Raw genomic sequence first — 72,089 nt, forward strand, 5'->3', positions numbered from 1 at the left:
GCTCTAGACAAGCCATTGGTTTCTTTTTAAAGTATTGACAATCGGATCGTAAGTTTTCCAACCAAGCATGTATAACTGATCTTAGAAAGCTTTTCAATGTTGGTTTATCATCAGATATGCATTCTATTAACATGGATCAGTTTCTTTCGTCCAAAAAGGAGCTTCAGCAACCCTTGATAAGGAGGAAAAGTACTGGTTCTAACGATCCAGAGTCAATTGGTTGACTTTTGCAGATACAAACACAACATTCTTTAATGCTCGTTCAAGTCAACGTAAAAAGAAGATTATAATTAAAGGCTTGTTTAATAGTTCTAACATCTAGTTTGAGAAGAATGACTATTTAAAATGTATTATGGTTGACTATTTTGAGGAGCTTTTTGCCTCGGATAACGTGATTTCCATTGCTCGTATTTTGAAGGTTATCGACCCTATGATAACCTTTAAAATGAATGTTGCCTTGGCCAAACCATATAATGAGGCTGAAGTGTCAAACCTTATAATGAGGCTGAAGTAATCTGTGCATTCAATGGCATAAACCCTAGGAAGGCAGCAAGACATGATGGATTACTTGCTAGCTTATTTCGCTTACACTGGTCACTTGTTAGAGACGATATGGTTAATTTGTGTGAATCTGCTTAGTGGAAACATGGATATGTCTCTTGTAAATAAGACTATCCTTGTTCTTGTTCCCAAAGTCGAGGAACCAAAGTATATGAAGTAAATACAACCCATCTATTTATGTACAGTGATGTATAAAGTTGTTTCTAAGGTCCTGGTTAATCGGTTGAAGCCAATTATAGCTAAGTGCATCAGTGATAATTGAGTCGTTTTCCTTCATGTTAGGCAAATATCTAACAACATCTTGGTTGCTCATGAATTAATACATTATATGAACTCATCTAAGATTGGTATTAATAAGGTTACAGCTCTTAAACTCAATATCGAGAAGGCTTATGACAGAGTTGCGTGGTAGTTCCTCCAGAGCGTCATGTTGAAGTTGGGTTTTAACACTGATTTCATTGAGCTATTTATGAAGTGTGTCATAACCATCTTTTTTGCTGCTCGGGGTTAATGGTTCTAGAGGCCTTCGTCAAGGCGATCCATTGTCTCTATTTTTGTTTCTCTTTATGACACAAGGTCTGTCTACTCTTTCACAAGGCTCAACTTGTAGGCAACATTAAGGATAATCGTGCTTGTCAATCTTGTCCTCGTGTCTCTCACCTTTTATTTACAAATGATAGTTTAGTCTTTCTTAAAAACTCAATGTCCGAGGCCAACCATATTAAGGAGATTCTACGAGTTTATGCCGAGTCTTTAGGACAAAGGATTAATCTCTCAAAATCTGTCATTTACTTTAGTCCAAATACCATTGCTACCCTTCATGATCAAATGACATCTATATTCAGTATTCAGTTGGTTAACTCCCTTGAGTATTACCTGGGTCTCCCTCTCCATATTGGTAGAAACAAGACGAGAACCTTTGTTTATTTGTGTGATAAAGTTACTACTAGAGTAACAATTGGACCAAACGGTTGTTATCCTATGGAGGAAGGGAATTGTTCCTAAAGTCTGTCGCTCAAGCTTTACCTCAATATGAAATGTCTTTCTATTATGGGCATTTTCTTAATGAAATTATTAAAATTATGCTCAGGTTATGGTGGATATGGAAAATTTTAGAACGAAGGTGGCCCCTTTTTACATGGTTCACAATTTGTAAACCTAAATGTTGGGAGGACTAGGGCTCCACGATCTTCATTCTTTCAACATAGTCACGCTTGGTAAATTGGTTAGGAGGCTAATTGAATCCCTAAATTCCTTGCTTGCTCGAGTCCTTTGAATTAAATACTACCCTAATGGGGATGTTTTGAATGCTAAAATTGGTAACAGAAGTTCGTATGCTTGGAAAGGAATAGATAAGGCTTTGCAAGTGTTATATGATGGTTTTTTCTGACGTCTTAAATGTAACATCAATACTGTGTTTTGAAGGATAAGTGGGGTTTAATTAAGTTGACTATCATTTCTGGTAACTATAGTGCTGAGTTGATTGGTAGGCCTCACTGAGGATATTTCATGCAACGTGATCAACCTAATTAGGATAGGGCGAATGTCCTTTCTTTCTTCACTGCCCAGAACGTAGAGATAACACTACAAGTTTCAGTTTCTCCTTGCTCTCAAGATTTATTGTATGGGAAAACCACGATTCAAATATATATTTCGTACGATTAGCTTATTGGTGTCTTTAACGACCCGCCCATTCATCAGAAGCGATATCCAAATTTTGGAAAACTATGGCTAAGCTGAAAGTTTTGCCTAAAGCTCGTATTTTTGCATGGCGACTTGATGATCGTTCTAGATTGACACTATTTACTTGTTAATTTTCCTATGTTATCAATTTATCACTTCTGATTTGTTTATGTTTTACTTGTTTTCATATAGAGTTCTATTTTCCAGAAAACAACGTTAAAAGGGATGATTATGCAATTTTTATTTTCTGGAATCATGGCTGGACACATGGACATGATGTTTCCTATTCTTATAAACAAGTTTCCTATTCTTTTTTCATTTCAATTCGTTACTTTAAATTTTTATTATTTTCATAAAATATGCTAAGTATGATTTCTATCATGCTTAGCTAATTTTCTTATTTAGCTGAGAGCTAGCGATGACCCAATTACAAATGTGAGAATTGAAAAGCACTTAACACTCTTCGAGTTACATTTTCAGTTTTCTGCAAACTAGGATTGACAATTGGCCTATCCTTTAAAATCAAAATGATTTCATATAAAAAAGTCAACTTTGGTCTGGATATTGTTCTGATTTACAGTTGGGAGGAAGGATCGGTTTGTGACATATTCGACTTCTTGTGAACACACTTAGCGGCGGTCCGCTAAGGAAAATTGAAATTGGATTCGATTCTCGGTGAGACAACATAATCAGAGTTGGGCTTTTCCAAAAACTTAATTTGATTTGTTCTAGCGGTGATAGTCGCAGTTAATACATTCAAGGACCAAATTTCAGAGGTTGACTTGGGAAGATCGATTACCAAAGAGAAAAGTTACAAGGGTTGGACCTTGTAGACTATAATTGACATGAATCCCAGAGTAAAATCCATTTCGATGATCAAAGTGAATTGAATCAAAGCTAAGATTGAGGTTATTTTCTATACAATTGTTTAAGATATTTTATTTTCATTAGTATTATTTTCATTTGTTCAATTTTATTTAATCCTCATTCCATCAAACTCCCAACTTGTTTATTTTTTTTTTTGTTATAGTTTTCCTAGATCAAAATCGAAGCAATTCAACATCAGAATTTTTGAGTCATTGTGGATCGACCCTTTTCTTATATATATTAATCTTATTTCTATCTATTTTATTTATTTTGAGAAAAGGAATTTATTTGACAAGTAAAATGATGTTTGTCAAATTGGCGCCGTTGTCAGGGACTTCGACAATTTACTTATTTGATTTTCTTTTTGATTTTATGATCAAGCAAAACCTGGGAGATTTAGTAGATTTTGACCCAGAGATCTAAGCAAGAGCTCGTAGAACCTACGACTAAACACTTTGACAAAAGAAATAGCAGCGAGAACAAAGCAAGCAACAACCAGATCTGGATTCTACTTCCAATACACCATCTAACGCTCGTTCCCACGAAGATCCACCACCTGACACCACCTCAGTTGCATATCCCATGCCAGAAACAGAACCAATGGCAAACTAGACAATCATAGAGTTAGTCGTAGCTCCGCAGTTCAACAACAACTTTATACCACTTTTCCTAACGACGAGACTCCCTTTCAGACCAAGACAAGACTAATCCATCTTCTTTCTACCTATCACGGTATCCTCAGTGAAAGTCCGTATAAATATCTCGCAAAATTTCACATGGTCTACTCCAGTATGAAGCCCAGGGAGTATCCGAAGACCAAAATTTTCCTTTTTTTCCTTTTTCCTTATTCGGATCGGATAAAGAATGGTTATTTTATTTACCACCAAATTCCATTACTACATGGGCTGACTTAATGCGTGTTTTTCTTGATAGATTTTTCTCAGCATCAAAAGCAAGCAAATTGAGGAGACGTATCCTAGGAATTCGACAAAATGAAGAAGAGCCACTTTACGATTATTGGGAGATGTTTAAAAAGCTCTGCGCTAGTTGTCCGCAACACGACCTATATGAACAAACGATCTTTCAATACTTTTATGAGGGAGTACTTCTGGTAGAAAAGAAGATAGTAGATGTCTCTAGTGAAGGTGCTCTCATCAACATGACCCCAGAAGCATCAAGGAATTTAATTTTTACAATGGCGGTTAATTCACAACAATTTTGCTCCCCAAGTAAACTTATCTGACAGGTTTACGAAGTAAGTGTTGTTTCACTTGAAAATAAGATCGAAAAATTAATTGACATAGTTAATTCTCTCGTTTAAGGAAAAATTGGAGAAGAAAAGGTATGCGAGATATGCACGATGTCGAATCACCTGACGGACTGGTGCTTGATGCTATAAAAGGAGTCCAACACACAAGTAAATTTCGTGGGTAACTTTCCAGGACCTCCCTAGAGGCCTTATAACCCATACAACAACACTTTCAATCCAGGATGGAGGGACCATCAGAATTTCAGTTACAGGAACAATCAGAGAGAAAATCAAAATTATCAACCAATGCCGCCTTCGCCACTACAACCACACAAATCTTTATTGGAGTAAATTGTTGTGAGACTAGCTTTGTCTCAAGAAAAATTCCGAAATAGCACCGAGGTTTGCTTTCAAGAGCTCGAAAAGAAAATCTTATCCATCAGAATGATTTGATTGAAACAACAGTTGACTACAATGGATGAAAAATTTACGCAAATGAAAGACGAAGCTGAAGCGATAGAAGCAGAACGAGAAGTGAAAGAAGTAGAGAGAGAAGCAACATATCAACTAAAATATGATAAACTTAAAAAACAACTTGAAGCTATGAAACAGATGATGCAACAATTTAAATCGCAAAAATTCACCACCCTGGGGTGATTTCTTAGGTTCATGCTCTGTTTATTATACTTGTTGAACTATATACAATTCACTTAATGTTGAACTATATTACATTTGACTTAATGTTGAACTCCATTACTTGAATGGTTTGTAAACTTTATTTATTTATGTTATTAAGTACTTAAATTTGAGACATATTAAGGTTGTTATTGGATATTAATTGTTATAGAATATGTTAAATTTGGGCAATAAAGAGTATAAAATGAACATTTGTAAATCAGTCTCGATTAGCGGCGTTTAAGGATAAACAACGCCACTAAACGATTACACATTTGAGGCGTTTATATAAAAAATGCCGCTAAATATCATAACATTTTGTGACATTTATACAAAAAACGTCACTAAATATCATAACATGTTGTGGCATTTATGCAAAAAAAACACTGCTAAATATCATAACATATTGTGACACTTATACAAAAAACGCCGCCTAAAGTCCACACCTATTACGGCGTTTTGAAAACAAACACCGCTAAAAGTATGAACCTATTGCGATGTTTTTTATTTACAAACGCCGGCGTTAGTTTTAGTGATATTTTTTACGGCGCTTTTATTTGTGCCGGGAAGCTTTTTTGCAGTGGTTAGAAAGTGGACTTAAACATCACCGTTATAGCTCCATTTCGCTGTAGTGAATGTTACCAAATTTAAAGACTAGAGATTGTTTTATCCCTTTCCTATTCAATGTAAAAGCTGTTTTTTAAGATTTAGTCTTGATCTCATATTCAATGTAAAAGTTAAACACCCTTGTTCTGTATTGAGTTATTGTAGTAGCACTACTTATGAAACTGTTCCAAGCTAGACCTTAGCAGTTAGCAGGCTCTCAGGCTAGGTAAAATTAAACAAATAGACCGTCTATATATTTATCTCGGGGTTAAAACGTTATCTCAAAGGGTCAGTCAATTACGTTTGCAGACTTCTCCTTATTCCAACTTTTCATTTTCATGTAGTAGATTTTTTTCCCTTTTTATGTTCATTAACTAGCCTTCACCAAATAAGAAAACTGGGTTCTAAGCTCGTTGCAAGTATTTGTTGGAAGTTGACAAACCCTATTTAGGCTTTATCATTAAAAATCGATAGTAGACTATTGATTTTCCTGACGTTACCTTCCTGGATCACTGTGATTGAGGTGTCTTTAAGATCTGCTCTGCCAAATAATTCATAAGATGAGGTGTCTATAAGAACCCAGTCCAGACCACTGACTGACATTGACCAGATTGGCTAATAAATGCAAAGGTTAATTCTTAGTAGTGAAACAAGGTGATGACAACACATTTTCATTTGATTAAATAATTATATTTTTAAAGAATTTTAATATTTAATGTTTATTTTTTATGTGAGAAATTTTATATCTTTAAAAGGATGGTATAAAAAATATGTCACATGACACATGACACATGCTTAAAGTAATTATGATTTGAACATAAATGTGATGTGTAACATATTATATTTTTATTTTAAATAAATAATAATTATCACTTTAGCGACAAACATTAATAATTTTTTGATTAATTATTCAAAAAATATTTTATCTTAAAATAAAATATTAAAATTAAAATACTTCAAAATATAAAATATAGATTAATACGATTATTTTGAGAAATATTAAAATTGAATTTTAACATTATGTCAAGAGAAACTAGGTGACAATTTCGAGTGATGAAAATACAAAGTATTTGAAAAGAAAGAAACAGGTAGGAAGATTAATGAATAGAAATGCTATTATTCAGCCCTTTCCGATGACCAAACTGACAATTCTCCAATCTTTGATTATGCTTCATCTCCTCTCCTCTCGTTATAAGTATTATAACGTTTGACTCTTTCGTGGGTGATTATTTTTTGGTTTTAACCGAATTAATCGATCGAATTGAATTAGTTCGGTTAATTCGGTCGGTCATCGAATTAGTTCGATCAGAGAACGGTTAATAAATTTTTTAAAATTCGATTAACATTTAATTCAATTCGAAATCGGTTAATTAACCGAAATTAAATTTTAAATATATTATATATAAAATATAGGCTTAGCCCAAACCATTTAAAATCTAATTAATAATTTAATATCCAATAATTTTTAAACCTAAATCATTATTAATTAATTAAAAAAACTATATAAAAATTTTATTTTATAATTATATATTATTTAAATTAATTATAAATTGTTTTTTAAATTAAAAAATATTCAATTTTTATATAAATTAGAAAATTTTAAAAAAATTTGATTAATTCGAAAATTAACTGAAATTTATTTGGATCGATTAGTATTTAAAAAAAATTGATTCGGTTAACGGTTAAATAAAAAAAAATTTGATTAATGATAATTCGATTTGATCGGTCACCTTTTTAACCGAATGAACACAGTTACTCCTTCACTTCCCAATTAAGTGGATTTCTCTCTCTTTCTGACCCCGTTAGTTGTGTGACTCGCTGTCACAAAATCTGCATGTGTACGTCGTCGTTTACCGCAACCTTTCTATCTCTCTTTTTGGATTAGACAAAAGACCAGGGAGAGATAAAGAGAGAGTCCTAAGCACTCCCTAACTCTCTGTCCCACTTCCTTATTTAGTTCCTTAACAAAAAACAACGAAGAACATAAATACGTCAGTCCAAAAGGGCATCATTATTATGTCCACAAAATTGTTTTTGAAGCTTTTGTTGGGCTTTCCTACTCAGAACCATCCACGGGTTTGTTTCGTGATGGTTTATTTCAGTTAAAGCAAAAGCAACAAAGAAGGCAGAGGTTATGCCTATTAAGAAACCTAAGATAGACCGAGAAATTGGGTCATGCATCTCTTCTGATTTGTACGGAGAGCCTCAGCCTTCCCATCTTTCAACCAAACCCCATTTTCCTTTTGATTGTATATTAATACTCTTCCTTTTCAAAGAGTTTACGTGAATTTCAGATGGTAGTTGTTATGGCTGTTCAAGCGCATTTGTACCCTGAAAACTTGAGCTTATCTTTGCCCATGTACGGTCTTCAGGATTGCATGTCAATCCCTGCACCCTTTGATCCTGATTTTTGTCACCCTCCTCAACAGATGATGGTTCCTCCCCATCTGGACCCAAACGCTCAGAACTTCTCTTCTTCTTCGTCGTCAATGTGTGATGGTTTTCTCTCCATGGCGCTTTCTAAATCTTTAGATGCTCAATTGGAGGTACAAAGGCAGGAACTTGATTTCATTCTTCATTTGCAGGCAAGATTCTCTTTCTTTAAATTTTCTTTTGCTTTAGGAATTGTCCATTTTTGTTGGTTTTCATTTTACTGAAAATCTCCCACCATCTTGAAACAGAACGAGAGGCTAAAATCTGTTCTACGAGAAAAAGGAGGAATCAACTGGCGACCTTGATAGATGTTTTGGAATCGAAGGCTTTGCATTTGATGAGGCGAAAAGAAGAAGACTTGGCACGAGCGACAAAGAAAACACTGGAGCTCGAAGCCTGCCTCAAGAAAGTGGAAATGGAGAGTGAGTCATGGGAAAGACTGGCGAAAGCAAACGAAGCAATGGCGTTGGATCTCAGCAACGCAGTGGCGCAGGTCAAAAAGGGGATAATCATGGTCAGCAATGCTGGTGAAGATGCCGAGTCCCTTTGCGTTAGCTCGTGTGATGATAAACAGGAAGGGAAAGAAGACAGCAGTAAAAAGATTGCTTGCCCCTGCAAACACTACAACTCTAGGACCTCGTGCGTTCTCTTCCTACCTTGCAGGCACCTCTGCTCGTGCATGTCTTGTGAAGCTTTTCTTGATTCTTGTCCCGTTTGTAAAGCTGCAAAGGAGGCGAGCATGAAGGTTTTTTGGGTCTAACAATTAAAGGTACAAAGCAAAGAAAAAAAAAAATGGTCAGTGATTCATGTACTGTCATCTCGGAATTTTCGGGTCTATGTTAACAGATTTTCCATCTTGTCTTTTTGTACAGACCCAAAAAGAAAAGAAATCTTTTTAACTTTTACCTTTTCCGGGTTAATTACCATTTTACACCAACTCATTGTTTTTTTCTTTATCTAATGAATTATCATATCCATCGAAGAAGTTATCCCCTCTATAATAAAAAAGTAAGAAACAGGGTATGAATAATCCACGTTTCCATGCAACTCGTTCAAATACTCAGAAACTGTGATGAACAAATTTTGTATGTTGAGAACATTTGATCAAGAACCTGCAAATCAGTTTGAGCTTTGTTTTCTTGCTAATGCTAGTACTAATGATACATGTGTCACGGGCCGCGAACTTATGAGCAAAGTTGGTCCACACCAGACTACCCAAGGGGCCACGACCAACATAAGATAGGCTGCTCCCATCATGGTGTCGAGACCAACACCTATCAGAGCGCGATATACATGACCCATGCAGCTCACAAGGACCGCACCAAGACACACAACGTCGTACTGAGTCAAGACACGGCCGTCCCAACTACCCACAAGAACGACCTATGCACGTCCAGGGTCGCCTAAGGTCGAGTCGCACACCAAGGAGAGCCTGGAGCAGAGGCCGACGATGCCAAGGTCTATCGAGGGCTTTAGCCATCACGCAATGGGACACACTAAATGTCGTATTGAAAATATTTTGATATTTCGATATAACAAATTAAGTTAAATGAATTTTAAGATTTTCCAAAAATATTTTCTAAGTATATTCGATATAATTATTCGAATATCAAAATATTACTCCAAATCTTTCAAATGTCATTTTTAATCCTTACTCAAGTGTAAAAATTAAGTTTTAATTTTAAAATAATTTCAAAACAATTTTACAAAATATTTCAAACTATTTCAAAAACAAAAATTCCAGATTGCTCAGAGGGAACCGATTCCCCCCTGAATGGTTTGGCTCCGAGAAAAACAGAATGCTCGGAGGGAATCGATTCCCCCCCAAGGGGGTACCGATTCCCCCCTGTTTAATGGTCGAAATATTTGAATTTTATACTTAGGGAATCGATTCCCTATGAGGGGGTACCGATTTCCCCTACGCTCCAAGTAAAAATATTAATTGTTTTCACACTTAAACGGCTCTATTGACTCCACTAATCATCCCCAACGTTCAGAATCATTTGAAGGTATATTTAAACAAGCTTAGAAGCCATTGATCAATAATAAGAAACAACAAGCAACTAGAATCAAGAGAGAATCAAAGAGAAAGCATCAAACCTCAAGTTTGAGCATTTCAAGCCTATTTTTCATTCAATATTCATTTTGCTTTCAAGAACACTACTTTTACTCAATTGTATTCATTCTTGAGTGTTCTTTTCTTTGTTCTAGAATTGTGCAAACAATCTACCTTGTGAGGATTTCCTTGTAAATTTGTATTGTTCTCTTTGGGAAAGAGTGTTCTCAAGAATTTGGGGTATAATTCTTGAGGGTTTGTAAGGTTACTCTTTGTCCTCAAAAGAAAGACAAATTAGTGAATTTGTGGAAAATCCTTAGTGTGGACAGGTAAGGTAGTGGACGTAGACTTTGGTTGACAAAGTCGAACCACTCTAAATTGATGTGCAATTACTTTCAATTTTCTGCAAAAGCTTCCACCAAATTTTTAATTGCCAATTTACCCCCTCTTGGCCGATTCCGTCAATCGATTAACTCAACAATTGGCATCAGAGCCTAACTCATTTGAAGGTTTAATCGCCTCTTGAGTCGATTCAGGAAGAGTTACATCGATAATCAAAGTCATCAATGGCCTCTACTTCAAACTTCGACTCTGGTCTCGATTCGATGCCCGTCAACAAGCCTCATTTCTTCAATGGGGCTAACTATGCCTATTGGAAAAATAGGATGATGTACTTCATTCAAGCAAGTGACATGAGAGCATGGAATGTTGTAGAAGACGGATATATCAAGCCTCTTACTCATCCAAGAATGTGGAGTGAATGAGAGACAAGATTGTTCCAGATCAACACTAAAGCCATTCATATCATATTTTGTGCTCTTGGACCAGATGAATACGGAAGAGTTTCATCTTGTACAACCGCCAAATAAATATAGGACAAGCTTCAAGTCACTCATGAAAGTACCGATGAGGTAAAAAAATCTAAAATTAGTATTCTAACGCATAGCTATGAAAATTTCAGGATGAAACCAAATGAAGATATCAAAGCTATGACGGATAGATTCTCAATGATTGTCAATGGTCTCAAATCATATGGAGAGTTCATTTCAAATGAAAAGCTTGTGAGGAAGTTAGTTTACTCCCTTCCAAAAGCATGGCAATCAAAGAAGACGGCAATCATCGAGTCTAAGGACCTAACGTCCTTAACTCTTGAAGAACTAATCGGTTCCCTCCTCACTCATGAAATAATGCTTGAAGATGAGGTAGACCTCGATAAGATTGACGAGACACCAAAGGAGAAGGAGAAGAAGAAAAATATTGGAGTTGCTCTCAAATCCACAAAAGACGAGAGTGATTCGAATGAAGATGACGATGACGAGGAAATGGCATTGTTTGCCAAACGGTTCAGAAAAATGATGAGACCTTACCGAGGAAGAAAATTCAAACGAAATGAAGGCTTTAAAAATGAACCAAAAGAGAAGGACCCGGTCATTTGCTATGAATGCAAAAAGTCAGGGCATGTCAAATATGATTGCCCACAATTGAAGAGAAATGGTCAATCAAAGAATAAACACAAGGCTCTTGTGGCTACATGGAGCGATGAAGAAGGTTCCGATGAAGAGGAACAAGAAGTAGCAAACTTGTGCTTGATGGCATTCGGGGAAGATTCTAAGGTAACCTCTAACTCATCTGATTTTGATGATTTATCCTATGATGAGCTATTAGAGGAATATAATGGGTTGGCTTCGGATTATGAGAAATTATTTTTAAAATATAAAAATGATGTTTCAAAATTGAAAAATGAAAACAAACTCATATCCAAAACCAACAACGATCTTGAAAGTAAAATCAAAGATTTACAAATCAAACTAGAAGAGTTTGAAAAGAAAATTTTGGATTTACAAAATTTACTTTCAAAGGTCAATGGTGATCATCAAAAGAAAATTGATGATCTTAAAACTTCTTTTGATAAAGTTGGAACAAAACGTTTTGAAAAAGGAGAATATTCAAAATCCAACTTTGTTAGAAAAGATTTTAAAAACTACAATCATAGAGGTCCCCAAAGAACCTCTAATGAAAAAATTGTTAGAAGTATGTGGGTTCCTAAAGAACTCATTACTACTAAAGATAAAGATATCCTACACAAATGGATACCTAAGGGGACTAGGATTTTGGAAACTAATGAATATGGACCCAAAAGAATTTGGGTACCAAAAATAAAAAATTAATCTATGTTTGTAGGGAAATGAGCATTGCTACAAGGCACGAGAAACAAATTCAAATTCATGGTACCTTGATAGTGGATGCTCGAGACACATGACCGAGGACAAAAACCGGTTCATAGAGCTTAACGCCAAAAATGGAGGAGAATTGACTTTTGGTGATAATTCAAAAGGTCACATTGAAGGTATAGGCACAATAGGTAATACCTCTTCCATACAAATTAAAATTTTTTTATATGTGAATGGATTAAAGCATAATCTTTTGAGTATTAGTCAATTTTGTGATAAAGGATTCAATGTCATGTTTGGAACTAATGGTTGTAAAGTTATTGATATTGCATCTAATCAGATTATGCTTGTTGGTCATAGAATATGAAACATTTACATGGTGCATTTAGATTCTATTAATGTGACTAATTTATGCCTAGGTGCAAAAGATGAGCATGATAGTTGGTTATGGCATAGGAGACTAGGACATGCTAGCATGAGTGTTTTGCAACGGTTAGTTCAAGGAGAATTAGTTCGAGGGTTGCCTAAACTAAAATTTGATAATGATAAAATCTGTGATGCTTTTGCTAAAGGAAAACAAAAGCGAGTTTCTTTTAAATCCATTAATGATGTGTCAACTAGTAGAGTATTACAATAGATCCACTTAGATCTTTTTGGGCCAACTAGGACTAGTAGCTTGGGTGGAAAACAATATACATTTATCTTGGTAGATGATTATTCTAGATATACTTGGGTTCTATTTTTAAGTACTAAAGATGAAGCATTAGAACTTTTCATCACATTTTCAAAAATAATCCAAAACAAAAAAGGTTACTCTATAACTATTGTTAGGAGTGATCATGACACTGAATTTGAAAATCTTGGATTTACTGAATTTTGTAATTCTAATGGTATTGGCCATAATTTTTCATCACCTAGAACCCCTCAACAAAATGGAGTTGTTGAGAGGAAAAATCAAACTTTAGATGAAATGGCTAGAACCATGCTTTGTGAAAATAATTTGCCAAAATATTTTTGGGCGGAAGCCACAAATACCGCTTGTTATGTTGTAAATCAAGTAAATGTTTCTAAAATAAAAAGCCTAGCATTAACTATTTTCATCCTTTGGGATGTAAATGTTTTGTTTTGAACAACGGTAAAGAAAACCATGTCAAATTTGATGCTAAAAGTGATGAAGGAATTTTTCTGGGTTATTCCTTAAATTCTAAAGCTTATCGAGTATTTAATAAAAGAAATTTAGTTGTAGAAGAGTCTATACATGTTGTTTTCGATGATAATCCCCTTCCGAGGAAGGATTCTTATATGAATGATGATGTATGCATTATAAATGACGTTAGACATGACGTTGGAGAACCATCATCAAAGGAAGAAACAAAAGATAAGGTAACTCATGATCCTCTCGAGAATCCAACCATTGAAGAAAGGGAAGTATCTTATCCAAGAGAGTACAACTATGTCAAGGATGGTGAAATTATAGGTGATCCATCCAAAGGGGTAACAACTCGATCCTCTCTTAGAAATAATTATATGTCATTTATCTCATGCATAGAGCCTAAGAATATTAAAGAAGCATTAAAAGATGAACATTGGATTATGGCTATGCAAGAAGAGTTAAATCAATTTGAGAGGAGTAAAGTATGGACATTAGTTGAAAGGCCTAGTAATAAATCTATTGTTGGTACTAGATGGGTATTTAGGAATAAACTCGATGAAAGTGGTAATATAGTGAGAAACAAGGCTAGACTTGTTGCTCAAGTGTATACTCAAGAAGAGGACATAGACTATGATGAAACATACGATCCCGTAGCTAGGATAGGAGAAATTAGAATGTTATTAGAATTTGCATGTTTTCATGAATTTAAATTATATCAAATGGATGTTAAAAGTGCATTTTTAAATGGTTTTATAAAAGAAGAAGTGTATGTGGAACAACCTCCAGGTTTTGAAGATTCAAAATTTCCGGATCATGTTCTTAATTTGACAAAAGCACTTTATGGTTTAAAACAAGCTCCTAGAGCTTGGTATGAAAGATTGTCAAACTTTTTAATTGAAAAAGGTTTTTCAAAAGGGAAGGTTAACACTACATTGTTTTTAAAACATAAAGGTAAAGATTTATTAGTAGTTTAAATTTATGTTGATGATATAATATTTGGTTCTACTAATGATGTTCTTTGCCAAGAATTTTCTAAGCTAATATAAAGCGAATTCGAAATGAGCATGATGGGGGAGCTCTCATTTTTCTTGGGACTCCAAATCAAGCAAAGAAAAGATGGCATCTTCATCAATCAAGATAAGTATGTCAAAGATATGCTCAAGAAATTTGGACTGGAAAATGGCAAGCCTCATGACACTCCAATGAGCTCTTTAACAAAGCTTGACTTAGATGAAGGAGGTAAATGTGTAGATATTAAATTATATAGGTCAATGATTGGATCTTTACTTTATCTAACTGTAAGTAGACGGACATTATGTTTAGTGTTTGCTTGTGTGCTAGATTTCAATCATGCCCTAAGGAATCACATTTGCTAGTTATTAAGAGAATTTTTAGATACCTTAAGGACACTCCTAGTTTAGGACTTTGGTATCCTAGAGACTCTAGCTTTAGCTTGCATGCCTTTTCTGATGCTGATTATGGAGGATGCAAATTAGATAGGAAAAGCACCTCCGGTACTTTCCATTTCCTTGGAAATATGTTGATTTCTTGGTTTTCAAAGAAACAAAATTGTGTTGCATTATCTACCACTGAATCTGAATATATTTCAGCTGGTAGTTGTTATGCACAAGTTTTATGGATGAAACAACAAATTTTTGATTATGAAATTGATGTAAGTACTATTCCTATCAAGTGTGACAATACTAGTGCTATTTGTCTCACTAAAAATCCCATCCAACACTATAGAACTAAGCACATTGAAATTAGACATCACTTCATTAGAGACCATGTCACTAAGGAAGATGTAGTTTTAGAATTTGTTGATACTTTACACCAATTAGCAGATATCTTTACAAAACCTTTAGACAAAGAAAGATTTTGAACACTTAGGAGAGAATTAGGTTTAATTGACCTATCTTCACTTAGTGTTTAAATCAATTGTAGCACTTTTAGAATAAATGGAAAATGCTTATAAAAATAATATTTTTTGTTTGCATTCTTTTCTATTAGTTAGGGGGAGTTTATGATTCTTAGTTAAAATTGATTTTATGTTCAAATGTAGTTTAAGGATAAATTGTTTGATTGAACATAATTAATTTTTCTATATATGAGATGCCAATACCACTAGAGCAAATTAATTTAACATTTGTGAAGGTTTAAAATATAGATTTTTGAATTATAGGCAGAGGGAATCGATACCCCCATGAAGGGGAACCGATTCCCCCTTTGAATAGGAACCGATTCCCCCCTTAGGGGAATCGATACCCCCCAAGGGTTCTGGATATACTCGGCCAGAATCCCTTTTTCCTCTTTTATCTCTCTTTCTCTTCTTTGCCGCCTCTCACTCTCTCTATCACTCAAAATCTCCACTTTGCTTCAAACATCGATTTTTATTCGGAATCTCTTCATCTTTCAATTCCTAAACCTGTTGGAATCATCAAACTAGTGCAAAAATCATCACATTCTCACAAAATCCGAAAATCTTCAAGGTATTTTTCTAAAACTTCTATTTTGTCAATTTTTGAACATAAGACTAGATTTACTTAGTTCTAGATTGAAATAATGATTGGGCATTGATTGTTTAGTGTTTAGAAACTATATTTTACAACCAATTTCATCAAAATCTCACAAGTTTTCAAATAATTTTTGAATTTTCGAAATATTTTAAAAAAAAATTGTGTTTTGATTTAATTGTGTTATTTACATGTTAACTATACATACTATAGTTTTTCAAACATTATTTTCAATATTTTTCAAAACTTTGCCCATTAGATTTGTTTTAGAGAACCTTGAAATATTGAGGAATCAATTGAGTTTTGGGATTGATTGAATTACATACATGTGTTTTTCTAAATTGCAAGTTATCCATTCTATTCCGATTTCTGAAACCATGTCAAAACGAGCTAGGTCTAGTCGTTCAAACCGTCAATCAAACCCTCATCCAAATCCTCCTCTTATCCCACCAAATCCTATTCCTAATCACATTGATCCTAATTTAACTAACCAAAACTCGTGCTTCAATCAACCTGGTCCTAGAAATCATCGTTTTTGGTATTATCAGTATTTTGACTCGTATAAAATTAGAGAAGAACGTATCACATCTCTTCAAGCTATGATTGATATCAATTTTAAATATCTCCCTATCTTACGAGAATGGAAATTTGATAAACTCTGTGATCTTGAACCTAAGGTTTACCATCAGCTTGTTCGTATCTTTTATTCTAATGTTGTTTGTATTAAAAACTGAAATCAATCCGAAACCATAGGAGTTCATTCCTACCTTCTAGGACAATACTTCTATCTTGACCCGACTTACATAGCCAATACATTAGGATTAGATAATGGTGGTTTATCTATTGAAAAACAATTATTAGGTTCTCGATATAAAAGAAGGGATAGTGCAAGTGTCTTAGATCTTTATGAGCATTTTCTTCATCTAATGATCACTTGGTGGTTTCGACCATCCGGAGGTCGTTATTATACTCTTAGAGCTTTGGATCTTTGGTGGTTACATTGTTTTGAAAACAATATTAAAATAAATCTTCCTGAGATTATTTTTACTGAAATCGTTGAAACTGTAAATTTAGTTCCAAATAAGAAACTCTATTCTTCTCTAGTTTATGGTTGCATTCTGAGTAATCTTTTTTCTAAAGCCGAGCTTAGAGTTGGTCTAGATGCCTCCATTCCTCTTAAAAAACAAATCAATCTTCTTTCCTTAACGAGATCGGGATGGACCAAGGATAAAGAAACCGGCGTATGGGTTCGATCTGCTGAACTTACTCCGGGAGCTAGTTCTTCTCAAGCACCACCAGTAGTTGATGACAATTCTGACAATGAAGACGAACCAGATCAGCCCGCGGAGAAAGCACAACAAGCGGATCAAATGCCTCCCTATTTTCAATATTTTATGGAGACATTTAACTTACATTATGCATCCATGGAATCACGTTTTTCTTTCATTGAGTCCCAGCTCACTTCCTTGGGGGCTCAACAACGGGAGATGAACGATCGTTTGGATTGACTCTCTCTTGAGATGAGAGCTCGATATCCTCCTCCTCCTCCCAATCCTTCTATGGATGAATAGATCTTGCTTTGTTTTAGTTTTGTTTGGTTTGAATTTAAAACTTAAAATTGTTATAAACATTTTGAATGCTTTTGGATTGTTTATTTTTGGTTGTTCAAACTTATGTTTAGTACATTTGATTTGGATTTCGTGTTTATTTTGCATCTTTAGACATATATGACCAATTATCCATTACATGTTTATGAATATTGATTATGAAACTAATGGCTAACGTTTCTCTTGATTATGATCTTAACAGCTTAAGCTATTTATCTATATATAATCAGTTGGCTGAATGATTTCAAAACCTTATTTAAAATATTTTAAAAGTCTTTTTGATCTAACAAAAAGGGGAGAAATGTTAAAAGTGTTTTAAAGGGGAGAAGTGTTAGAGTAAGGGGGAGTAATTTCAAACTTGATTTCAAAATAAAATCTTAAAATTACTAAAATGTTTTGTTATATCAAAAAGGGGGATATTGTTGAAAACATTTTGATAATTCAATATAACAAATTAAGTTAAATGAATTTTAAGATTTTCCAAAAAGATTTTCTAAGTATATTCGATATAATTATTCGAATATCAGAATATTACTCCAAAGCTTTCAAATGTCATATTTAATCCTTACTCAAGTGTAAAAATTAAGTTTTAATCTTAAAATAATTTCAAAACAATTTTACAAAATATTTCGAACCATTTCAAAACAAAAATTCAAGATTGCTCAGAGGGAACCGATTCCCCCCCAAGGGGGTACCGATTCCCCCTGAATGGTTTGGCTCCGAGAAAAACAGAATGCTCGGAGGGAACCGATTCCCCCCCAAGGGGGTACTGATTCCCCCTGTTTAACGGTCGAAATATTTGAATTTTACACTTAGGGAACCGATTCCCTATGAGGGGGTACCGATTCCCCCCACGATCCAAGCAGAAATATTAATTGTTTTCACACTTAAATGACTCTATTGACTCCACTAATCATCCCCAACGTTCAGAATCATTTGAAGGTGTATTTAAACAAGCTTAGAAGCCATTGATCAATAATAAGAAACAACAAGCAACTAGAATCAAGAGAGAATCAAAGAGAAAGCATAAACCTCAAGTTTGAGCATTTCAAGCCTATTTTTCATTCAATATTCATTTTGCTTTCAAGAACACTACTTGTACTCAATTGTATTCATTCTTGAGTGTTCTTTTCTTTGTTCTAAAATTGTGCAAACAATCTACCTTGTGAGGATTTCCTTGTAAGTTTGCAAATTTGTATTGTTCTCTTTGGGAGAGAGTGTTTTCAAGAATTTGGGGTATAATTCTTGAGGGTTTGTAAGGTTACTCTTTGTCCTCAAAAGAAAGACATATTAGTGAATTTGTGGAAAATCCTTAGTGTGGATAGCTAAGGTAGTGGACGTAGACTTTGGTTGACAAAGTCAAACCACTCTAAATCGCTGTGCAATTACTTTCAATTTACTGCAAAAGCTTCCACCAAATTTTTAATTGCCAATTCACCCCCCTCTTGGCTGATTCTATCAATCGATTAACTCAACAGGTCGAGACCAGCACACACCCGGTGTGCGCCTAGGACTAAGATGGGCACATATAGGAGGTTATTTAGGGGCGAGGGTAGTGCACATGGGGGACGATGTAAGTGGGCCAAGATGAAACGAGACGACACCACCATTGGAACATAGGCAGAGTTCCAAGCTGAGTTCAAAGAACAATTTTACCCTTATCATGCCGAGAACGAAGCACTATCAAAATTAAGGGGTCTTAGGCAAGAAAGCTCGCTAAGAGAGCACGATCGACAATTTGTCGAGCTAAGCCTACAAGTCCCGAGTCTGACCGAAGAGGATGGGTTATTCACCTTTATGGACATATTAAAACAATGGGCCAAAAACGAGTTGGAAAGAAAGGGTGTCAAATAATATTCTAAACAATCATCGAATCTCTCATTGAACTAGGTGTTAAAAAACCCAAGCCTCCAAAATCAAAAACCGTGGGTTTAATAAGAGAAACCACACTGAAGGCCAAGAACAAAGCCTATAAAGTGACGATGAGTAACCTACAAAAGGCAGATCCCATCAACGCAACAAATCAAAAGAAAAGGAGGACATCCAAACTATTTGTTGCTTCAATTGGTACGAGTAAGGACACTTTGCAAGGGATTGCCCCCAAACTAAAAATCTCGCAGCTATTGCCGAAGAAGACAACCATTCAGAGGAATAAGTGTTAAGTCGAGGGTAAGTTGCAAGCGAGAAAGGAGCACCGAAGGAGAAGACCAAAAAGGCCACAAAATTACCCCCTCCAAGTCACACAAAATAAAAGCCAAAAACAAGGATTAATATACGTGAACATCAACCTTGCCAAATAATCAGGTGTTGCCCTCGTGGATACTGGGCAACCAATTTATTCATATAAAAAAGAGTCACCGACAATCTTGGGCTCAAAATTGAATCGTTAAAGGAAGCAAACAAGATAATCAACGCTGAAGAAGTTCCAATCGTTAGAGTAGCACGGAAGGTAAATTTGAAGATCGGATGATGGAAGGACAACGTAAATTTTATGGTAATCCCTATAGACAACTTTGATTTTGTCATCGGGTTAAACTTCTTTATCCAGATCAAAGCCTTTATCATTCCTTAAGCCAAAGTAACGAGCATTATGGATTCCTGATGGCAAGGTAGTGTCCCGTTGTTACAAGGTGAGAAAGAAGAGACCAAGACCTTAACAGTAATTCAACATGTCAATAATGCTCTAAAAAAGGTGAACACCACCTTGAAAACAACTTTTGAAGCCACAAACAAAGCAATAAAGCAAACCTAGAGACGAGGGCATCGCTAGAACAAGTAGAGGATAATGTCACGGGCCGCAAACTTATTGAGCAAAGTCGGCCCACACCAGACTACCCGTGGGGCCACGACAATCACAAGGCAACTGCTCCCACCATGGTGCCAATACCAACACTCATCAGGGCGCGACAAACCCGACCCAGGCAGCTTACAAGTGCCATGCTGAGACCAAGATGCACATAGCATCATACCTAGTCAAGACACGGCTACCCCAAACTACCCACAAACATGAAATATGCATATCTAGGGTCTCTTATGGTCGAGACCGCCACACACAAAGGAGAGCCTGGAGCCGAGTTCAACACACGCCAAGCTCTATTGAGGGCTTTAGCCATCACGCACCAGGACACACTAAGGCTCAAGACCAGCACACACCGGGTGTGTGCCTAGGACCAAGACGAGCGCACAAAGGAGGCCACTTGGGGGTGAGGACAGTGCACATCGGGGGCACATATGGCCGAGGCCTGTGCATATTAAGTTTGCACTGAGGGTCAAGGTCAGTACCGACTTAAGGCATGTCCACCAAGCAAGTTTGGCCATTACTTGGAAAATAAAGGCAAGTAGCATAGTACTTGTTTGAATATGACTCAAATATGAGAGTTTTAACTAAATTAAGAGTTTTAGTTGTAGTTAGACTAGGAGTAGTCATTGAATGTAAGGGGACTTCATTATAAAAGTTTTTCCCACATATGTTTACTTATTTTTCAATGTTTTTACATCATACTTATCGCCATAATAATATAAACCTAAGAGTTTAGGCTGACTTAGAAGATAAGCGACCGAGCAAGGTATCTAAGGGTTGCACGGACCAGCTAGCCGATAGTCTATCCCCGTGACAAGTGGTATTAGAGCGAGGTTTATCGTAGGACGAGATGGTTTTGCAATGTAAAAAAATAATAGGGTCTGAGGGAGTCAAGACCCGTAACACAAGAAAAAATAGAGACTCTTCGAAATACATCATCAAGTCATTCCAAGGTAAGATTGCTAAACTCGAAGACTCAGTAAGGGAGGATAAGGAGGTGTTGGATCAATTGGAATCCATTGACCAAGAAAAACTAGGGTCCCTTAATCACAAGAAGCTTGAAGCCTTAGAAAATATCCCAGAGGAAGTGCAGACTATATTCAACGAATTAGACGTAAAGAGTTCCCAATAAAATGATACCTTGGAAGCACAAATCATGGCCTTAACAAAAGAGATAGAAGAACTTAAGATCAAGAATTCTGGAAACGAGGTTAAAAACCTAAAAAAATAGATCGAACAACTCAATACCGAGGTGGCCTTGTGAAAAGTTGTCATGGCTGGCAACATGCTGACCAACACACTTAAAAGTTGAGCTGAAATCTCTAAACCAAAAAAAATTAAGGGGACGAGGTCTGCCAAATAAGTTGAAAACTCCATGTGGAATATGGTTCAATACTTCCGAGCCATGGGCATCGAGATCGATACTGTAAAGGTAAACATTGCTTCTGTTTACTTAAATTATTTAACACTCTTATGGTGGCGTCGTAAGTGCACCGAGATGAAATGAGATGACACCACCATTAGATCCTGGGCAGAGTTCCAAGTCAAGTTCAAAGAAAAATTTTACCCTCATCATGTCGAGAACGAAGCACGATCAAAATTAAGGCGTCTAAGGCAAGAAGGCTCGCTAAGAGATCATATTCGATAATTTGTCGAGTTAAGCCTACAAGTCCCGAGTCTGACGGAAGAGGATGAGTTATTCACCTTGATGGACGGATTAAAGCAATGGGCCAAAAATGAGTTGGAAACAAGGGTTTCAAAGAATTGTCTAAACAGCCGTCGAATCTCTCATCGAACTATGTGTTAAAAAACCCAAGCCTCCCAAATCAAACACTGAGGTTTCTAATAAGAGAAACCACACTGAAGGCCAAGAACAAAACTTATCAAGTGATGACGAGTAGCCTACAAAAGGTAGATCCCATCGACGTAAAAAAATTAAAAGAAAAAGGGGACATCCAATCGATTCGTTGCTTGAATTTCCATGAGTAAGGACACTATGCAAGATATTGCCGCCAAACTGAAAATCTTGATGTTATTGCCAAAGAAACAACCATTTAGAGGAAGAAGTGTGTAGACTTAGCTCAATTACAAGTGTTAAGTTGATGGTAAGTTCCAAGCGATGAAAAGAGCACCGAATGAGAATACCACAAAGGCCACAAAATTATCCCCTCCAAGTCACATAAAAAAAAAGATTAATATACGTGAACATCAACCTTTCCAAACAATTAGGTGTTGCCCTCGTGGATATTGGGCAACCAATTTATTCATATAAAAAAGAGTCATCGACAATCTTGGGCTCAAAATTGAACCGTCAAAGGGAGTAATCAAGATTATCAACACTGAAGAAGTTCCAATCATTGGAGTAGCCTGAAAGGTATAATTGAAGATAGGAGGATAGAAGGACAACGTAGATTTCATGGTAATCCCTATGGACAACTTTGATTTGTCATCGGGTTGAACTTCTTTATCCAGATCAAAGCCTTTATCCTTCCGTATGCGAAAGTAATGAGCATTATGGATTCCCGATTGCAAGGTAGTGTCCCATTGATACAAGGTGAGCAAGACCAAGACCTTAACAGTAATTCAACATGTCAAGAATGCTCTAAAAAAGGTGAACACCACCTTGAAAACAATTGTTGAAGCCACAAACAAAGCAACAAAGCAAACCAAAGCAAACCTAGAGACGAGGGCATAGCTAGAATAAGAAGGAGAGAATGTCACGAGCCGTAAACTTATGAGCGAAGTCGGCCTACACCACAATACCCGTGGGGCCACGACCAGCACAAGGCAGACTGCTCCCACCAAGGTACCAAGACCAACACCCATCAGGGCACGACAGATGCGACCCATGCAACTTACAAAGGCCAAGCCGAGACCAAGATGCACACAATGTCGTATCGAGTAATGACACACCCACCCCAAACTACACACAAACACAAACTATGCACGTCTAGGGTCGCCTAAGGTGAGACCGCCACACACAAAGGTGAGCCTGGAGTTGAGACCGACACACGCCAAGTTCTGTCGAGGGCTTTAGCCATCATGTAATGGGACACACCGAGTGTGCACCTAGAAGGAAGATGAGTGCACAAAGAGGGCCACTTGGGGACGAGGGTAATACATATCGGGGGAATATAGGGTTGAGGCTCATGCACATCGATGATGCATTGAGGGTTGAGGCCAGCACCGACTTAAGGTATGTCCATCAAGCAAGTCCGACCATTACTTGGAAAATAAAGCCAAGTAGCATAGTCCTTGTTTGAAAATGACTCAAATATGAGAGTTTTAACTAAAGTAAGAGTTTTATTTGTAGTTAGACTAGGAGTAGTCATTGAATGTAAGGGGACTTTATTATAAAAGGAGGTATCCCCACATTCATTGGATATAGAGAGTTTTGTGTGAATAAACTCAAGCATTCGGGTTAAAAGTTTTTCCCGCATACACTTACTTACGTTTTTCAGTGTTTTTCCATCATACTTATTTCCATAATAATATAAACCTCAGAGTTTAGGCTGACATAGGAGCCAATCGACCGAGCAAGGTATCTAAGAGCCGCACGGACAAGATAACCGACATTCTATCCCCTTCACAAGTGGTATTGAGTGATGTTTGTCGTAGAATGAGATGGTTTTGTAACGTAACGAAGTAACAGGATCTGAGAGAGTCGAGACCCACAACGTAAGAAAGAAAAGAATCTCTTCAAAAGACATTATCACGATATTCCAAGATAAGATCGCTAAACTCGAAGACTATGTGAGGGAGGCTAAGGAGGTGTTGGATCTATTGGAATCCATCGACCTAGAAAAGCTACGGTCCCTTGATCACAAGAAGCTTGAAGCCTTAGAAAATATCCCAGAGGAAATGCAGGCCGCACTCAACGAATTAGATGTAAAGAGTTCCTAATAAAATGATGCCTTGGAAACACAAATCATGGCCTTAACAAAAGAGATAGAAGAAATTAAGATCAAGAATTCTAGAATTGAGGTTGAGAACCTAAAGAAAGAGATCAAACAACTCAAGACCGAGGTGGCGTTGTGTAAAGCTGCCATGGCTGGCAGCATGCTGACCAACGCACCTAAAAGTTGGGCCAAAATCTCTAAACCAGAAAAATTTAAGGGGACGAGGTCTTCCAAAGAAGTTGAAAACACAAAGTGGATCATGGATCAATATTTCTAAGCCATAGGCATCGAGAACGATACTGAAAAGGTAAACATTGCTTATGTTTATTTAAATTATTTAGCACTCATATGGTGGCGACGTATGTGCGTCGAGATGAAATGAGACCACACCACTATTAGAACCTGGGTAGAGTTTCAAGACGATTTAAAAGAATAATTTTACCCTCATCATGCTGAGAATGAAGCACGATCAAAACTGAGGCGTCTTAGGTAAGAAGGCTCGCTAAGAGAACATGTTCGACAATTTGTGAGATAAGACTACAAGTCCTGGGTCTGACTGAAGAGAATGGGTTATTCACCTTCAAGGAATGATTAAAGCTATGGGCCAAAACCAAGTTGGAAAGAAGGGGTCTCAAAGAATTGTCTAGAGCCTTGACAACTGCCAAATTTCTCATCGAACTTGGTGTTAAAAAACACAGGCCTCTCAAATCAAAAGTCAAGGGTTCTAATAAGAAAAACCACACTAAAGGCTAAGAACGAAGCCTATCAAGTGGTGATGAAGAGCCTACAAAAGGCATATCCCATAGATGCAACAAATCAAAAGGAAAATGGGACATCCAATCGATCTGTTGTTTTAATTGCCACGAGCAAGGAAACTTTGCAAGAGATTGCCCCCAAACTAAAAATCTTACAGATGTTACCGAAGAAGAAAACGATTCAGAGGAAGAGTTATGTAGACTTAGCTCAATTACAAGTGTTAAGCCGAGGGTAAGTTCCAAGCGACGAAAGGAATACCGAAAGAGGGGACAAAAAAGGCCATAAAATTACCCCCTCTAACTCACATAAAATAAAAACCAAAGACAAGGATTAATGTACGTGAACATCAGCCTTTCCAAACAATCATATGTTGCCCTCGTGGATACTTGGGCAACCAATTTATTCATATAAAAATAGTCACCGACAATCTTGGATTCAAAATTGAACCGTCAAAGGGAGCAATCAAGATGATCAACACTGAAGAAGTTTCAACCATTAAAGTAGCACATAAGGTAGAATTGAAGATCGGAGGATGGAAGGAAAACATAGATTTCATGGTAATCCCTATGGATGACTTTGATTTTGTCATTGGGTTGAACTTCCTTATCCAGACTAAAGCCTTTATCCTTCTATATGCCAAAGTAATGAGCATTATGGATTCCCGATGGTAAAATGTCAAGAATGCTAAAAAAAAGGTGAACACCACCTTGAAAACAACTTTTGAAGCCATAAACAAAGCAACAAAGCAAACTAAAGTAAGCCTAGCGACGAGGGCATCGCTAGAACAAGTACCGGATAATGTCACGGGCCGCGAACTTGTGAGTGAAGTCGACCCACACCAGACTACCCATGGGGCCACAACTAGCACAATACAAGCTACTCCCACTAAGGTGCTGAGAATAACAGTCATCAAGGCACAACAGACACGACCCAAGCAACTTAAAAGGCTATGTCGAGACCAAGACGAACACAACGTCGTACCAAGTCAAGATACGTCCACCCCAAACCACCCAAAAACATGACCTATGTACGTTCAAGGTCACCTAGGGTCGAGATTGCTACACACCAAGGAGATCTTGGAGCCGAGGCTGACACGTGCCAAGGTCTGCCTAGGGCTTTAGCCATCACGCAACGGGACACACAAGGGGTCGGAACCAAAGCGCACACCAAGTGTGCGCCTAAGACCAAGACTAGCACATAAAGGGGGCCACTTGGAGGCGAGGGCAGTGCACATCGGGGGCACACAGGGCTGAGGCCTATGCACATCGAGAGTGCACTAAGGGATAAGGCCAGCACTAACTTAGGGCATGTCTACCAAGCAAGTCTGGCCATTACTTGGAAAATAAAGCCAAGTATCATAGTCCTTGTTTGAATATGACTCAAATATGATATTTTTAACTAAAGTAAGAGTTTTACTTGTAGTTAGACTAGGAGTAGTCATTGAAGGAGTAGTCATTGAATGTAAGGGGACTTTATTATAAAAGGAGGCCTCCCTACCTCCATTGGATATAGAGAGTTTTGTGTGAATAAACTCAACCATTTGGGCTAAAAGTTTTTCCCACATACTCTTACTTACATTTTTCAATATTTTCTCATTATACTTATCGCTATAATAATATAAACCGATGCGTTTAAGCTTACTTAGGAGCCAAGCGACCGAACAATGCATCTAAGGGTCGCACGGACCAGCTAGCCGATTGTCTAGCCCCATGAGACATGTCACAAACCCAAATGGTCCCAACTTTTTTATTGTGTTGAGGTTGATTAAAGTGGGCCCTACAACATGTTTTAAGATCAAAGAAAGGGGAATGCTCAAGTGAGGCGCTTAATATACGACTAAAAAAAGGTGATACCAATTTTGTTATCCGATTTTGTTATTGTTGTGCATAACAAAACCGGTAAAAATTACCGAAAACATCATTATTTCTACCGGTTTTGTTATTATTTGGTATTTTACCGGGTAAAATATACCGGTTTTGTTATTGTTGTGCATAACAAAACCGGTAAAAATTACCGAAACATCATTATTTTAACAAAACCGGTAAAACGCTACCGATTTTGTTATTTTTTTACCGTTTTTGTTATTGTTAGGCATTTTACAGGAAATGTTAAAAAACATTGATGTTTTAGGTAGAAATAATAATGTTTTAGGTAATTTTTACCGGTTTTGTTATACCTAACAATAACAAAACCGGTAAAAATAGACTTTTTAATGATAAAATTAGTAAACACAAATTATACAAATTAATTTTAATTTTTTAGTTTGTAAGTTGCCACAGTATAACTAATGAAAAAAAGACACGATATTTCAATTTCGATATTAGCTTTCTAATAATAAAATAAAAAAATAAAAAAATATATATAATTACAATATAATTTTAAAAAATATCATAATGAAGTGATGAAAAATAATCATAATTACAATATAACTATAAACATCAAATACAATAAAATAATATTATTTATTAACAAAATAATAATATTATTTTTAAAATATTAGAATAATTTATATAATATTATTTATGTCAATATTATTATTAAATATTATATCTATAATTTTATAAATAAAATATTATGATTATTATATGTTATTAAAATAAAATTATTATAAATTATATTTATTATTTATTATAATAAGAATAATATATCATTAATTATATTATAATGAGAGAATAGTTAAACATAAGCGTCGATACATTTTCTAAAAGTATCGACACATATGTTACATCGAAACCGATAATTATAATGTAATAGGTAAATTTACAATGTAACCGGTATACAACAATAAAAAAGCCAGTAAAACTTACCAAAAACATCATTATTTTAACAAAACCGGTAAAACACTATCGATTTTGTTATTCTTTTTTAGCGTTTTTGTTATTGTTAGGCATTTTACCGGAAATATTAAAAAACATTAAAGTTTTAGGTAGAAATATTAATGTTTTAGGTAAATTTTACCGGAAATGTTAAAAAACATTAAAGTTTTAGGTAGAAATAATAATGTTTTAGGTAATTTTTACCGGTTTTGTTATACCCAACAATAACAAAACCGGTAAAAATATACTTTTTAATGATAAAATTAGTAAACACAAATTATACAAATTAATTTTAATTTTTTAGTTTGTAAGTTGCCACAATATAACTAATGAAAAAAAGACACGATATTTTCGATATTAGCTTTCTAATAATAAAATAAAAAATTAAAAAAAATTATATATAATTACAATATAATTTTAAAAAATATCATAATGAAGTGATGAAAAATAATCATAATTACAATATAACTATAAACATCAAATACAATAAAATATTATTTATTAACAAATAATAATATTATTTTTAAAATATTAGAATAATTATTTAATATTATTTATGTCAATATTATTATTAAAATACTATATCTATAATTTTATAAATAAAAAATTATGATTATTATATGTTATTAAAATAAAATTATTATAAATTATATTTATTATTTATTATAAAAAGAATAATATATCATTAATTATATTATAATGAGAGAATAGTTAAACATAAGCGTCGATACATTTTCTAAAAGTATCGACACATATGTTACATCGAAACCGATAATTATAATGTAATAGGTAAATTTACAATGTAACCGGTATACAACAATAACAAAACCTGTAAAACTTACCGAAAACAACATTATCTTAACAAAACCGGTAAAGCGCTACCGGTTTTGTTGTTCTTTTTTACTGTTTTTGTTATTATTAGGCATTTTACCGGAAATGTTAAAAAACATTGATGTTTTAGGTAGAAATAATAATGTTTTAGGTAATTTTTATCGGTTTTGTTATACCCAACAATAACAAAAACCGGTAAAAATAGACTTTTTAATGATAAAATTAGTAAACACAAATTATACAAATTAATTTTAATTTTTTAGTTTGTAAGTTGTCACAATATAACTAATGAAAAAAAAGATACGATATTTCTATTTCGATATTAGCTTTCTAATAATAAAATAATAAAATATATATATATATATAATTACAATATAATTTTAAAAAATCATAATGAAGTGATGAAAAATAATCATAATTACATATAACTATAAACATCAAATACAATAAAATAATATTTATTAACAAAATAATAATATTATTTTTAAAATATTAGAATAATTATTTAATATATTTATGTCAATATTATTATTAAAATATTATATCTATAATTTTATAAATAAAATATTATGATTATTATATGTTATTAAAATAAAATTATTATAAATTATATTTATTATTTATTATAATAAGAATAATATATCATTAATTATATTATAATGAGAGAATAGTTAAACATAAGCGTCGATACATTTTCTAAAAGTATCGACACATATGTTACATCGAAACCGATAATTATAATATAATAGGTAAATTTACAATGTAACCGGTATACAACAATAAAAAAGCCGGTAAAACTTACCGAAAACATCATTATCTTAACAAAACTGGTAAAAAGCTACCGGTTTTGTTATTCTTTTTTACCGTTTTTGTTATTGTTAGGCATTTTACCGGAAATGTTAAAAAACATTGATGTTTTAGGTAGAAATAATAATGTTTTAGGTAATTTTTACCGGTTTTGTTATACCCAACAATAACAAAACCGGTAAAAATAGACTTTTTAATGATAAAATTAGTAAACACAAATTATACAAATTAATTTTAATTTTTTAGTTTGTAAGTTGCCACAATATAACTAATGAAAAAAAGACACGATATTTCTATTTCGATATTAGCTTTCTAATAATAAAATAAAAAAATAAAAAAATTATATATAATTACAATATAATTTTAAAAAATATCATAATGAAGTGATGAAAAATAATCATAATTACAATATAACTATAAACATCAAATACAATAAAATAATATTATTTATTAACAAAATAATAATATTATTTTTAAAATATTAGAATAATTTATTTAATATTATTTATGTCAATATTATTATTAAAATATTATATCTATAATTTTATAAATAAAATATTATGATTATTATATGTTATTAAAATAAAATTATTATAAATTATATTTATTATTTATTATAATAAGAATAATATATCATTAATTATATTATAATGAGAGAATAGTTAAACATAAGCGTCGATACATTTTCTAAAAGTATCGACACATATGTTACATCGAAACCGATAATTATAATAATAGGTAAATTTACAATGTAACCGGTATACAACAATAAAAAAGCCGGTAAAACTTACCGAAAACATCATTATCTTAACAAAACCGGTAAAACGCTACCGGTTTTGTTATTCTTTTTTACCGTTTTTGTTATTGTTAGGCATTTTACCGGAAATGTTAAAAAACATTGATGTTTTAGGTAGAAATAATAATGTTTTAGGTAATTTTTACCGGTTTTGTTATACCCAACAATAACAAAACCGGTAAAAATAGACTTTTTAATGATAAAATTAGTAAACACAAATTATAAAATTAATTTTAATTTTTTAGTTTGTAAGTTGCCACAATATAACTAATGAAAAAAAAGACACGATATTTCTATTTCGATATTAGCTTTCTAATAATAAAATAAAAAAATAAAAAAAATTATATATAATTACAATATAATTTTAAAAAATCATAATGAAGTGATGAAAAATAATCATAATTACAATATAACTATAAACTCAAATATAATAAAATAATATTATTTATTAACAAAATAATAATATTTTTTAAAATATTAGAATAATTTATTTAATATTATTTATGTCAATATTATTAAAATATTATATCTATAATTTTATAAATAAAATATTATGATTATTATATGTTATTAAAATAAAATTATTATAAATTATATTTATTATTTATTATAATAAGAATAATATATCATTAATTATATTATAATGAGAGAATAGTTAAACATAAGCGTCGATACATTTTCTAAAAGTATCGACACATATGTTACATCGAAACCGATAATTATAATGTAATAGGTAAATTTACAATGTAACCGGTATACAACAATAAAAAAGCCGGTAAAATTACCGAAAACATCATTATTTTAACAAAACCGGTAAAACGCTACCGGTTTTGTTATTTTTTTTACCGTTTTTGTTATTGTTAGGCATTTTACCGGAAATGTTAAAAAACATTAATGTTTTAGGTAGAAATAATAATGTTTTAGGTAATTTTTATCGGTTTTGTTATACCCAACAATAACAAAACCGGTAAAAATATACTTTTTAATGATAAAATTAGTAAACACAAATTATACAAATTAATTTTAATTTTTTAGTTTGTAAGTTGCCACAATATAACTAATGAAAAAAAGACACGATATTTCTATTTCGATATTAGCTTTCTAATAATAAAATAAAAAAATAAAAAAAATTATATATAATTACAATATAATTTTAAAAAATATCATAATGAAGTGATGAAAAATAATCATAATTACAATATAACTATAAACATCAAATACAATAAAATAATATTATTTATTAACAAAATAATATATTATTTTAAAATATTAGAATAATTTATTTAATATTATTTATGTCAATATTATTATTTAAATATTATATCTATAATTTTATAAATAAAAAATTATGATTATTACATTTTATTAAAATAAAATTATTATAAATTATTTATTATTTATTATAATAAAAAAATATATCATTAATTATATTATAATGAGAGAATAGTTAAACATATGTGTCAATACATTTTCAAAAAGTATCGACATATGTTACATAGAAACCGATAATTATAATGTAATAGGTAAATTTACAATGTAACAGGTATACAACAATAACAAAACCTGTAAAAAATTATCGAAAACATCATTATTTTAACAAAACCGGTAAAGCGCTACTGGTTTTGTTATTTTTTTTACCGGTTTGTTATTGTTGGGCATTTTACCGGAAATGTTAAAAAACATTGATGTTTTAGGTAGAAATAATAATGTTTTTTATAATTTTTACCGGTTTTGTTAGCTCAACAATAACAAAATCGGTAAAAATAGACATTTTAATGATAAAATTAGTGAACACAGATTATACAAATCAATTTTAATTTTTTTTATAAGTTGCCACAATATAACTAATGAAAAAAAGGACATGGTATTTCTTTTCGATATTAGCTTTCTAATAATAAAAGAATTATATATAATTACAATATAATTTTAAAAAAATCATAATGAAGTGATGAAAAATAATCATAATTACAATATAAATATAAACATCAAATACAATAAAATATTATTATTTATTAACAAAATAATATTATTATTTTTAAAATATTAGAATAATTTATTTAATATTATTTATGTCAATATTATTATTAAAATATTGTATCTATAATTTTATAAATAAAAATTATGATTATTATATTTTATTAAAATAAAATTATTATAAATTATATTTATTATTTATTATAATAAGAATATATCATTAATTATTATAATGAGAGAATAGTTAAACATATGTGTCGATACATTTTCTAAAAGTATCGACACATATGTTACATCGAAACCGATAATTATAATGTAATAGGTAAATTTACAATGTAACTGGTATAAATATACCGGTTTTATGAGAGAATAGGTCAACATAATGTATCAAAACAAAATTAAAAAGTGTCAATACATTTTGTCCAGAATGAATGTCAAACGAGGTGCACACATAAAGTGTCGATACATTTATTAAAAGTATCGATCCCAAAAACATTGAAACCGATAATTACAATGTAATAGATAAATTTAAAATGTACCCGGTAGAAATATATCGGTTTTATAAGAAAATAGGTCTATATAATGTATCGACGCGTTTTAAGTTTGTGTCGATACTTTTTTCCAGAATGAATGCCCAACGAGGTGCACACATAAAGTGTTGATACATTTAAAATTGTATCGATCCCAAAAACATCGAAACACATAATTATAATGTAATAGATAAATTTACAATGTTACCGATTAAATATACCGGTTTAGTTAGAAAATATGTCAATATAAGCGCTACCTATTACATTATATAAACACTACCTAATATGTTATTGTACTTGATAATATTCCGGTTAAATACCTATTTTATTATATAAGCGCTACCTATTACATTATATAAGCGATACCTAATATGTTATTGTACTTGATAATATTTCCGGTTAAATACATATTTTATTATATAAGCGCTACGTATTACATTATATAAGTGCTACCTAATATGTTATTGAACATGATAATATTCCCGGTTAAATACCTATTTTATTGTATAAGCGTTACCTATTACATTATAAGCGCTACCTAATATATTATTGTACTTGATAATATTTCCGGTTAAATGATATAACATAACCAGTGTAAATTTTAACCGATCACTTAATTAATCGCTCACACCAATTTTAACCGTTTTTTAACCGCCGCACAGCATAACTTCCCCAAAGAAAGAGCCGTTTCGAATCCATAAGAAGTTGATGATACATAAGCTATTATAAAAGTGAGCTTGCCAGTGAAAAAAAAATCGATGCAAAGTCAATATAGAATAACTTAGATTTAAGATAATTTGATTTTGTCCACATTCGTGGATGGAAGAAATAATAATTTTTATTATAAATGTAATAATCACTAATAACATAAATGCATAAAATATCATATATTCTAAAATTTGATAGATATTTAAAGAATTAATAAATCTCAAAATGTTTTTAAAATTTTTGTATATAATGCATGAATTAAGTGACCTTGTACTTACCTAGGGGTGTAAATGAACTGAGCTTGAATGAATAAGGTTATGCTATTGTTCGTTTATTTATTTTTGAAGGTGTTCGTGTTCGTTTAAATTTTAAATATCGTGTTCATGTTCGTTTATTTATTTTTGAAGGTGTTAGTGTTCATTTATTTATTGTTCACGAACATGATCATTTAATATTGTAAACGTGTTCGTTTATATGTTTACGAACGTGTTCATGAACACGTTCGTTAATCGTTCGTTTAGTGTTCACAAACTTGTTTGTTATATGTTCATGAACATTTTTCGTTTAACGTTCATTTAGTGTTAGTTTAGCGTTGTTTTAGTGTTTGTTTTTCGTTATTTATATATTCAATTTTTAATATCATTTGCAACCTAAAAAAATGATAAAATTACACTGCTGATGCTTAAACTCTTAAAAATTCATAGTTTAAAATGCAATTTTTATTATTTGTTCTATTTAATCCTTATCTTCACCAATATAAAGTGTAAAAAAAATAAAAGGAAAAGGAAATCGGGTAAATGAGTTTGTTCATGAACAGAATGAGTTGATAATCGAGATCATAAACAAGCTTGTTTATGAACATAAACAAACTGAACACACCTCTGTTCATGTTCGTTCGTTTATTAAATGAATATAAATTTTTTGCTTATGTTCATTTATTTAGCTTAACAAACGAACTTAAACAAACGTTATACGAATGGTTCAAGAACAATTCACCGAACCCTCTATTCATTTACACCCCTATACTTACCCAGATTAATAAAAAATTTCCATATATAATATAAATCACAATAATAGTAAAATCCACAGAAGAGATTGTATCTCTCCAATAATTCTCTTCAAAAGGGATTAGTCACTGATTATACCTACTCCAATTTTTTTATATAAATAAATTTAATACTTAAATAATTTTTTACCATTATAATTATAATAATATCTACTTTAATTAAAATTTTAAATTTGAGTCAATATATAATAACCTTCTCGTGACACAAGTTCTATTTAAACATTAATTTTTAAACCTTCAACAACTTCAATTCCCACCTTAAAGTCTCTAACTGCTTTAATTCTTATTTAGATCATGTTTAAGGAAAAAAGTCATTATATCGATTAAAAATTACTTTTCTATAACTGAAATCATGTTGTAACATAACTTTTTTTTGTATGTCTCAGCCATCGCTAGTAAAATTTATAATAATAAATTTCTTCAAAATTAAATAAGTAATGATCTCATCATCATAAGTCTCAGATCATAGTGGTGATACCATTTGTTAGGAAGTTATAAACGAAAAATAATCATAACAAGATCCACATAAAATAGATTACGTACAAGTGACACGATTTAATGTGGTATATTTTAAAACATATATATCTTAAAACCCTTGTATACAGGGGCGGACCTCCATGGTGCTCAAGGTATCCCGGCAACCCCTCATCCAAGGGCGGACCTCCATGGTGCCCGGGGTATCCCAAACAACCCCTCCACAAGTGCCACCCCTCAAAAGTGTCATCCTTGAGGCTCTTGCAACCCCTGAATTTTTGTCCTGGGTCCGCCTCTGCTTGTATATTCCAAAATACTCTTTCCACATCCTACAAAACTCATTTTTACAACATAGACCCGATAGTTACAGAGATCAAAAAATTAATTATATCTTTCTAAAATATCTCTCTCATAATTCAAAAGGTTAAGACTTACTCTGTATTTATAGAGAAAATAAACTTTGTTCATTAAATTTTATATTTTTAAGAAATCTTATCTAAATAAATTTAATCATCAGATAATTTTTAATAGTACAATAGTGAAAGGTGATAAACCGAATACATGAGTAAGGTTTTATGAATACAAATGCCCATTAAAGATACAATACAATACTCTAAAAAAGATCCTAGAAGTCTTGCTGCAACAGTGTTCCATGATTGACTCAAACTAGTGACCTAAGAACGGAAAACATCCATACGTTGAGCTTAAAAACCCAATAGTTTAGTCACTAATCTAGAGCTGCATTATGAGTTTCATAAACACAAGCATGCTAAAAACATGATACTAAGCAGTAGGTACATGCATGATCTTAATCAAGTGCTACCTACTTAAGGTTCAATTCTATCACTGAAGTATGAGTCTCACACTTCGCTTAATCCTCTGCTAAGAGACTCACCGTGAGCAAACCTCTATTGGGTCTCTATCCACACTAACTATAACTTCTTTGTATTATCTAAATACAACACTGACATTCCTCTGCATTATCTAAATGCAACATGAATCTATTGTGCATTATCTGAATGCAACACTGATAGCATATGGTCACATATAACCATCAGAAACTAGTTAACTGTGGGAATCCAGTGTCACAGAGCATCAGTGAAATTCCTACTAAGTTGTTGAATGATCTCTTGATGTCACATAGTCATTAGGTAGATCATGGAGGGCGAACTTGATGTCATATATCATTGGTACAATTCCCGTTTAATTAAAGCATTGGCTCGGTCTCGCATAGCCATCAAGCCAAGCTCTAAGGATATCTACTATAATGGACTAATGCAACTATACATGCATAACCATGGGCCCTAAGGTCACATAACACTGACAATGACCACTATGGTAACTAAGTTAGCATGGTTACACCCTAGCATAGTTGGACACACTAGAGTGAGATAATCCTCTCACTAGTTGCTATCTCTCTCGTCCTCTTACCTAGAACATTATGCAATGGTTTATTAGTCCATTTCTTCTGTTAGTTTATTAAGCGAATCTATTCTGGCCATTCATTATTTAAGGGCATTTTATTCATTCTATGTGTCTAGAGAAGTCTATACATGCTTCATGATTTTACAATAATTATTGTGTTCTCTAATTGTTGTCTGTAATACTAGCTAACTCGATATCTGACTTGGGTTCAATATTGGGTAACGACACACTATTCGCTCTTATCGTACTTCTCTTCAATACCCCTTGAATTTGAAGAACAAACTATACATTCTCGATTTATTCTCGAAGCATAAAATTTTCTCTATTACTGAACTTAGCTTACTTATCGTATCGCTTGTCGATATATCCTCTGTAACAATCCTTGTTTTTAACTATTCAATGCGTGCTCGACTAAAGATATTGAGTCTTCTTATGTGCCTTAAAGAGGTCAAATATAACCATCCAAAACGGGTAGTGTTGTAATACCCAAATTTTGTTTAGTGACTAAAATGTAAATTTTGAAAGTTAAGTGACCAAAGTATAAAATTAGGAAAAGTTTAGGACCTAAGTGGTAATTTTCCCAAAAATAATATTTATTCCCTAAATATATAGTTTAATTTTGAGAGTGGGGTTTTATTAAAATTATATTCTTGATCCGAAATTTATGTTTAAAGATAGAAAGTGTTAAAGTATAGTAAGAAATCGATAAATCATATCGAATAGAAATTTTGAGAAAATTTTAAGGATGATAAATTATTCTTGAAAATGGTATTTCAAATTAAATGATGGAAAATAATATGGATAATTAGATTTGAAGATTTATTTCCATGTTTAATTTGGACCGTTGGATAAAGTGGCAACATTATAATTTTTGGAAAGTTGCATGGTAAAATTGGAAAATGGTAAAATGATTGGTTCGTCTTTGACTTTTGAAAGATGATAAGGTTGATGTGGCTTGGTTGGATGGTAATTATCAAGTTTCATTAATTGAAAAATGGACATTTCTCATTAAATGAATATTTTATTCATTTAAGCTTAAATAAAGGTTAAATTAACATGAAATTACATGAACATTTCATGAAACTTAGTCCATTTTCCAGATCCATTTCGTGCTCCCCATGACCAAGGTAAGAGAAATTTTATTTTTCATTTTAGCAATTTCCTTTGGTTTTTGGATTATGCTGTGAAATAGAAAATTATTCTACGCGAAAAAACACTATCATTTCGTACCAATGTTGCATGCTAATATTGCTTGTGTTCAAAGATACTAAAATTTAGGGTTTGTGTTCACATTAGGGTTTATGAAATTGATGAAGAATTTTAATTTTTTTTGAGGTTTTAGAATCATATACAAGCATGATTGTTGATTAAAATCACTTGTACATGGATATATAAGCCTATGTTGATATCGGCCACACCCTATCTCTATCTTTAGGGGAAAGATGTATTTTGATGATTAAGTTAGGGGTTTGATTTTATAGGTCTTGAAGTGTTGAATAAGGGTTGTTTTCATGCTTGAATTAAGTGAAAATCATAAAAACCCTAGTCTTGGGTACATAAACCATTAGGCCTTGAAGAAGATGATGGGGAAAATTGTAGGGAAATTATCATGGCTTAGAAATGATATTTGAAAGGTTCTACAAGCCTTAAAAAATTTAGGGCCAATGTATAATTTTTCAAAAGTTTAGGGACCTATTCGGTAATTTTGAAATTTTATGAGTTAATTCTGTAATTACTCAATAGTTGATGCAAATTGCTGGAAATTACTGTTTAGGGCTGAAATTGAAGTTAAAAAGCAAAAGTTAGCTATTTTGGAAAGTTGGAAAAGTTTAAGTACAAAATGGTAAACATTGAGAAAGTTAGTGGATTAAATGGTAAATATGACATTGTTGGGGTATTGAGCTGAAGATTAAATGCTGAAAATTATTGGGCTTAGTTGGGCTTGAATTTGGAGAATTTGTGACAAGGGCCCATTAAGAATAAAAGGGAAAAGTTAAGATGATTTTAAAAGAATTCAAAAATAATAGTACTTTTGAGTATTATTATTTTGTATAAATGTTAGTAAGGATACTAACATTGTATTTTATAATTGTATGTGTGATTATGAATGTTTGTGTAAATCGTGATCAAATTCGTGATACAAGCAAATCGAAAGGAAAGAAAAAAGTTCAAGATTAATTGGATTTTGATAGTAAGGCATAATAGTGAGACATACCAGTGAGTGCATTTATTATGTACTTATATGATATGAGGACGACTTGCGATGAGTCAACCTCGAATGTTTTTCTAAAACATGATTTATCGTATTTTGAAATAATTTCATAAAGTTTATGAAAATGATTTTACGAATAATTTTAGGGTATGAACTGCCTTAAAATAGATGGATAAACTTTTATATTATTTTAACAGTTATCAATATTTCAGAATAAATGTTTAATCTGTGAATTTGATTAAAAGGCATATTGTATGTGCATTGAGAGTCGTAGGTGCATTTCAACATGCTTTGTGTATAATGATTATCGATCGATTTTGTTTAATGCATATGTTACATTTTCGTATCAGTACTTTGTGTACTTTCGACACTATTTGTGTATCCATGGTATTCATAATGAGTTTGTGAATTACCATTTCGTTATATTAGTATAATGTTGTTGTCACTACAGAACTCATGCTTTCGTTTAGCATTTATATGCAACTCATGTACTTTGCATTCTCATTTGGCAAACATTGGGCAGTAAATGGATATTTTGGAAAATATTGATTGATAGGTATGCTGGTCATACTAAATATTGTTTCGTAGGTTACATGAAAGAAACTTGGTTTACCAAATCAGTTTTATGTATTATTAAGATTTATACAATTAAATTTGTATTTTGATATTTTTATGATATACTTATGTTTTGGTTATACCTGATTTATATTATTATGCCTTACTAAGTGTATATTTAGCGTGTGATGATTCTCATACGTACGTAATAGCGTAGGATCAGAGTGAGGGGTGCAACTGATATCATCTATCAAGAATTGCCTCATCAATAACAGTATGACATCTCTAGATATTTATTTTCATATTATTAGTTGGCATGTACTTAGATATGTTGTGATGCTCTGATAAGATACTTAGTATTTGATTGTAATATTTTATTACGATTGAACTTAAACTATTGTTTGATGGATTTTAAAAGTTACTTTATAAATATATAATTGAAGAACGTTTTATAAACTATATTATTAAATCATTTATTTAAAGAAACAAAATTTTATTGGTTTTCAAGTACATAAATGTTTTAAAAGCCATGTGACATATGTGACTGGTGTACGAGGACGTATACGGGAAATGGGTGTTACAAGTATCAATGCTCTACTTGTAGTATCGATACCCCTATGAGTATCGATACCAAAAATAGCTTCTGTCGCTGAATATTTGGCCCAATATCAATACCATATACCCTGAGTATCGATACCGTAAGGGTAGTATCGATACTCTCCATTGCAATATCGATACTCCTATCTAAATTCCCTAAAATTTGTCTAAAATAATCTAGCATCGATACTGTTCATCCAATATCAATACTCAAGCCAAGAATTGTCTTATTTAAGCTTAGAAAACACCTAAAAACTATCCCAAAGGTCTTAATTTGGTTCCTAATCATGTGCTAAAGCTTTATTAAGTTATTTAGGGTCTTAAAGTGGCATAAAACACCTTATTTACATTCAAAATGTCACTTAATCATGAAATCAAGTTTAAACCCTAAAATGTTCAAATATAAGAATTCTTCATATTTATGAAAGCCTTAACAATCCAAATGATTAGAAATACACTACCTTGGTTAAAGAATCCCGAAAAGATGCTCTTTTAGCTAGAAATCACTCTCCACCAAGACTTGGATGATAAACCCCCACTCTTCTTGTAAACAAAGAACCCAAGGCTTTGAATCAATAAAACGATGTTGCTAGAGAGATTATGAATGAAATTGAAGTATGAAAGATGCCTAATAACTTACCTTTGTGCTATGGACACTTATAGAATATGAAGGATGAGGAAATGGGAAGGATGAAATGAGCAGAAGAAAATGAAATGAGATATAAAAGTTCTCATGTTTATAAATAGGTGAAATTAAACTCTTGGTCCCTCCTCATCTTCCTATTTTGCAAATATTCCATTTTTGTGAACAACTAGGCTCAATTCACAACCAAATAAGCCCACACTCAACCTAATAACTTAAATTGAAATGTCTATATGGTCCATTTATCTCTCAGGTAAACTCGAAACTACTAACTCAGAATTTGGTGTTACAACTTTCCCATACTTGAAAGAAATTTTGTTCTCAAAATTTACTTAGATCTAATAATGACCTATCCTTAATTCATACACTTGGAAACCTCAGAGCACCTAAACTCTTATCAAGTCTAATCCTCAAGGAAGATGTCTTCGTAACTTGACATGTAACTTGGGGTACTACATGCGTCGGACCTTAAGCGAAAACCTTTGAGAGGCACAAAGCCTATGAATCACATTCTCGCTGTCTTATATTGAATTATTGGAACACTTCACAAGGAAAAACTTACTCCACGATTCAAATGTTATAACTAAACCCGTCACTAGCTAACTCTGCTATGTCGAGTTGACATACTGCACAATTCTATAAATCTTTTATATATGCTAAACTTAGGTAACTCATCATGATACATGTCGAGGTCTTATAGACACTCTCTAAACACACTCTCGATGTTTACTACCAAAGATATGATGAAATTATTGACTTCCTAACGTCATCTCAACGCTGCATAACTTTAATTCAATACACATTCTCTTGGTCCATCCTCATCTTCATATTTTGCAAAGATTCTTTTTTTTTTGAACAATTGAGATCAATTCACAACCAAATAATCACACACTCAACCCAATAGCTTAAATTAAAACTTCCACACTGTCCACTTATCTCCAGATAAACCCAAAACTACTAAACTAAAATTTGGGGTGCTACTACTCTTCCCTCCTTGAAAGAAATTTCGTCCTCAAAATTTACTTAGATAGAATACCGATCTATCCTTAGGTCATACATTTAGAAACCTCAGAGCACCTAAAATCTTATCAAGTCTGATCCTCAAGGAAGAAGTTCCCACAACATGACATGCAACTTGAAAACTCACAAACTGCTCCATGCACTTTTTTCCTATAAGGTGCTACCTACGTTGAAGCTTAAGAAAAAATCTTTAAGAGGTATAAAGCCAAGATATTGTATTCTCATTGGCCTATACTAGATTCTTTGAATGTTTCACAAGGAAAACATTACTCCACAATTCAATTGTTATCTCCAAACCCTTCACTGGCTAACTCTACTAAGCCAAGTTAACATACTACACAATTTTATAAATCTCTAATACTTGTTGAAGTTAGGTAACTCATCATGCTACATGTCGAGGTCTTACGGGAACTCGCCAAACATGGTATAAATGTTGACTACCAAAGATATGATGAAAATTCTCAACTTCCTAATGTTGATCTCTATGCTTCTACTGCGTAACTCTTATTCAGTACTAATCCATGCTACCTGACTGTTTCTCATTTACCATGCTATTTAGATAGTAATCATATCGTGCATCTAAGGTATTCATAATTGAAAATCGACCACTTTCTTAGTGAAACTAGTAACATCTGGTTTTCCTAAAGAGCATACCTCTCAAAATGGTGATGTCACATAATCGCACTCTAAATTAAGAATCTGGAGACTCTTCGTCTTATAGTAAATATCTATTACTACCTTTGAGCTATCTGATGAGGAATAATGATAGACAAACAACCCTTAACATACTTGAATTCCTTTAATCTCAAGAACTATAACCTATGGTACTACACAAAATTGACTATTTATATGTGTTGTACATAGCTCATGCTCATATAACAACATGAAGACATCACAAATGAGGCTTGGCTCACCAACCTAAATCACTGACTAATCATGCACGAATGCATCAAGGAAAAATCAAAGGGTTCTCTTCACCCTGAGACTCATAACTCACTATCTTACCAAAAGCACCCTTAGTACTTAGGGTGAGATTCGAGACTACTGCATTGAAAATGTACAACCCGCTTACTCCTTGTGAGTGCTTGGGGCATCTGCGCCCAATTAGCAACTGAAGTGCCTTGGCACTAGTTGAGATATATCTTAATGTTTCTAAAAATAAGGTGATTGCTATACTGGTAAGAGTAACATGGGTATTCTTAACAGTCTCATGGAAATCCTTATTTCCAATGCTAAACTTGGGATTACTAAATCTCTGTAGGTCAATCACACTAACCCTCTACTGAAAATGCAAAAAAATCCTTAAAGTCTCATATCTAACTTGATAACCACATATATTACCCTAGGGAACACACAAGGGTAGAGGATTATGCGGCTCAATATTTTCATAAAGTTGGCCTTCAACTCAACAAAGAACAACAATATATTTTCCTATCTATAGACCCGAAAGCCCAATGTCAAAGAAACACTTTTTCTAACAACTTTCTTTAGGTCGACTGCCAAGTCTGACCTTAACCTTCATAGAATTTTTAAGGTAAACCTTGCATATTCTACTAAGGCCCACCAACTATGGACTTGGATACTCGAGTCTGGATCATCTACACTAATACTTTTTCTACCTATTTCGCTTGAAACCGTAAAAGAGTGCATGCACTTATGTATACTAGATCAACATGAAAAACTAGGTTAGTTGAAAACATACCTGTCATCTCATTTGCGACGTCAATGTCATGACTTTTCCTATTTATGATCTTACAAGTTGGATCATGCAAGGCCGAATCGCGAATAGGTCGATCCACTCCTCTACTCTCATGCCTGATCATAGAATTAACACCTCTCTGGGTAGGCTATCTGCTATGCTAAGTTACTGGGATTATTTCCCTAAGTTGAACTGAAATATCACCATCTAAACTAGGGTAATCCTTCACTAAATGCACTAAGGATCGACATTTATAACACTTCTTAGAGAGCTTAAAACACATTCCTTGATGATTTTTTCCACAATGCTTGCACTTTGGATGCCTCAAAACTCTATCAGTGCCTTTAGAGCTCGACACAAATAGTGAAGTTAATCGTCTTCTACGAGACCCTAGGTTTGACCCCTGACTTGATTAGAGTGACAAAGCTGATGCCCTTTCCTATGCTCATACGAACCTCTGGACCTTTCTACCACTGATTGAGATAGATCCACTAGTATACAAGCCCTTACAGTTGGAATGCTTGATTCGCCCAGAAACTCTTCCCATACTCTACACCCTCTCCACAACCTTAGCATGTCATGTCAACTCTGAAAATACCCTAGGCGGGTCTACCTTCAACTGCACATGGATATCAATATGATTTTCATTGAGGAATCTCTTAGACCTCAAGAATTAATCGCAACCAACTCTAAAACATAACGACTTAATCAAAGGAAATTCCTCTCGTACTCGTACACTGAGCGATATCCCTGAACTAGTTGAGAAAAATGCATTCTCAAATCATCCATCTATGCCTCGATGATATACTTGCCTCTAAACTCGCTCAGAAACTAACCCACGTAGGCACCTCCGGATGTAGAGTCATCTCTACAGTCTCCCACCAGTCGATAGCATCACCTTTAAACAAAGTCGTGATGCACTTTAACTTACCCTCTAGGTAAGGTGAAATTGCCTCAAATTCCTCATGGTTTCTTTCGAGCACTGATTGGAAGAAATCGAATAATCATCACTAGATATATATGAGTCAACTTTGTGTTAGAGTATGCTCAAATACCAATTATATATGATTGTACTAACATATTTTATTTACCGTATTTATCAAATAATGACATTATCGTTTTTTATTTTATTGTATTTTTGTGCATTAAATAAACTAAAAGATAACAATGTTCGTACATTAATGTGATTATTATTAAAGCATATGTACTCAAATATTATTTTGGGCATTGATAGTAATAATACGCTTAAGACTAATATGTTATTGATTGATGACAATGAGTTGTCATTGACACAGAGATGTCAAAATTGATACATGAATATATTGTTAGAGAACAATATATTGGATTGACCTGCTATGAGCATATGTCTTGGATTATTATGCGATGGTCACAATATTCTCATAGTGACAACTATATGTATAATCCTTAGACTTGAGATCATTACAATCTCAACATATATTGTTGTATGTTCGTAACTGGTTGCACTATAAAGACTGACATTGAAGATATCACGATATATGTAGTGGGGTGTGAATGCTCAAGATAGGATTTGTTTTTCCTATATAATAGGAAATATATCACATGCCACTTAATTGAGTGAGACTAGAAATGCATGGCCATGCTCGAATACGTTTATATGAGACATCACAAATTATTCAGTTATTAAAGTCTACTATAGATATCAATAAGTAATAGATGAGCTACACAAGTGTGACTATTCCAAGACTTGTGCCTCTTCTAGATATAAAGGACAAAATGATATAATACATTAAAAGAGTTTCTCACAGACATGTTATGTTGAATCATGACTTCCCGTAACTTAGGTAACAATGACATATTGCTAGATGTCAGTCATTGTTTGTAATATTAGAATAGTTCTAATTATTACAACTAACGTTATAGGAACATATAGGGTCACACCCAATGGTTGAAAAAATAGAGCAACTTATAAATGTGTCACAATTGTACAATTTAATTGTACATGAATATAATTTTTATTTAATATTAATATATATATATATATATGAGTAATTTTAATTACACATAAATAATGAATTTAATTAAATAATGTAATTATACTCTTAATTAAATTTAAATTTAAAAACCCTAATAACTAGGGACATACACATATATATAAGGGATATGTGGGTAATTAGTGGGCGAGAGGATGTGAGGCGGAAGGATACAGAGCAATTAAGGTCTTATACTTATCACTTATCCACTACTATCGACTGGTATAACTTTTTACATCCACACCCGCCCCCACCTACTAAAATGATATCCATTCATGTCCCAATTGGAATGGATACAGTGCAAAATTCACAAACTTGTACCTGTCTGCCATCCCAAGTACTACATAAACAATTAATTCTTTATTTATTTTATAAAAATAATATAGTTAAATATAAAATATATTTGAATTAATTTTTTATTAATACAAATAGAATTAAATAAAATGATAAATGAACTAGATTTAATCTAATGTGAAATATATTAATTTCTAAATCTCGATCAGACTCAAACCTGATTCCATCTATAAACTCTTTTACAAATCCTTACTATTTTTTCTAAAGAAAAAAATATATCTGAAATTCAAATAAAGAAATGTTGTGAGACGCACGTCATTAATATAATGGAATTAGGGTGATTAATTAGGTGAGTAGTTCGTGACTAACTTGAAATAAATTTGATTAAAGTTTGATTCAAATTGATTCGACTTGAATTTAAATTTGATTTGACCTTAACGAGTCAAATCGAATAAAATCCAACACGACTCAATAAATTCATTAATAACTCGTTAATTCTTTCAAATATTTTTTAGTAGTTATCTTAAAAAATTATTTCATTAAAAAATTATCGATTTACTAATAGATAATAAAAGAAATGATAAATTATTAATCTATTAATTTTCTAATATACAAAAAAATTATTAAATTATTAATTAATAATTATTATTTTAATACACCTATAAATCAAACTCTATTTATTATATTAATGTATGTATAGATTGTTACTTTAGAGTTTAGACTTTGAAATTATTTTTACATTCTTTTAATAATTTTTTGGTTTAAATTATTAATTTATGTGTATATTAAACTCTATATAATATTAGTAGGTTTTACATATAATTAAAAACATGATAAAAATTTCGATGAGCTTAACGAGCAAAGATGAGAACAATGAGTTTAACGAATATCGAACTTAACGAGAAACGAACGTAACGAGCAATAATTTTTTTAACGAGTACGAATCGAATAAACTTTTAACGAACTTAATAAGAAACGAATTAAGTTAAATAATAAAATATGATAACAAACATGAATTGAATACTATCCAACTCACAATCAACTTGGTCAATAAACACCCATAAGTGGAACTTAGCTCGAATGTTTGATAGCTCTATACCGAATAACTTTGCAAGAAGCCAAAGGCGGACACCATGTCCCGAATAATAGCTAATGTAGCTGGCTATATTTTTATTTTCTATGAATGTGGGGTTAAGATTTTAGGATACCGGGCTATTACACAGCCTCGAACATATATTCCCAATGTGAATATGTTTTCACTCAACTCAGGATAACCAAGAAAGTTTAGAAACTATTTGCATAAAAATATCACGGAATGAAATATATTTCATTATTAATTTTTCTTTAAAAAATATTTATAATAAGAATCACAGAGTAATATCAGTGGTAAAAAGAAATATTATTTTTTTAGAGGGTCAGAATTTAAACAATTATGTCTACAAGATACGTGAATGTTATTAATTGCTAAAATGATTATAAATAGATAATACTATAAACTACAGATATAATTATTTAAATTTAAAATCTCTAAAAATATATTTTTTTATCACTCAAACCATTCAATAAATTTTAAATTATTATTTTTTAAAACAGTGAATCCTAATCCTATCATATGAATAAATAATTGGAATCAATCATTCACATCCATACCCATTCCAAAAAAAATGACAAGTAAACTAAACATGTCGATAAATTTGCATCTCTACTTGTATACCTATACCCATTACATTACAAACAATCAACAAGTTTCAAGAAGTATGACGTGGCCCCTTCTTTCTGGTCCACATCATATCAAACAAAAACCACACAATTATTGAAAGATCTATGTGAAAAACTCATGATTATTATGATATTTAACAAGTTAATTAAGCAGTGCTAACACTTTCCTATGCTTATATTACACCTGTTTGTTAAATGGTCACTAAATCGTCTTTAAATTTAATAATATTATATATGTACCAAAAATACAAACTTCCGACGATCTTACAAAACTTATTGCTATACAGAGTAAATGTAGAGCCGTGGTGGTCAGGTCAAGTGACAATTTAATTTACTTAATATAATTTACATGATTTTTATTCAAGTTAGGTTGATGCATGTATTCATTTGATTCAGATAAAACTAGGAAACACAACCCTAAAACTGTGGGCTAAAAGTTCTAGGTTTTTAGCAGTCGGCGAGATGCCATTGCAATGCTCGAGTCTCACCAATCTGCCACCAGTCACTCTTCATGCAAAATACACTGGTGGACTTGGGACCCATTTTGGCAAATTAATTCTAAGGAAATATATTCGAAAGCTATTTGTCCTTACGTGGCATGCCCAGATTGATGCACACTGCCAAATGCTACACATCCCTGGTAAGTTTTAATTTGAGTACAGTAATAATAGTTGTTGCTGATAAGATACATTATGTGCGCCACAAGGTACTAATGACAGTTCATGTGTCTACCTTTTTCCAATTACTCTATCAAAATGTTCTTGCTTGACCCCCTTGATCACCACCTTTTTTTCAACTTTCACATTGAACAAAAAGAAAGCAATTTCTTCAAGGACGGACTTTTACTTGTCTACATTAGTATCAATGAATGAGAATTGATTCAACTAATGAAATATCACTAAACCAGAAGAGAAACGAAAACCCATACATAGATGAAAGTGAAATACTAACGTTTTTCTTGATCTCTTGCTAGGAAACCCCTTTATATAAACACCCAAAACACTGAACTTTATACTCAAACAAGGTTTAGCAGGGATTATCATCACTAGGATCGAACAACTCAGGCTCAAGCTTGGCCCTACAAAGAGGACACACCGAGTGCTTCGAGAGCCAAGTATCAGCACATTGCAAATGAAAGCCGTGACGACAACCGGGAACCATTCTGGCCGATTGATCCGCCTCGATCTCATCGAGACAAACCGCACACTCGGTCCCCAACACAAGGTCCTTCCCGGTAACCTTGGGCAACTTCTCGAGCTCCGAAACTGACAACCCTTTCTCACCCACTTGCTTAACCGACCACGACCCTGAATAATCAGCCCGATAATTCGTGGCATACCACAAGAGACAAATATAAACAATGAAAACCGCACTCATGCCGGCGCACGGTAGGAAAAGGGCCAATAAAACAGAAACCAGCATTGGGGGCTGGTCGCCGGCGGTGGCGTTTAGGGCGGGTTGTGGAGAAGGAGAGAGGAGAGGAGGAGGGGAATAATGGGCGTCATGGCGCATAATAGCCAGTTTATGGGGAAGTGTTAAAGTTTGGGGCTTTGTGGAGTTGATACTCAGGGAAGGCAAAGGGGGAGGCTTTTTGAGGGAGAGAATAGAGAAAGATGGGATGGTGACTGGTAATGGCTATATTGGGGAGGAGAAATTATGGAATTATTAGCGTTTTAGTTATAGAGAACAGAACTGAGGCGTTTCGTGGCAGACAAGCAAAGATCCCCCGAAACGGCACTGACGAGTTTACAGTTAGGTATTTATGTCTAATCCCCTTTGTATTTTTCTACTAAAGTGCTTGGGAAAACTAGTGGCCGAGTGGATGGGTGATTAATGTCATACACCTGGTGTTATTTTCTATCATGGGAATGGATGAAGTCATATATTTTAGAATAAATATATTTAGTCTCCTAATAATTTATGTGATTCTATTTTGGTTATTTAACTGTTTTTTTTAAAATTATATCTAATATGACGTTTTTAATTTATTAAAAAATTAAGTTTGATATTAACGTGTTATCATCATCATTAAAACAAATTACAAGTCATCAGTTCTGTTAATTTTTTACAACAAATGTCTAAAATTAAATATTATTTTAAAAAAATAATTGAATAATCAAAATAAAACCACGTATATATGACTAAATGTGTAATTGATCTTATATTATATCATATATATGTATTTCGGAAAAATAATAATAATTTTATGATAAATGATATCAAAACTTTCATTTGACTCTTTCATTTTAAACTAAATAATTTAATAACTCACATGTGAAGAAATGAGAAATATTAATCTTCAATCAAAAATCAATAACTTAATAAATTAGATTAATAAAATAAAATAAAATCATTTTATTTTCATGAACTAATATCAACATTTTAGGGGGGGAATAGATAAATCAATTGAATTATGAAAAGTATTTTTGTTAATTTTTTTCTAAATTTTTAATGATTATCAACTAATCGAACAAATTAAATCAAAACCCGTTAATTTAATTTATTCAATCATTGAAACAGTTTTGCAACCTTGTCTAAACTACTTCAATTATAAAATTTATTAAGTGTATGTAACGATAGATTATCATTACTAATTGTGTGTGTTAATTCCCATACTATTAATAGTTAAATTAATAATTAATAATGTTGTTGAAATGGAAAAAGTTTCTCTACTTTTGTGGTTTCCAAACTAAGGTGAAAAACAGGTGGTGTATTGTAAATTGATAATGGATATAAAATAAGATTGAAAACACACAGAATTGGCAGTGATAGTGGAGTATGGGCAGAGGGTGAGAATTGCGGCAATTTTACCCAAATAACACCCTAGCAACAAAATATTACCTGTCAGGTATCCTTTCTCCAAGTATTATTGATCTAGCACCCTTTCTCACAAAGTGTGTATTAGGAGGTGTGCATTCGCAACGTTTTGTCTGAGCTAGGGCCACGGTGGAAAAACGCAGCAAACATCATGATTTGAGGCAACACATGAATGTCTTCAATCAATCGTTTCTAATTTGGCTTGACTTGATGTGAAAATTGAGGATGAAGATAAAGCGATGATTATGTTATATTCGTTGCCTCCCTCTTACGAACACATGGTGACTACTCTTACATATGGGAAAGAGACTATCAAAGTTTAGGAGATTAATGCAGCCTTGTTGGCTCACAACCAGCGGAAGCGGAATGCAGGGGAAAACTCTCAAGCTGATAGCTAATATATCAAGGGTAATCGAGACCGTGGCGAAAGCCAGAGAAGGTAAGGTATGTGAAGAGGAATTTCAGATCTAAATCTAGGGATAAGAAGACAATTCACTATTACAAGTGCAAGGAGGCTAGACATATGAAGAGACTGTCCGAAGTTGAAAAAGCAGACTGATGAGAAGCGTGATGACTCATCCAAGTCTGTGAATGTGGTCGAGGATGACAATTTTGATTACACTGAGGGTGATATGTTCTCTATTTCAACGACTCAATTGATGGATGCTTGGATTCTTGATTTTGGATGTTCTTATCACATCACACCAAATAGGGAATGGTTTTCGACATACATGTCGGTTAATTATGGTTCTGTTTATTTGAGTGATGATCGATGTTGCAATATTATTGGTATTGGTGATGTTAGAATTAAGATGTATGATGGTTCTATTTGGACGTTGTGTGGTGTTCGGCATATCCCAGATTTGAAGAATAATTTGATTTCTTTGGGAACTTTGCACAAGAATGGTTTTATCCCTATGGCTGATGAGGATAGGGAAACCATTTTGATTGTTAAAGGAGCTTTGACTGTGATGAAAGGAAGATGAATGCAGGGAATATTTACAGATTGTTAGGGAGTACCGTTGTAAGTGGAGTTTATTCTGTTGAGTACTGTGATGATACTACCAAAATGTGGCATATGTGTCTTGCTCATCTCAGTGAACATGGTATGGTTGAATTACATAAAAGAAATATGTTGCATGGTGTTAAAAGTTGTAAGCACGATTTTTGTAAGTATTGTGTTCTTGGTAAATAGACTAAAGTTCGTTTCAGACTAGGAAGCACACAACTGAAGGGATTTTATTATGTGCATTCTGATGTATGGGGGCCTTCCACGATATCGTCTTTGGGTGGATCTAGGTATTATGTTACTTTTTTGACGATTTTTCACGAAAGTTTGGGTGTATTTTTTGAAACAGAAGTCTGACGTTTTGAGAAGTTCAAGCTGTGGAAAGCTGAGGTAGAAAACCAAATAGGACGAAAAATCAAGTGTTTGCGGTTTGAAAATGGTATGGAGTACACATATTCACAGTTTTTAAACTACTGTAAGGAGCATGGGATTAAGAGGCATTTTACAGCGTGCAAGATACCACGACAGAATTGTATTACGGAATGGATGAACAGGTCGTTGAATGAAAGAGTCAGATGTTTGCGGTTGAATGGGGCTTCCCAAACACTTCTGGCTGAGGCTATTAACATGTCGTGTTATCTTATCAATAGATCTCCAAGGGCATCATTGGCAGGGAAAGTTGCAGAAGAGGTATGAAATGGTCCTTTTGATCACTTACGGATTTTTGGTTATCCTGCTTATGTGCATGTACCTACTGATGAGAGATCCAAACTTGATGCAAAATCGAAGGAGTGAATTTTTCTGGGTTACAAGACAGGTGTCAAAGGATTCAAGTTCTGGGATCCAATTGCGAAGAAAATTGTGATCAATAGAGATATTGTTTTTGATGAACAACCCATGTTGCTGCAGAAGAAAGACACGACATGGTGGATTTTGAGCAGTTTCCAGTTGAGAAAATAGAAATTTCTCAACCGACTTCTGGTGGTTCTCTATGGTTGATTTGCAGGATTATAGTCTCGCCAGAGACAGGGTGAGACGGATGAATATAAAGCTTCCGAGTAGATTGGGTTTTGAAGACTTGGTCTCTTGTGCACTTACTTTAGCAGTGACGATCCAATTACTTTTCATGGTGCTGTTACTAGTCAGGCAAACGACAAGTGGATGGATGCCATGGTTGAGGAGATGGAGTCTTTGAATCACAATCGTACATAGAAGTTAGTTCACCTTCCTGAGGGTAAGAAGCCTATTGGTTGCAAAGGGTATATAAGAAGAAACCAACAGTAGCAGAAAAAGAGGGGGAGAAGTTCAAGGCTCGTTTGGTAGCAAAGGGTTTTTCAAGTAGAAAGTAGTTGATTATTGTCGTAACGGTTTTCGTCTGGGCACGAAATTTTTACTTGGCGGGAAAAGTGATGTGAATAAATGGTTTTTAAAAATGTTTTGGGAGTCGCCATCGGCCTTTTGGATCAGATAGGTCGAATACCTAAAAATTATCTTTTAAAAGAGTTTTTAAGAAAACATCAGTTAAAAGATAAACTGGTCTGCGTTTTAACCAAAAATTTGTTCTTTTTAATAATAAAAGGGATTCGTGGTCGATTACGTTTGGGGAAGGATTAGCACCCCACAACGCCCTAAATTGGTACTCATTAATTATAAATTGTCTCTATTATTGGAAATTCAAAAATATATTTAATTTGTAATCCTATTATTTCAAATTTATAATTTTAAGAAAATATATTAATTTATATATATAAATAAGATATTTATTTATTTAGAAATATCAGAAAAGGGCTTCTAGGTGCATTAAGACAACTCATTTCTTAAAAATAAATAAATATTAATAAAATATTTCTATTAATATATATATTTGATAAAAGTAAAATATTTATTTAAAAATATCAGAAAATGGACATCCAGTTTTTTAAGACTGCCCTTTCTTAATATTGAAAAATAAATATATATTTAAAATATTATTTTTCTAAGAAAATAATTTAAATAAAACAATATGTATTTTTGGTTTTTATAAGTAGAATATTTATTTATTTTTAAAATATCAGAATATGACATCTAGTTGCTTTAAGATATCATTTTCTTTGATATTAAAAATAAATAAATATTATCAATTAAACAAATATATATATATATATATATATATGACTAAAATAATAATTAAAGTAATCATTTAAACATATTGGAACTGAAATGATAATAATACAAATTAAATTGCAATTAAATAGTGACTAAATAATAAAAATTAAAATTTTACAGCCCTTATTTATAGTATTATAAAATATAATTACTAATGATGTAATTAACCCTAATTATTAATAGGTGATTAAAATGATAATTATTAAAATTAAAGGTTCTAAATCGAATAATAAAAAGATCTAAGTGCTAATAATGTAATTTAGCCTTATTTAATTAATTCAAATTAAAATGATAATTACTAAACTGTAAGAGACTAAATTAGGTATTTACCCTAAATAAATATATATGCAGATAAGGACTAAAATAAAATAAAATAAAATTACGAGATTAAATTAAAAGGATTAGCAATTAATTCCTGTGACTAAATTGCAATGTTACGAATCTGTGGGTGTTGCGGAAATGATTTTCCCAAAAGGAAAATTACATAGATACCCTCCCCTAAAACGGCGTCATTTGGGAGAGGGTATAAATACCCTAAAATCGGTCTAAAATGGCCATCTCCTCTCATTTTCGTTTTTCAGCTTCGCTCTAAAACAGAGAGGGAGATCACTGGCTGGTAGCCGTGCTCCGGCGTCGGTCACCACCGCCGGGCACCATCACGGTGGTCGAAAAATCCCAAAATACCCCAAAACGGAGCTCTAAACCCCCTAAAGCGAACCTAACCTTAGTTTTCCTTAAAAATCTCCTAATCGGAGTAAATCTAGAAAACAAACCTACGGTTTTACCTCGGTTTTTACATAGTTTCCGGCTATGCTTGGGCTTCCCGAGGGTAAGTCTTTTCCTTTCTTCTCTCTTTGTTTTCGATTCGCTGCTATGGGTGTTGTTTGGCTCGTTGTTGTGGTTGTTCTTCGTCTTTCCTCTCTTTTTCTCTCGATTCTATTTTGGTTGCTATGTTCTTCGTTCTTGCTCGCTGCCTTTTTCTTGTTTGCAGGTGAACTGAGGCTTTATAGCCTCGATGAGGCTCTCGTCGGACGGTCCCAAAGGGATTCTCGGTGAGTCACCGAACTATGTGGTGACTCACCCCATAGTTGCGACGTGGACGGTCGTTAAGGTCTTCTGGAGGCTTCTGGTGAGGGCGGCAGCAGCTGGAACGTCGACGTGGGGCGATTGGAGGCAGAGGCGGCGCCTCGTGGTCCCTAGGGTTTGTTCTGGATGTGTGTGGGCCGTTGGATCTTGCCAGATCCAACGGTTGTGATGCTGAGGCGTCTGGCTGTTGATGAGATGATACAAACCCTGTATCATTAGGGTTAGGTTTAGGCTTGGGCCTGGACCGTTTTGGGTCATCCGAGTTTTGTAAAATAGGCAGATTTTGGGCTTTGTAATATTTATTTAATAATAATAATAAATATAATAATAATAATAATAATGTATAATAATAAAAATAATAAAAATAAAAAAACAAACTGAAAAATTAGTGTCTACAATTATAATGAAAGTTTTCTCATGTGGTCAGACACACTTCAACCCGAGCAGTATTTGCATTGGTGGCTAGTTAGGATTTGCATTTAGATCAGATAGATGTTAAAACTACTTGTTTGCATGGTGATTTAGATGAGCATATCTACATAAAGCAGCCTGAAGGTTTCACTCAACCTGGAAATGATCATTTAGTTTGCAGATTAAAGAAATCTTTGTACGGGTTGAAACAGTCCCGAGACAATGGTACAAACGGTTTGACTCCTTTATGATCAAAATTGGCTACAAACGATGCGAGTATGATTGTTGCGTCTATGTTAAGAGCCTTTATGATGGTTCTGTTATTTTTCTGTTACTGTATGTTGATGATATGTTAATTGTCGCTAAAGAGCATAGATGATGTTATCGGTTTGAAAACTTTATTGAGTCAGGAATTTTATATGAAAGATTTAGGTGCTAAAAAGAAAATTCTTGGAATTGAAATTTACAGGGACAGAGACTCGAGGAAACTGTGGCTATCTTAACGAGGTTATGTTGAGAAAATGCTAGAAAGGTTTACGATGAGCATCGCAAAACCAGTGAGCACTCCATTGGCGAATCACTTTAAGCTTTCATCAGAACAGTACCCTAAGACAGATAAGGAAGCTGAAGATATGGCAAAGGTTCCGTATTCTAATGTTGTTGGCTGCTTGATGTATGCAATGGTATGTACTCGTCCTGATTTAGCTCATGTTGTTAGTTAAGTTTGTAAGTACATGTCTAAACCTGGTAAGCAACATTGGGAAGCAGGCAAGTGGATCTTTAGGTACTTAAAGGGTACTGTGGGACATGTAATTGTTTTTGGTAGTCAGCGGGATAATCCTTTGGTTGTAGGATATGTTGATTCGGACTATGCGGGTGATTTGTATAATAGAAGATCTACGACAGGGTATGTCTTTACTCTTGGTAAAGGGCCTATTTGTTGGAAGTCTACTATTCAATATGTTGTGGCATTATCTACAACTAAAGTTGAATACATGGCAGCGGCTGAAGTTTGCAAAAGAAGTTTTATGGCTTACTGGTTTAGTGAAGGAGTTGGGTGTTTAGTAAGGTGGAGTTCAGTTGCTTTGTGACAATCAAAGTACTATTCACTTGGCTAAGAATCATGTATATCGTGCTAGAACTAAGCATATTGATGTAAGGTTCACAAGATCAGAGAGTTGGTTACATCTGGAGAGATTTTGTTTCAGAAGGTACATACTGATGAGAATGCCACTGATATGTCACCAAGCCAGTTACGACAGCAAGTTCATGCATTTCTTGGACTTGTTGAGTTTTCGAGTTGTTAAGAAGTAAGGTAACCCAACCCACATTGAATGTTTCCTAAGGGGCAGGATATTCACCAGGGTTTATTTATTATAAAGGAGATGTAACTAAAACCTATGAGATATTGAATGAAAAAAAAAATCTAGCGTCGCCCAGGGCACCCGATTATTCAACACATCTCCATCTACCGGAAGCCCTAATGTAAGGAAACATCCTCCATCATAAGAGTGAACTCCCCACACAAAAGATGGAATGTGTGTGTCTCTAGTCTCCACCTCTCAATCAATGTAGAAATAAGGTTGGATTCAAGGTTACAGTGCTCTTCATTTTTTGTAATGTAACCGAATCCAGCCTCAGCTAAATACGACTAGACACAATTCAATATCTCTAATTTAGCGTTACGAATAAATATATAATATATGGTCATCACCTAATTAAATAAATAGTATACAAATTAAAATATAAAATAATACTAAAAAAATAAATGAATAAAACATTCTCAATAAATAAAATAACATAATTTAAAATTATTACCGTAATCGGCAAAATGACTCGATATATTATTCTCATCTAAACGCAAAAACCCGCCTGTCATTTTATAACTGTAAAAATTAATAAAAATTAGTACAATAAAATATAATAAAATAATAAACTATTAAATGATTATATTATAATAAAAATTAACTTAAAAAAGCGATAACTATATTTCTTAAAACTTAATAAAACGATATATAAAATGAAGAAATATAGTGTTTTTTGTGTGTTACGAATGTTGGATGAGGGGATATTTATAGGGGACAAGGGTTTGTGCGGGATTTAAGGCGGGATTTAAAGCAAATGCACGCTTCATGATCCGCGCTTTACCACCGTGGCATCAGCTCGGATATAACCACATAAAGGCGCGAATTATGATATATGTATTTTCACCGTGTCACCATCTCAGACAAAACTTTACAAAAATGTGTCTCGTGATCTGTACTTTGTCAAAAATGTGCTCGACTGATAATATTTGAAAAAATAATGCATGACAAGTAATATTTAACTGTAAGGGTGATTTTTGGATAAAATTATTGAGAATTTAGAAAAAGTTGTTTGTCAGAGAGATTCGGTTTGGCCCATCGAATTTAATTATATAATTAAATATAATAGTGGTACAGCAAAATGTACAATTTTACTTTGGAATCGTGGTGTGGGGGACCTGTCACCTAACTTGTTATTAAATTCAGTAGGAAAGGATAGGCTGGCTTAGGCCACATATCCTATGATTTTGCAACATATCATTGTTCATACTCCTAGCTATATTTAGACTTGGCCTTTGATGCGTGTAATTGTCCTAAGGTGTTCGACAAAATGTCTAAATGAGATTTTTTAGTAGACGATTAGAACTTCTATCGATCCAAAGCTTCTCTATTTTGGCCATGGTTATCACTACCTGATTTCGTATTTTCCTCACATGTTTCGCCTGCTGAAGATGTTGGAGTTAACGCTCTCTTGAAGGTGATTTTCTTGTGAGTATTGGTGATTGATTTGACATAACCTCTTGAATAATGAGTTGTTTGGTTGGTGCACGATTGCATTCTAGTAGGTTAAATCAACATGTAGTTAAATGTCAATTCTACTTTGTAGCAGAAGTTTACTGAGGAAATATTTACAGTATGCTAGTTGGATTGTTAGTTCTTTCATCAGACTATGGATAAGTGTTGACTGCAATATTTGTTGGGTTTGAATCTCTGCTTCTCCTTGATAAGGATATGTTGGTCCACCTTGTTATATACTTACACTCAAGTTGTTTCTTTATGTTGATTCTTACTATTCGTTCTGTATTAATACATGTTGAAGCTGGTGACTTGCCTTTAAGTCGGCTGTTATGAAGTGATGTTAATTCTTATTGATACTTATTTATTGTCTGTTTGTTTCTTGCACAAGACAAAGTGGTACTTGATGCTTAACAGCCAAGTTACCATGATAGAAAATTCTATGGGAGGGTTTAAGTGTTTAACAACCTTGCCCTCCTTAACCAAACAATATATGGTGTTTTCTTACCCAAGAGGCTTCAGATTACACCTAAGAGTTTTGTTAAGTCAATCGAACCAATGAAATAGCCAAGAAGGTGGTGAATTGACAAATAAAAAATTGATGAAGCTTTTTACTATAAAATGAAAAATTGGACACAAGCAATTTTAGAGTGGTTCAACTTCCTTAATGAAGTTTACATCCACTACCTTAGCTTCCACACTAAGAATTTCAACAAATTCACTAATTTTGTTCAAACCTTTTAGGATAAGGTGTAACCTTACAACACTTAGCCTTATACCCCAAAGTCTCAAGTGTACAACCATTCCTAAGAAGAAATTACAAATAGCAAACTTAAAAAACCTCACTATGATGTGTTTGCACAATTCAGGAACAAATAAGAACACTAAAAAAATGAGTACAAAAGTGTTATTTGAAAGCAAAAAAGTATATTGAAGAATGTTTGACTTAGTTTCGACTCAATTTGATTGCTTTTGGCTTTTTCTATAATTTCTTATATTCACATATGACTTGAAATCTTGTTTTATACCTCTTCATTCAATTGTAGTCGTTTGGGTTGTTGTGGGAGATAATAGAGCCGTTGGGAAGAATTTTCCATAATAAATGCTACCCAGATGCCTTGAGTACTGGTACTTGGGCTTGGAGTATCGATATTGCCTGCATTAAATACAAAAATCTAGCCCTTGGTGGGAGAGAAGTATCAGTATTCCACCTAGAGTATCGATACAAGTACTAATACTTAGAGAGTATCGGTACGAAAATAGCCTACTGAAATCCAGTTTGTCAAAACATAAAAGGGGTATCGATACCAGTATCGATACTTCAGTGTATTTTTACACATCAGTATCATACACGTATTGGTACCACATGAACAATACATGTACTGTTCTTGTAGTATCGGTACTACAATGTTAAAAATTAATTTTTGACTCGATTAAGATCCAAAACCCTTTGTAAAAATGTTTTAAAAATATTTCCAGTATATGACTTGAATTTGTCAAAAGATTAAGAAGTAATTATGAAGATTTTAACTTTGAAAATAGTTCATATATTCAAATGGTTAAATCGAATATAAGTTTAATAATTGAATTAAAAAAACCTTAAAATTTCTTTAAACTTATTTACTTTTGGTATATCAAAATCTCAAAGCATGGTTCAACAATTTCTCCTTTTTTATATAACAAAACTTTAGGAAAAAAATTTAAGATTTTTATTTTAAGATTTTCTTGAAAATAACTACTCCCCTTACTCTATCATTTTCCCCCCTATTTGTTAAATCAAAAGTAAAAAAAAAGATATAAATAGAAGCTACGAATATCAAACGTACCAAACAAGGTTGTCAACATAAATAATATTCTCAGAGCAATAAACATGGTCAAAAAACATAATATCTCAAATATCAAATATTAGAAACTATATCAAACATCCAAAAGGACATAAATATCACATATAAACATTCATGTGCATAAAAACCAAGTAATGTATAATATCAATATGCTTGGGTCTAAAATGTTGGATGAAATTTTTTGTGAGACAAATAACACTAGTATTGTCACACTTGATAGGAATAGTACCTACATCAATTCAATAGTCTATTCGTTGTTGTTTCATCCATAAAACTTGAGCATAATGACTGCTGACCGAAATATATTCTGCCTCGGTGGTTGATATTGCTACACTATTTTATTTCTTTGAAAACCATGAAATCAATATACTAATTGGTTCATACTGCTTGGTCTTCCTTATTTATCGATGTCAGGGTGATGCATTTGGACCGTATGGGATCAGATCATAGGCCAATAATTATCAAACTCCATCGTGATAACTGGGGCCTGCAAAATCATCCTTTTAGATTCTTGTCTGCGTGGCAGGATCATCTGGATTTTCAGAATTTTCTTTGATCGGTTTGGAAGCAGGATGTTGGTGTTGAGGTTAACATTGAATCTTTTAAAACTCACGCTACAAATTGGAATTCTAAAGTATTTAGGCATATTGATTAAAAAAAGTGTCTCATCGCTCGACTAAGAGGCATCGATAGGGCACTTATTCGGTCTCATTCTGAATCTCTTCTTAGAATTGGAAATAAGATGAGGGATGAACTTCAGGTCGTTTTGGAATAGGTAGAATGTCTTTGGAGACAGAAAGCGTGCTCACAATGGATTACTCGGAGGGATCAAAACACTTCTTTTTTTCACGTCTCTACTATCGCTCGCCGACGTAGAATAAAATCTTCGCCTTGAAAAGAAATAATGACACGTGGGCTACTAACCAGGAAGAGCTCATGCTTATGGCCCGTATGTTCTTCTCCAATTTGTTCTCTAGGGGCAATATTAGCGATAATAGCTATGAAATTCATGGCCAGTATACCCCGATGATACGGGCGCTACAAAGGCACTGGGTGTCGATGGGTTCCATGCGATGTTTTATCAACAAAATTGGAGTATTATCGGGAACTCAGTTTGTGGTTTTATTCGACAAGTTTTTTCCTTAGCATAAAAATTGTACTCTACTGGTTCTTCTACCGAAAGTGACTGCTCCAGAAGGATTGCACCAGTTCCGGCCAATTAGCCTTTGCACGGTGTTATATAAAGCGGTTACGAAGATTATTGTGAATCGCTTAAAACCTATGCTAGCTTCTTGAGTGTCCGATAACCAAACTAGCTTTGTTCATGGTCGTTGTATTACAGACAATATTATAGTCACTCAGAATGTTCTCCATTCTATGCGAAAGGAGACTGGTAAGCGAGGGTGGATGGTGATCAAGATTGACCTTGAAAAGGCATATAAAAGACTTGATTGGAGATTCATCAATGATAATTTACAGGACATTGGCATTCCGGATAGCCTGCGTTATCTTATGTTAATTGCATCTCCTCTGTTTCGACATAAATTCTTTGGAATGGATCCATGACCGAAGCTTTTAAGCCGTCAAGCGGCATTAGGCAAGGGGATCCGCTCTCGCCGTATATTTTTGTTTTATGCATGGAGAGGCTTGCACATGCTATTTAAGTTGAAGTTAACAATGGCAACTGGAAAACGTTTCGAACGACAAAGAATAGCCCAGGTATCTCTCATCTATTTTTTTACAGATAATTTAATTTTATTTGCGGAGGCGTCAATTGAGCAACTTAATGTTATCCAAAGGGTGCTTGGCCACTTTTGTAGGGTCTTGGGACATAAAATTAGCGTGGCTAAGAATACGATCCTCTTCTCAAAAATGTTCCAATGGATGCTCAAAATCACATTAGTCGGGTTTTTGGTTTTACCTGAGTTGATGATCTTGGTAAATATTTGGGGTGCCACTTTTGCTTTCCCGTGTAACTAATGCTTCTTATAATTACCTTGTGCAAATGGTCCAAAGCAAGTTGAGTGGGTAGAAGGCAAAGAATTTGTCACTTGTCGGACGAATAACTCTTGCTAAAGCCGTGCTAGCTGCTATCCCAACTGTCGTAATCGATTTTCGCCCGGTACGACGTTTCTTGGGGAAAGCAAGTGAATAAATGGTTTTAATGAAATGTTTTAAAGTCGTCATCGATCTTTTGAGTTACGTAAGTCAAATACCTAAAAATCATTTTTTAAAAGAGTTTTTAAGAAAATATCATTTAAAACATAAACCAATCTACCTATAACCATAAATTCATTCTTTTTAGTAATAAAAAGAGATTCAATATGGATTACCTGTAGGGAAGGATTAGCACCCCCACAACGCCCAAAATTGGTACCCATCGATTTTAAATTGTCTCTAGCATTGGAAATCTAAGAAATTGAATATACATTTAAATTACGATCCTATTATTCCAAATTCAATCGCTTTATTTTATTCAACAGGAAATTCTAAGGAGAAATAGAAAATATTCTAATATTTCCAATTGAAGAGAATATAATCCCTAAAATACTTTAGGACGAATATTTTTCTTTTCAACTGAAATAATAAGAATATGATAATTCCTCCCAAGAACTCAATATTAAAATAATTTGATTCGACCAAAATGAATATAACTAAAGTAAGCATATTCGATTGTTTTTAGATTTTCTTAGTATGGTATTTATTTATTTTAAAATATCAGAATAGGACATCTAGTTACTTAAGACGATCATTTCTTAATATTTTTAAAATAAATAAATATTGCCTTTAATCCAATTATGAAATCAATCGAGTTATGTTTATGAGGCTTTCATAAATATTCATGTGACTAAAGAAATGAACATAAAATAAAGCGCAATAGTCAAATGAAAAAAATTTAAAGTACTGAAAATAAACGCAAAAATTAAAAAAAACAATTACTGAATATAAAAGGGCTAAATAAAAAAAATAAAAAAATATAAAGCTGAAGTTAAAACATAAAGTAAAGGACTAAAATAATAGATATGAAAATATATGGACTAAAATAAAATAGTCCAGAAGATTAAAATATAAAATTAAAATGACTAAAATATAATAAAGTAAAACATAAAGATCAAAATAAAAAATAGAAATATAGCAGCTAATTTTGAAATATTAAAAAAACAGAGAAATCAGGGATTAAAGTGTAAATATATGCCTAAATTAAAGGAATTATTTCATGATTTTCCCTATTTTAAGTGACTATAATATAAAGGCAAGCTAAAAGTTTAGGGGGCTATTTGCAATTGACCCTAGGTTAGTGACCAGGATGTAAATAGACGCCTACACTTTAGGACCTATTGATAATTAACCCCTAAACTAGTGACTAAAATAAAAAAAGCGCTAAAATTATGGGGTCCATTTGGTGATTAACCCATAAAATAGGTGAACCAAGCAAGCAGCTCCTAGACACTGGGGACCTGACGCGTGATTTACCCCAAAAAATTAAAATTAAAACCCCCATTTTTATCTCTTCCAGAGACGTGAAAACAAAAATCTTCCCCCTCTTTATCATCTTCTTCTCTCACACTCTCCCTCTCCAACTCAACGTGCAACCGAGAGCTTCAAACCTCCTCACTAACGTCGCCGGCCACGACTCTTTCGTGGCAAAGATGGCCGAATAGGCCATTAAATCGAGACCAAACAACCCTTAAGATACTTTCTTCCTCCTCTATTTTTTGCTCGACCGAGAGCTCCTCACAAAACCAAGGACCATGTCGGCTCGAGATTCCGATGAGGATCACTAGGAAAGGTAAACTCACTCCTCTCTCCATATATTTCTACTAGGAAAACAAGAAAATAAAGAAGAAAATAGGTACTGAAAAAAAAAATAAACCTTTGGAAAGGTTTCTTGTTTTTGCTGTTGTATTTCAAATAAAGGGGAAAAGTTGTAATTTTTTCTTGAAAAAACATCCACCGGGTCTCCTTACAATCTTTCTTTGGGTTTTTATAACCCTGGTTTTACATGTGTAAGATAAAAGAAAATTTAAAAAATACATATGTTGATTTTTGTGTTGTTGCTTGCTTGTTGGTGGGGATCTGAAATCGAGATGTGGAGCAAGGGAGGCCACGGGTGGTGCTGGGGTGTTGGCAGCTGCTGTGTGGAGCGGAGAACTAACTGTCGTTGGTTGCCGTGGAAGTTTTTAGAGCATAGAGCTGCTGGTGGTAATAGAAGCTACTGGAACGTGGACGTGGATGGGGCAGCTGTTCCTACTGAAAATAATTGAAATGTGGATAAAGGGAAACCATGGGTTGCTGTCGGCGTGGAGTGGATACTGCTAGAATGCTAAGGTAAAAACAAAAATGGTGATTACAGCTGCCCCTCTTTGCTCGTTGCTGTGGAACAAGAATGGAGCAAAGACAGAAAACATCATTTTTGGTTTGAACTATTCAAACTTCTGAGCTACAAGTTCTTCTCATTATGAACGTTTTGCTTACTTCGGATGAATTCTTCTCATTATGAACTCTTCCACTAGGAATGATGATCCACCTCATTCTACAATGGATTTGATTAAGAATGATAATGTTGATGTTGATATGTCTCCTTCTGCGATAGAGTCAAGCAAAAGGTTGAACAAGTTCTTCTCATTATAAACTTTTCTCCCTCATCGGATGAGTTTTTCTCATTATGAAATCTCCACTGGAAATGTTGATCCCTCGAGTGAGGTGTTGTTGATTCAACTCCATATGTTATGAATTGAGCTAAGGTTAAACAAGTTCTTCTCATTATGAACTTATTTTCCCTCATCGGATGAGTTCTTCTCATTATAAACTCTCCATTAGAAACGTTGATCCCTCGAGTGAGGGGTCACTGATTCAACTCCATATTCGATGAATTGAGCTAAGGTTGAACAAGTTCTTCTCATTATGAACTTCTTCTCCCTCATCGAACGATTCTCATTATGAACCCTCCACTGGAAATGATGATCCACCTCATTCTGTGACGGATTTTAGCAAAAGGTTGAACAAGTTCTTCTCATTATGAACTTATTCTCCCTTATCGGATGAGTTCTTCTCATTATGAACTCTCCACTGGAAATGTTGATCCCTCGAGTGAGGGGTCACTGATTTAACTCCATATGCGATAAATCGAGCTAAGGTTGAACAAGTTCTTCTCATTATGAACTTCTCCCTCATCAGATATGTTCTTTTCATTATGAACTATCCACTGAAATGATGATCCACCTCATTCTGTGATGGATTCAATATTTTCAAAGATTTATCATATGTTAGTGAAAATTGTGTTTGAAGTACCCAAGGGTATTGACATGAAGGTTCTAATCTTTGCTGAGATCCACTTCTTTTAAGAATGAATATGTGGATTAATTCTTTGATAAAATTTTCATTTTCATCATAGAATTGTAATCTCTGCTAATTTTGGAATTCCTATCAATATTCAGTATATGAATGAAAATGTGAAAAGAAATTAAATGAATGAAAAGAAATTTGTTTGAAGATGAACTATCTCAAGTGAGATAAAATTTGTTTTGAGGGAAAACTGTCTCAAGTGAGACGAAGTTTGTTTTAAGAAAAACAATCTCGAGTGAGATAAAATTTCTTGTTTCAAGTGAAACAATTTCAAAATTTATATTTCAAGTAAAATTTTCTCTAGCGAGATGAAATTTGTTTTAAGAAAAACTATCTTGAGTGAGATAAAATTTCTTGGTTCAAGTGAAGCAATTGTCTCAAGTGAGACAAAGTTTGTTTTAAGAAAAACTATCTCGAGTGAGATAAATTTCTGTTTCGAGTGAAACTGTCTCAAGCGAGAGAAATCAGTTTTAAGAAAAACTATCTCGAGTGAGATAAATTTCTTTTTTGAGTGAAACTGTCTCAAGCGAGACAAATCTTGTTTTAAGAAAAACTATTCGAGTGAGATAAATTTCTGTTTCGAGTGAAACTATCTCAAGCGAGAAAAATCTTGTTTTAAGAAAAACTATATCGAGTGAGATAAATTTCTATTTCGAGTGAAACTGTCACAAGCGAGACAAATCTTGTTTTAAGAAAAACTATCTCGAGTGAGATAAATTTCTGTTTTGAATGAAACTGTCTCAAGCGAGACAAATCTTGTTTTAAGAAAAACAATCTCAATTGAGATAAAATTTATGTTCAAGCGAAACTATCTAAAGTGAGATAAAATCTTTGCTTCAAAAATGTTGAATCTGAAGATGACTGCTCCTTCTTGTTGAGGACGTCTTGTTATCTTTTAATCTCATTCTTTCCTGAAAGACCTGTATTTTTTTAACATAATGCAACTATCTTAAATGTCCTCATGATAATGAAAAAATGTCCTTGAGAAAGACAATATTTCAAAAGAAATTTTAAGGGTACCATCATTAGAGGAAAAATTAAAGTTTTTATTGCATTAGATGATGGATGTTTGATGCAATGATGCAAAGTAATGTATGTGTATATGTATGTAGATACATGTTTTCTCAACTAAGGGTAGTGAAGAGGTGCTCAAGCAATTTTGGTTATCTTCCTGATCTGTTCGCCTTCATTCTCTTCCCACACTTAGGTGTACCATTACATGTCTTTGCAAAAAATATGTTTTTCTTGCTCCTAATATTCAAATTCTTTACCCCAAATTTTGATTCTGAATTTCTAAATCTGGGGGACCTTTTTCAGTTTCCAAGATACTCTCCAGAGAGATTGTCATGTTTGAAATTATTTTTTTCCTTTTATTTTCAGAATATGGAAAGTTATTTTAAAGAAAAATGTCATTCTGTTAGTCTCACAATTGAAACAAATCAAAAAACATGAGTTCACTAAATATCAAAAGAATCAACAACTCTTTTAATATTTTTGAAGTTATAGCTCTTTGACAAGTGTCAAAATTAATGAGTTGGTTTCAAGTTAGCTCCTTTAAGTTTATAAGGTTTCAGTCATCAATATGTCATTTCTTTCTTGGTCCTTGTGAACCTTACGACATGCCCCTCTTCTTTGGCTTGGCATTTGAATTAGGTGCGGACAAAATGATGCAACTAGCATAATTAATCACTAGACTTCCTAGAACACTTCTATTTTGGTTCTCTGAAACCTTTCATTTATTCAAGCTTCATAGACTTCCTTTAGTAGAGGTAGTGCAGGGACATCGGTCTGAATATAAAATTCCTGAGTGCTTGCGTGAAGTCGACTATAACAGGTGTTCCTCAACTCCCTTAGTCCATTTTCATCGAGACTCGTTATTAGATCAAACATAGGCATTATAGCCTTTATTTATTGGAATTTATTTAACTTGCCTTTGTTCTGGCATAACTGAAGGATTCATCTCATCACAAAGTCTTCGACTTGACAATCACAGTAGAGAAAATATCGAAGTGCCAAGTATCTGATCAATGTCATGGTTTGAATATAATCTATTCATAAAGCCAAGGCTTTTGAGTTGCCTCTATAACCAATTGCTTTAGTGGAACAACTCATCTTTATTGTATAATCTATAATAATAATAATAATAATAATTTATTAACCTTTTGAGTATTCAGATTTAGAATTTTTTAAGTTCATCGAGAAGAACCTATTATAGTCTAGGTGTATTTGATATCCAGAAAATATCATATTTAGAGTTATGTTCCCAAACAACTGACCTTTACTAAATTCGTCTACTCTACCATTCCATTTGTGTAGGTTAGTATCATCAATGAATGTCTTCAATAGAAGTGTAGTCTAGGCAGTTTTGTAATGTTACACACATGAGATGCCCCATGTTGTCCGCTTCTATAAGTACCTGAATGCCAAGGTCAAGGGTCCTTGTTTTATCAGTTTTCAATCTTGTCACTTTGTCAAAGATCTATAACTCTGATTTTTTTAAAGAGCTTTTAATCCAATTGATACTTAATGAATTTCAAGATTAAAATTTACTTATTGCTAATAACCTCAGAAGGTAGCATTTTATTTAATATGTTCGATTGTCAAGTGACTTACAAACCTTTTAACGAAAAGAGAAAGTAAAGAAATTCAAACAAGACAATATGCGAGTGCATCAAAAGTTCCTAGTGGCTACAATGATTTTTCTCGGTTTGCATTAGAGTGCCCCATCATTCCTCGAATATCCATGCCCCTATATCAATTAAATTTTGAACCTTGCGCTTCAATGCACCATAATTCTCAGTAGTATTCCCCGAGCTTCCCATGTGGTAACTACATATTGCATTAACATCATACCCTTTAAGAAATGGGGGTTCTTTCAGTTTAGACTGAACTGGAATCACGAGATTCTTCTGGACTAGTAATGGGAGAAGTTATTTATATGTCATTGGAATTTCATGGATATGAGTCTTCTCTCCGCTCATTCTATAAGGTTTGGTCCCATGATTGCTGAATAAGACATCATTATATTGACCTCGACTTCTTTTCGACGTCAGTACTGTCGGAGCCTTTTATCCTGCCATTCTTGATAGCTGTTTCGATCATTTCTCCACACATGACGATGTCAGAGAAATTCTTAGTGGCAACCCCTATCATGTGATTAATATAGGGAGATTTTAATGTATTGATGAACAAAGTAGTGAACTCCCTTTCAGTCACTGATGGATGCACATGAGAAGCAACGTCCCTCCATCGTTGCGAATATTGTCGAAAGCTCTCGTTGCACTTCATATTCATGTTTTTCAACATTGTTCAACCAGGGGCTATATCAGTCATGTGCTTGTATTGAACCAAAAAGGCTTGAGCTAAGTCTTTCCAAGAACGAATTTGAGTACGTTTTAGCTGGTTACACCATTTGGAAGCAGTTCCAGATAAACTATCTTGAAAATAGTGGATCAATAACTTTTCATTCTCCACATAGCCAGCTATTCGATGACAATACATGGTGATATGAGATGAACGACATGTGGTCTCATTATACTTCTCAAAATCTGGAACCTTGAACTTTGGTGGGAGAACCAGGTCGGAGACCAAACTTAGCTCTTTGGCGTCAAACCCATAAAACGACTCAGCCATCTCCCTAGATTTTATCACCTCTTCTATATTTTTCATTCTTTGGGTGAATTTTTCCTTCTCAACTAATTCATTTGGGTCAGGGACCTTATTATCAGTACAAAATTCACCTGGCTTCAACCAAGAAGTAGTAGGACAATCAGTGGGAATGAAGCTCCAGCCTGATATTGTGGGTTCTTAACAGTGAAGTGGATTGGTAGTTGGATTTCCTGATGCGCAGAGGTGTGCCCAGGAATGTGAACACGTGTAAAATCCGGAGGATATGTGGGGTTTTCAACAAGACTCTTTCCAGCGGTCAAATGCCTCCTAAACATTTCTTCTATCTTGTTCATTAGAACGAGCTGAGAGTTTGCGATATCAACCTCAATTTGTGCCAACTTGCTCCTCACTTCTTCTTGCATCTATTTTTGTTCTCTCTCAATTTTGGCTAGCCTATCCTCAATTTCTTTAGGCATTTTTCTTGTGTCGTGCGGATGCTAAGCATTCTTGTTACAAGTAAGAACCATGATCACTACGATCGAAAATCTTATCTTATTATTATTATTTTAATGAATAATTTTTTAATGCATGATTTGGAAATGTATTGAGCAATATAAATGTATTGCAAGATGAATGTATTCAAAAGACATTGATCCAATAAAAAGACATTGTCATTTTGAGTATCTTCTAATACAATTATTTCGAGGATCAATATCTTTGATGATATGCCATGTATGAAACATATGTTAATTCCAAGGTAATTATCCTAGACCAACTTTCAAAGAACATACAACGTCCCAATATGTCAAAGCAGCTAAAAAATATCTACCCCTTCATGTGGCATTGTCGTTTTAAAAGACTTCTAATTTTGATAAATAACTCGAGTATAACAACATGTTTATGTACAAAATAAAGCAACAGGACAAAGAAAAGATGTTAGCAAAAATAATTAAATAGAGGAAATGTGTGTTAGTGAAACATGAAAAGATTAAATTTAACTGGTAAATGAAAAATAAAATACAATGAATAAAACATATGAGGAATTAAAACCCTAACCGCATAATTTCTAATTCTCTAAAAGTATTCGCTTGGCTCTAGGGGGTAGGCTTGCTACATTCTCTATATGAGGTTTGATTCTAGGAGTAAAAGTACTCGAATTGTCCTTGTCGGTTCCCCCTTGGGTGAGCCAAACCCTCAATCCTCACCCATTATAAGCTTAAGCAAATCGAGTTCAATTCGAGAGGGCACATTTCCCTATGCCTAACACATAATAAATCCTCACGAAGACATAAGGCATATGAACCCAAAAGCTACTTGCGAGGTCTGACACGGAGAATAAATTCTCATAAAGACATCGCTTTCACTCCCAATTAAAAGGGAAAGAGCTCGAGTATAGAGCGTATGTTATGCAATGCACGTGTTGTGTGTGGGAAAAAATCTCAAACCTTTGATAAATAACCACACCAAAAAGTGAATCATAATATATGAGAATCAATCAAATATAAACATTACAATACAAGGATATAAAATAAAAAATTGAAAGAAATCAAAAGAATTATATTAAATAAAATCGAATTATTCAATTTCTAACTATAGAGACAATATTTAATCAATTTAGGACTTGACCATATCATGACTCCCCAACAGAGTCGCCAAGCTGTCGTAACCGATTTTCACCTGGTACGACATTTCTTGGGGAAACATCGACCTTTTGGGTTAGGTAGGTCGAATACCAAAAAATCACCTTTTAAAAGAGTTTTTAAGGAAACATCATTTAAAAGATAAACCAGTCTGCGTATAACCAGAAATTTATTCTTTTTAGCAATAAAAAGGGATTCGATGTCGATTACGTGTGGGGAAGGATTAACACCCCCATAACTCCCAAAATTGGTACCCCATCTATTATAAATTGTCTCTAGCAGTGGAAATCTAAGAAATCAAATATACATTTAAATTACGATCCTATTATTCCAAATTTAATCGCATAATTTTATTTAACAGGAAATTCTAAAGAGAAATAGAAAATATTCCAATATTTCCAATTGAAGAGAAAATAATCCCTAAATACTACGAATATTTCTCTTTCCAACTGAAATAATAAGAATATGATAATTCCTCCCAAGAACTCAATATTAAAATAATTTGATTCGACCAAAATGAATATAACTAAAATAAGCATATTTGATTTTTTTTAGATTTTCTTAGTATAATATTTATTTATTTTAAATATCGGAATAGGACATCTAGTTACTTTAAGACGATCATTTCTTAATATTTTTAAAATAAATAAATATTACCTTTAATCTAATTATGAAATCGATCAAGTTATGCTTATGAGGCTTTCATAAATATTCATGTGACTAAAATGAAATGAACATAAGATAAAGCACAATAGTTAAATGAAAAAAAAATACAAAAAAATAAAAGAAAAAATTAAAATACAATAATTAAATATAAAAGAGATAAATTAAAATAAAAAAATATAAAGCTGAAGTTAAAACATAACGTAAATGACTAAAATAATATATATCAAAATATAAGGCCTAAAATAAAATAGTTCAGAAGATTAAAATATAAAATTAAAATGACTAATATATAATAAAGTAAAACATAGAGATCAAAATAAAAAAATAGAAATATAGCAGCTAATTTCAAAATATTAAAAAAATAGAGAAATCAGGGACTAAAGTGTAAATATGCGCCTAAATTAAAGGGATTATTTCGTGATTTTCCCTATAATATAAAGGCAAGGTAAAAGTTTAGGGGGCTTTTGTAATTTAACCCTAGGTTAGTGACCAGGATGTAAATAGACGCCTAAATTTTGAGGACTTGATGATAATTAACCCCTAAACTAGTGAGTAAAATAAAAAGGCACTAAAATTATGGGTCTTTTGGTGATTAAGCCATAAAATATATAAACCAAGCAAGCAGCTCCCAGACACCGGGGACCTGACGCATGATTTACCCGAAAAAATAAAATTAAAACCCCCTTTTTATCTCTTCCAGAGACGTGAAAACAAAAATCTTCCCCCTCTTTATCATCTTCTTCTCTCACACTCTCCCTCTGCAACTCAACGTGCGATCGAGAGCTTCAAAGCTCCTCACTAAAGCCGCCAGCCACGACGTCGGTCATGGAAAAGATGGTCGAATATGCCATTAAACTGAGACCAAACAACCCCTAAGATTCTTTCTTCCTCTCTCTTTTTTTCTCGACCGAGAGCTCCTCACAAAACCAAGGACCATGTCGGCTCGAGATTCCGACGAGGATCTCTAGGAAAGGTAAACTCACTCCTTCTCCATATATTTCTACTCAGAAAAACAAGAAAATAAAGAAGAAAATGAGTACTGAAAAAAATAAACATTTGGAAATGTTTCTTGTTTTTGCTGTTGTATTTCGAATAAAGGAGAAAAGTTACAATTTTTTCTTTAAAAAACATCCACCGGGTCTCCTTACAATCTTTCTTTGGGTTTTTATAACCCTAGTTTTAATGTGTAAGATAAAAGAAAAATTGAAAATACATATGATGATTTTTGTGTTGTTGCTCGCTTGTTGGTACTGAAACCGGGACGTGGAGCAAGGGAGGCTACGGGTGGAGCTGGGGTGTTGGCAGTTACTGTGTGGAGCGGAGAACCAGCTGTCGTTGGTTGTCGTGGAAGCTTCTAGAGCATAGAGCTGTTGGCGGTAATGGAAGCTACTGGAACGTGGACGTGGAGGGTGCAACTGTTCCTATTGGAAACTGCTGAAACGTGGACAAAGGGCAATCATGGGTTGCTGTCGGCTTGGAGTGGAAGCTGT

The 72,089-nt window shown here is 33.3% G+C and overlaps 1 protein-coding gene and 1 pseudogene across 1 annotated transcript; one reads left to right on the forward strand and one right to left on the reverse strand.

Annotated features, from left to right (window-relative positions):
- Positions 1–7,947: 7,947 nt before the first annotated feature.
- Positions 7,948–8,920, forward strand: LOC120164836 (annotated as a pseudogene).
- A 39,151-nt stretch (positions 8,921–48,071) lies between these two features.
- On the reverse strand, positions 48,072–53,778 carry LOC120164816 (E3 ubiquitin-protein ligase ATL23-like). Its single transcript, XM_039174466.1, has 2 exons — positions 53,774–53,778; positions 48,072–48,771 (listed from the first exon to the last, which is right to left on the reverse strand). Exon 2 carries the CDS (start codon positions 48,717–48,719, stop codon positions 48,234–48,236), a length of 486 nt encoding a protein of 161 aa, XP_039030397.1. The 5' UTR covers positions 48,720–48,771; positions 53,774–53,778; the 3' UTR covers positions 48,072–48,233.
- Positions 53,779–72,089: the final 18,311 nt, after the last annotated feature.

Source organism: Hibiscus syriacus, unplaced genomic scaffold, assembly GCF_006381635.1.
Source record: "Hibiscus syriacus cultivar Baekdansim isolate YM2019G1 unplaced genomic scaffold, ASM638163v2 tig00111543_pilon, whole genome shotgun sequence".
Classification (NCBI taxonomy): domain Eukaryota; kingdom Viridiplantae; phylum Streptophyta; class Magnoliopsida; order Malvales; family Malvaceae; genus Hibiscus; species Hibiscus syriacus.

What these genes read in the sequence shown, in the direction of transcription:
- LOC120164816 (XM_039174466.1), bottom strand. Translation starts at nt 48,719, where the DNA reads ATGCGCCATGACGCCCATTATTCCCCTCCTCCTCTCCTCTCTCCTTCT.